The following is a 71,313-nucleotide window of genomic DNA, read 5'->3' on the forward strand; positions in this document are numbered from 1 at the left end:
GAGTAGCGTGTGTCGAGTCGGGCATAGAGGCACTATTTGGTCAAGGCGTTGAAACGCTCCTTCCGGCTTGATGGCCTCAAAAGTGACAACAAGCTAATACGACGGCTACAAAGAGAGGGTGGAGGAGGACGAGGGCGTGAGAGAAAGGTAGTTTGCAGATAAAAGGCAAAGGTCTCGCTCGTCATTGAATTGAAGAAGAGAAAAATTATGATGAGGATGAATTGGTTAGAGGATGTGCCTTTTTTTATTTATTTGATTTGATTTGAGAAAAGGAGGAAGCAAAAGCAATATGATGATATATACTTTTGTATGTATGGTGTTGAATGAATGACCTCACCTTCATCATCCACTACTCACTCAATGCCGATCACATCCCATCCATTAGGAGGAAAAGTCTCCTCCTCGTGTCGACATCTTCTACTACAGTATATGTTTTGTCCATTTTTTATTTTAATTAAAATTGTGCTCAATCAATCATTCATTCAACTTTCTTTGAGCAGCTTCGTATCCAGGGCGGCCGCACAAAATTGGAACGAGGCAAAGACGACGACACATGAATCATTGGGCGTGAAATTTTCTTTTTATCAGTGTTCGAGCACAACAAGTTTGAAAAAAAACAAAGAACGATTACATATTTCTTTTTCTCCTTATATACTGGAGTCTGAAACGAAAATGTGAATTAATTAACTAGGCGACCATCTGCTCCAGGTCCGACCACCGCGCCGCCAGCATGTCGCTGCCGCCGTCGTTCATCCACGACGAGTACATGTCCTCCTGGCCCCTGTTGCTCCTGCTTCTGACCCCGAAAGACGTGGACTTGCGCAGCTCCGCGCCCTGCACGCCCCAGTCCAGCTTCCCGTCCGGCGACCCCCAGTCCGCCAGCATCGACGACGGCGCCGGGGACTTGAACGACCGCGCCGGGGACGGGGAGCGGTGCACGAAGGTCTGGCTGCGGTTGGTGAAGGCGGCGGCGCGGGCGCTCAGCCCCCCCATCCCCATGGGCGGCTTCGTGTTGCCGCGCGCGCTGCTCTGCTGTTGTTGCTGTTGCTGCTGCTGCTGCTGTTGCTGCTGCTGGTGCTGCAGGGAGGAGAGCGCCTGCACGTAGGCGGCGACGAGGTCGGGCGAGTAGTCCGGCGGCGAGTTGGCCCTGGCCATCATCATCCTGCGCGCGTACTGGTTCTGGTTGTCGGCGTCCAAGTCGAGCTCCCGCGAGCTGAGCGACGCGGTGAGCGCCGGCCTGGAGGAGGAGGAGGAGGAGCGCGGCGGCGAAGGCGAGGAGCTCGGGGATGGCGAGGCCATGGAGGCGGCGGACGGGTTGACGGCGCGGAGCTGGCGGGTGCCGTGCGCGAAGAAGCAGATGCGGCGGGGGCAGCCGACCTCGTCCTTGCAGAGCCTGGTGCGGTACTGCGCCGGGTGGAGCCATGACTCGAAGACGCCGTGCGCGTACTCGCAGCCGTCGCCCTTGCGGCATGCTGCCGGGTCGCGGCGGAAGTCCGGGCAGGGGACGCAGGAGTATGGGACGCGGCGCGGGTCGCGGCGGCGGGCGTTCTCCCCCGGGTGGGCGAAGGGGCACTCGGTCCAGTCGTGCGTGTAGGCGCGGGAGCACGGGTTCACCTTGAAGCTGTACATGCGGAAGTCGTCGGTGGCGAAGACGCCCGCGTTGATGTCCTCCGTCTGGGCCGAGTCGGAGTGGGCGTGGGCGTGTGCGGCGGAGGAGTAGTCCTTTTTGGCTGTCCTCCTGGCGGTGGCCTCCGCCGGCGAGGAGGAGTCTGGTTGTTGTTGTTTCTTGGTGGGGCTGGTGGGGAGTCTGTTTTGGTGTTGAAGGTGGTGGTCGAGTGCGAGGAGGTCGGAGGATGAGGCGCCGGCGCTGAGGAGGAGGCGGGCGGCGTGTGGCGCGTAGGGCGCGCGGCCCTGGTGGGCGAGGAGGAGCGGGGTGGCGCCGTCGGAGGCGGAGGCGCGGGCGGCCTCGGAGGGGGCGATGGAGAGGACGTAGGAGAGGACGGTGGTGCTGCCGTAGAGCGCGGCGACCATGGCGGGGGTGCGCAGGTGGAGCGCCAGCCTGTTGCTGGTGTTGGTGGGCTTGGGAGATGGGCCGTACCACGGGGATGCGGCGACGAGGGAGAGGTTGTCCTCCAGCACGGCGCGGCGGAAGGCGGGCAGGTCGTCGGCGGCGGCGAGCTCGAGGAGGTAGGAGGAGGGGTGGTCGTGGGTGGCGCAGGCCATGGCGGCGGTGGCGTTGCGGAGGCCCGGGCACATGGTTTGGTTTGCTTGGTGGTGGAATGGAAAGGAGACGGAGGTGAGAGGTGAGAGGTGAGATGAGGTGGGGATGATGGATGAGTGGATGCGGTTGAGGATGCCGGGAAGCCATGGATGGGGTGGAGGTTATATAGACGGACACGGTTGGGCCGGCCTAGTGGAGGGAGGGAGGTGGCGCTGTCGTCGTCGTCGTCGGAAGGGGCGAAGCTTCTCTTGACCGCGTGCGGGTGCCCGTGCGTGTGCGTGTGCGGATGGGTGCTCATTTTGCGCGTGCGTGATGCTTCCCCGCACCTGCAGCAGCTCTCTCCTCTCTCCTCTCTCAGTGGCGATAAAAAGGACCCACTACCACTAGCCACTAGCCACTGGAGGGAGGGAGAGGAGAGGAGAGGAGTGTAGGGCCATGTCGCGGCAGCTGCTGCTTTGCTTCCTTTCTTCTTCGTCCTCATCCTCTTGCTTGCATCAAGTTGCAAGGGCTGAGGTTGAGGTTGAGCTGACCCTTTGACTCTTTGACTCGCTCTTCCTTGCGACCAGACCTCCTCGTTTCTTTCTTTGATGAGGGAGCTTGAATTGAAACTCTATTCGATTCACCAGTCAACGGTCAAGCCTGCCACTAATAACTACTCCCTCCTGTCCTTTTTACTCTGCGTATTAAAATTCTTTGAAGTCAAACTGGATCTCTTCTGGGTTGAAGGAGCAGGCAGGCAGGCAGGCAGACTCACTAGTACTGGATCTCTTCTGCTACCACCAACGGCATCTTACTAATTCCATCCTCTTCAACACACCAACAACATTCATTCATTCCATAACTATAACTAATTTGAATAGTATCTTCCATAACAGCTCTAGCTACTGTATCTTCAACAGCCACAAGACTCATTACTCATCAATTCACAAACTTGCTTCAACACCACTTTGATGCCATAGCACCATCTCTAACTCGACTGAATTTGCATGATGAAACGACACAACATGATGAGATAGCCCCATGATACAGCAGAACCCTAAATAACTGGGCAACATAACCGCACACAACTACGTTGCCGAACAAATAGTCATGGGACGGGGACGACCAGAATGCAGCACCACGACACGATCTAGGACATCTAGCCTCCACTGTGGGAGGCGTCCACGCCTGCGTCCCCAGTCAATCCCCGTGCATCGATGGGGACACAAGGTAGTAGCTGCCGACGGTCACGGCAAAGCCTGGCACTGGTCCTTGACCTTGGCCAAGTCAAACTCACACCCTGCCACACTTGTGGCCATCGTTGTCGATCCCACATACAACATAGCAGCGACAAGGGCACATACTCGGACACTGAGCGCCACACCAACCCGACGCATCCGCCGGTGCGCCGTCCCGCGCCAACCCAGATCCCAAGCGAAGAGGAAGAAACGGCCCTGCCGCTGCCTGCGGCGCCGCTTGGCGGTGGCGGGGGAGAGCGGCTGGAAGAGGAGGGGGAAGGGACCAGCGGCCTAGGGTTCCCCCATCCGCTTGCAGGAGCGGCCTAGGGTTCCCCCATCCGCTTGCAGGAGCAGCGCGGGGTAGAGAGGGGGAGAAAACGAGTCCCTTCCTCAGTTCTTGAAGTTCACTGTCTCAAACCCATTAGCTCACTACCCTCCACTGGATCTTAACGTACCTAGCAGCATTGATTAATTAGTTAATTGGTTACTTTGTTTGTCCGTAGAAGAACCACCCCATTACTGTTACTAACAGTTGATGCCAACCTATCCACAAAGCAGCCACTTTTCCTTTTTGTTGCTTTCGGAAAAAAGGAGGACACTGCTAAATGCTAATGGTAGTGGAGTACCTTTTTTCCCAATCACAGAATCACCAGCTATAAATCATAATACAGTAGTACAATTCATCTCAGGGAAAATTTCTTGTATAATTGGTGCTAAAGCAAAACTTTCTTTAACCAGAGTAAGAGCCAAGATGGTAAAAGCTCTTAGCTAATATATAATTAACACATGTTGTCGTTAAGCTCTCCCTCCTAAAGCAAAAGACCACGACACACTACTCACTAGCAGTGACAGGAAAACTAAACAGTAAGCCTGGCCTGCTTTTTACCCGAAGTTGAACTGGAAGCCACCGGGGAAGCCCCCGCCGGGGAACCCACCGCCGTGGTGGAACGTGTACTGCTGCCCACCGCCTCCGCCGAACGGGTCAAAGCCGCCGCCGCCTCCCCCCATGCCCATCTCCTCCAGGTCCTCTCCCCGGTCGTACCTCACACGCTTGTCCTCGTCGCTAAGCACCTGCGCACACACGACCCACATACAGTTAGAAACAACATCATATCAAAGCCGCGCACCTAGTTCAATCAATCTTGCTGTGTCTATTTGTTTTTCTTTTTCCCTTTTCATCACTTAAAACAGTACCTCGTATGCGGAGGCGATCTCTCGGAACATGTTCTCCGCCTCCTCGCGGTTCTCCACGTTCTTGTCCGGGTGCCACTGCAGCGCCAGCCTCTTGTACGCGCGCTTGATGTCCGCAGCCGATGCTGTCTTTGAGATGCCCAGGATCTTGTACCAGTCTTTCCTTTTGCTCAGCTTGAGCTGCCTTTCAGCTTTCATGAGCGCCTCTCTGATTGCCATGTCCTGAGTCAGTGTCAACAGAAAACTCGCTGTCAGACCACAGTTCATTTGTTCACACGAGCCATAAACCAAGCTTGCAAGTAAAAACTATCCACTGGAGATGCGTGATCCTTATTTTGGAATTTCAAAGATAATAAAGGGGACAGGGACAGGAAACAGAGCATGACAGCAGAGTTTCTACTGTGCGTCTAACCTCAGCCAGAGTCTCTCTTCAAACAATTTACATAATCGCTAACTTTTAACCACAAGTTGAACCCCATATTATACCGAAATCTAGCTAATGCAGGATCTATTGTTGTGTACGTCATCCATCCAAGCAGTTAAAAGACATGATTTGTACACTGGGAAACTATATTTACTTATGTATGGTACTCACTGAGCATAACAAACCGATTTCCTCAGAACACAATTGTATTCAGACTATTGGAAATAGGAATAACAAGATGCACGCAAACAGAAGCACATCATCAGAGAGTAAAACAAATACAGCAACATCAGAGAGTAAATCAAATACCGCAAGATGCAAGTTTTAACTAAAATGAAAATCAAATTGGCATGCTCTGACAGACTGGGAGCTTAGGCTTCTTCAGTTGGGACAGAAACAAAAAAAGATATGCTCACAAATGACCTCAGTTGTGATATACTCAGGACAGCAAAGCAAACTTGCGAAAAATTCACCTGTGGGGATTTCTGGGCAGCCTCTTTGAGGTCCTCAACCGCACCTTCCCAATCTTCTGTTAGAAGTTTAGCCTCACCTCTCTGCAGCAAGTATGAGAAACAGTTCAATCAAGAGGTTTACAAAATCTGGCATAATGAGTAAGTTCATTCTGTTGTATAGTGCATAATTTCAATCTCCTGAAATAACACCAGTAATGAAATATATATTGATTACCATATCTGTCATAATTTACTTGCGCGCCCTGTAGATATAAGCTAAGCATATAGAAAGTGCAAGATATTGCAATTCTACGTAGAGCAAACAATTTCCTTGATGCTACAGTCTAATAGCCGTAAAAGGCAAGAGGGGCCAAGATGCATGTAAGACAGGTATATGTGCCAGCAGAGATGTACTATATTTGCATTCTAAACTTGAATGCATGATTGTGTGTAAGTCTAAGAAAGCAATGTTACCTGTGCCAAAGCATCAACAAGTTCTTCATCTATGCTGAGTGCTTCTGTACAGCTGTTGATTGCCTCCTTGCCTCTCCCAAGTTTAACCAGAGTCTTACATAGCCCGAGATAAAGTTGTACGTTGTACATAGTGTGGTCTGGATCCATTGCTAGTGCTGCCTTGTAGTCTTCAACAGCCACGCGGAACTTGCTCTTGGCAGCATTATCCTCTGCCTGCATGCACACCACTTTCCTTTCTTATTACGGTGTCCTAAACTCCCAGTTTAATCGATAGAGAAATTACCAAATAAAACTCACGCTCTTGGTCTTCTTCAGAAGTTTTTTCAGCCCAAAATATGCTTTCTTCAATTCTGAATGTTCAGGGTCTAGACGTAGGCCTTTCTGATAGTGCCTAAACAGAAAGTGTTGTTATTGGTGTAGCGAATACTTAATCTTACCGGCGCTATGTGCCTGTACTCGCACCTTTTCAAATGAAAAGCACGAGACATTCTTTACCTGTTGGCAACATCATGATCAGCAAGGTAATAGTATGCTCGACCACGAAGTAACAGTGCATCCAAGTTATCTTCATCTTCCTTGAGAATAAATCCTGTCTCCGAAATAACATTTGAATAGTCTTTCAGTGCTAGCAACGCTTTAGCCTTGAGAAGCTTTGCCTGAAAAAACAACAGTTGTCGTGTTACTGCTGCTTACTGAATGAGACAGGATGGCACATAATATTCGTGGTTGCACATGATTACTAGGTGAAGTATACATACTCCTTAAAGTGTACCTTTAAGCAACCTGGAGAAAAGACAAGCACAATTTTATTGACGTACTCCAGGACTTTTGAGAATTCTCCAGCATCAGACTGGCTATAAGCAGATTCCAACGCGTTTTGAGCCTGCAGCAGCTGAGCTAGTTCCTTCTCCACTGAAGCAGTCCCAGGCTTGAGCTCCAGGAATTTGTTATAGTCACTCTCAGCTTCCTTGTGTCTAGAGTTGAGAAAAGCACGTTAATTAGGGATGTGAGGAAGAAGGAACAGTGAAAATACGAAATGAACGCCATTAAACTCAGCTACTTCTAGGGGCGGGCAGTGCAAAGGAACCGTTTGGAAGATGTACTAGTTCTACCTTTCCTGCCATCCTCATGTTTGTACTCCCTCCACTTTTATTTACTCAACTGAAATCAAACTTTATATAAAGTTTGACCAAGTTTGTAGAAAACAATATGAACATTTACAATAACAAATCTATTGATTTGAAAATATATGCAATGATGAATCCAATGGTATTGATTTAGTGGTGTATATGTTAACACAGTATATTTTTCTACAAACTTGTTGAAAGTGTACAAAGTTTGACTTTAGACAAACCTAATATGCGGAGTAAACAAAATAAAAACAGGGGGAGTACATATACAAGTTACAAGTGGCGGACATGGCAGCCGAAATTAGAAATAAGAAGTAAAGTAGGTCTTGATTAGTGGAGAAAAATGATTACCTGCATCTGTGACGAAGCACCGTTGCGCGCTGCCTGTAAGCTTCGGAATGGTTGGGGTCGAGCTCAAGGACAGCGTTCAGCAGACCGAGCGCTCCGTCGTATTTCCTTAGGCTCATCATCTCGGAGGCGCTCTTGAACAATTTGGAGGGATCATTGTCTTGGACTTCTGGAGAATGGGAAGGAAAAAGGATACAGGTTATGATTCAGTCTTTCCTTCTTTCTTTGTTTGTATAATTTGTTTGTGTTTGCCTCCTGCTCGTTGCGCTCTGTTCTGGAGCAAGGGTTTTCTCTTTCTCTTGTAAAAAAAAAAGAAAAAGGAAAGAAGAAGAAGAAGAAAAACTGATGGTGTAGGTAAGAGAAGAGAAAAGAAGAGAAGGGTGAAGAATGTACAGGGTTAAAAAATCTCATAATTGGTTAGAATCGAAAATGAGCACATCCTCTGCTTGTGCTTGTGCTTGTGCTCCTCCCAAGGGCCAAGGAGGAGGGAGGTGTTGCACAAGAAGAGAAAGAGCATGGGCATGGGCATGGGCATGGATGGGAGGTGAGGGTACCAACCCGAAGCAAGCAAGATCCCATCAATCATTCTACAGTAAATTCTAATGGGGGCGCTACCGCTAATAGTCAGTCTCCTTGCATGCATGCATACATACATACATACATACATACATACATACATACATACATACATACATACATACATAATCTTGTAAACATAGGTAAGGTAAAAACTAGAACTAGGAGCGGGGCAGAGCGAATCTATGTATGTACTATGTATGTATGTATTGAGCATGCAAATGGATCGGAGGAGAAGAGAAGAGAAGAGAAGAGAAGAGGGGATTGATTGATTGGATTTACCTTGGGAGGAGGAGCAGAGGAGGATGGGGGAGTAGAAGAGCAGCAGCGGCAGCGCCAGCCGCCACGCCATCTCTTCGCCGGCGTCCGCCTCTTCCTCCTTCCTTCCTTCCTTCCGTTCCGTTCCGTAGATCTTAGTCCCGTCCCGTTGGATCCTATTCTATTCGATTCGATTTGATTTGGCTCCAATCCAATCGTCTTCCCTAGGGAGAGGGAGAGGGAGAGCGCAAGAAGAAGACGAGACGAGGGGTGACGGGGAACACGTAGCCGGCCCAATGCCTTGCCGCCGCGTGGCCTTTCTTTCCTGCCTCCCCTCCGTAACGCCACCCCGGACACGCAAACTCTGACGATACGCCTCCTACCCAAGCTTGCGTACCTACATCCACACAAGTCTTTTTTTTTCTTTTTTTTTGCGAGGGATCCACACAAGTCACAACAACAACATAACTAATTGTTTCACCAGATAATACAATATAAGTAAAACATAACAGGATGGATGGGACCTCCAGGCAAAGACATTGATCTTGGTGGCTCACCAGTGTTCTCGTAGGACCTGGAGCATATGGTTCCCAATTAATTCACATTATAAGTTCTATTTCTAGCTGAATAATTAAGTAACACACTAACCTAGTATGTATGCAAAAAGAAGGAAAGTTATGGCATTCATCATTTTTTTCCTCTCCCTAACTTGTTCGGCTGAAATGAGGATATTTCAAAAAAAAAAACTGGTTAAAATGCCATGAAATGAAGTCATCCATCATCCCAATGGCTAGTGGAATTTTGAGAATACGGTGAGCATCAATTGACCTAAATATGTTCTTGATGAGCTCTTCATCCCAAACTCTGTTTTCATGATCAATCAATTCAGATATTTTAGTGAGCACAATGTTTCCCCTTCGTGTAACTATACTTCTGTTCAGTCTGCTAGGGACACATGGGTCCTTCCATATGTTAATTTGCTCATCGTCTCCCACACGCCAAATATAACCCCTCTTAAAGGTGTATTCCTGACCACAAACTTTTCCAAGTAAAGGAACTACCTTTTTCAGTTGGCAATTCAATAAATCTTCATCAGCAAACTACTTTGCTTTTAAAAACCATGGCACACAAAGAATCGGGTTTTGCAAGTAGGCACCAACATTGCCTAGACAACATGGCTAGATTAAAACAATGCAAGTCCCTGAATCCCATAACACCTTGTTTTTTTTTTGGAACACACATTTTCCACCAAGCAAACCAGTGCATATGTTTCTGTTAGTCCTCGTCTCCCCACCAATATTGGGACATAGCAGTGATAACCCTTAACATACCTGCTTAGGAAACTTGAAGACCGACATAGCATAACATGACATAGCTTGTGCAACTGCTTTCAGCAAAGTTTCTTTCGCTCCAAAAGATAACTTCTCTTTCCAACCATTCAGACCGACATAGCATAACATGACATAGCTTGTGCAACTGCTTTCCTACACACTCTGTTAACTAGGTACTGAAAAGTGTTTGTTCTATCCAGACCAACAATAGGAGTGATATGTCTCCAACGTATCTACTTTTCCTAACGCTTTCCTCTTGTTTTGGACTCTAATTTGCATGATTTGAATGAAACTAACCCCAGACTGACGCTTTTTCAGCAGAACTACCATGGTGTTGTTTTTGTGCAGAAATAAAAGTTCTCGGAATGGAACGAAACTTTGCGAGGATTTTTTATACAATAAAAGAGAATTTCTGGAGCCAAGAGCCACTGGAGGGGGGCAACTGGGTGGGCACAACCCATCAGGGCGCGCCAGCCCTCCCAGGCGCGCCCAGGTGGGTTGTCCCCACCTGGTGGCCCTGCAGACCCTGAAACCGACGCTATAAAATCCTATTTTTCCAGAAAAAAATAAAGGAGAAAGAATTATCGCGATCCACGAGACAGAGCTGTCGTCACCTCCTGTTCTTCATCGGGGGGCCAGATCTGGAGTCTGTTTGGGGCTCCAAAGAGGGGGATCTTCGTTCTTCGTCATCACCAACCCTTCTTCATCGCCAATTCCATGATGTAGCAGGCCTCGCGGGACCTGATGGAGCTGCCACTGACAGCCAGTAGTTATTTATGTTAGTCTTCGATAGTATTAGTCTTCGATGATGGCTGACCTTCTATCAGTTAGAGTTAGGTTCTAGTTTCCTGATGATGCTATGTAACCGTAACTGTAGATCGTCGTTCAGCTGGCGCCGGCAAGATTTGGGGCCTATTGGTGGTCGCCGGCGCCCCCTGTTAGGTTGGATGTGTACATGTACTTCAGTATCATCAATTTAGTAAACCTTTCGGAGAAAATCTGGTGTCCCCATGATTGAAAACCTCTGCCCAATCTTGTCCTGGAACGTGCGGGGACTTAACTCGCCCGCGAGACGAGCTGCTATTGCTGAAATTGCCGTTTCCCACTGTTGGGGAACGTAGTAATTTCAAAATTTTCCTACGCACACACAAGATCATGGTGATGCATAGCAACAAGAGGGGAGAGTGTTGTCCATGTACCCTCGTAGACCAAAAGCGGAAGCGTTATAACAACGCGGTTGATGTAGTCGTACGACTTCACGATCCGACCGATCCAAGTACCGAACGTACGGCTGAGGGAGTCCTGGACTAAGGGGTCCTCGGGCGTCCGGCCTATTGCCATGGGCCGGACTGATGGGCTGTGAAGATACGAAGACCGAAGACTGCACCCATGTCCGGATGGGACTCTCCTTGACGTGGAAGGCAAGCTTGGCGATGAAATATGTAGATTTCCCTTTTTGTAACCGACCTTGTGTAATCCTAGATCCTCATGGTGTCTATATAAACCGGAGGACTTAGTTCGGATATGAGATACTCAATACCGTAGTCATACATGTTGGGGAACGTAGCAGAAATTCAAAATTTTCTTACGTGTCACCAAGATCTATCTATGGAGAAACCAGCAACGAGGGGAAGAAGAGTGCATCTACATACCCTTGTAGATCGCTAAGCGGAAGCGTTCAAGTGAACGGGGTCGATGGAGTCGTACTCGTCGTGATTCAAATCACCGATGATCAAGTGCAGAACGGACGGCACCTCCGCGTTCAACACACATACAGCCCGGTGACGTCTCCCACGCCTTGATCCAGCAAGGAGAGAGGGAGAGGTTGAGGAAGATCCAGCAGCACGACGGCGTGATGGTGGATGCAGGGCGTCACAGTAGCAGGGCTTCGCCTATACTATGAGAGAGAGACGTAACGGGGAGAGAGGGAGGCGCCAGGGGCTGGTGTATGAAGTTCCTCCTCTCCCCCACTATATATAGGAGGGCCAAGGGGGGTGGTGCGCCAGCCTAGGAGATCCAATCTCCTAGGTGCGGCTGCCAAAGGGAGGTTTCCCTCCCCCCCAAGGCACCTAGAGGTGCCTTCCACCATTGGGACTCTTCCCTTAAGTGGAACCCTAGGCGCATGGGCTTTTGGGGCTGGTGCCCTTGGCCCATATAGGCCAAGGCACACCCCCTACAGCCCATGTGGCCCCCCGGGACAGGTGGCCCCACCCGGTGGGCCCCCGGGACCCCTCCGGTGGTCCCCGTACAATACCGATAACCCCGAAACTTGTCCCGATGGCCGAAACAGCACTTCCTATATATAATTCTTTACCTCCGGACCATTCCGGAACTCCTCGTGACGTTCGGGATCTCATCCGGGACTCCGAACAACATTCGGGTTACTGCATATACATATCTTCACAACCCTAGCGTCACCGAACCTTAAGTGTGTAGACCCTACGGGTTCGGGAGACAAGCAGACATGACCGAGACGTTCTCCGGTCAATAACCAACAGCGGGATCTGGATACCCATGATGGCTCCCACATGTTCCACGATTATCTCATCGGATGAACCACGATGTCAAGGACTTAATCAATCCCGTATACAATTCCCTTTGTCTAGCGGTATGTTACTTGCCCGAGATTCGATCGTCGGAATCCAATACCTAGTTCAATCTCGTTACCGGCAAGTCTCTTTACTCGTTCCGTAACACATCATCCCGTGATCAACTCTTTGGTCACATTGCGCATATGATGATGTCCTATCGAGTGGGCCCAGAGATACCTCTCCGCTTACACGGAGTGACAAATCCCAGTCTCGATTCGTGCCAACCCAACAGATACTTTCGGAGATACCTGTAATGCACCTTTATAGTCACCCAGTTACGTTGTGACGTTTGATACACCCAAAGCATTCCTACGGTATCCGGGAGTTGCACAATCTCATGGTCTAAGGAAATGATACTTGACATTAGAAAAGCTTTAGCATACGAACTACACGATCTAGTGCTATGCTTAGGATTGGGTCTTGTCCATCACATCATTCTCCTAATGATGTGATCCCGTTATCAACGACATTCAATGTCCATGGTCAGGAAACCGTAACCATCTATTGATCAACGAGCTAGTCAACTAGAGGCTTACTAGGGACATGGTGTTGTCTATGTATCCACACATGTATCTGAGTTTCCTATCAATACAATTATAGCATGGATAATAAACGATTATCATGAACAAGGAAATATAATAATAACTAATTTATTATTGCCTCTAGGGCATATTTCCAACAGTCTCCCACTTGCACTAGAGTCAATAATCTAGTTCACATCGATATGTGATTAACACTCAAGGTCACATCCCCATGTGACTAACTCCGAAAGAGTTTACTAGAGTCAATAATCTAGTTCACATCACTATGTGATTAGCACTCAATGAGTTCTGGGTTTGATCATGTTGCTTGTGAGAGAGGTTTTAGTCAACGGGTCTGAACCTTTCAGATCCGTGTGTGCTTTACAAATCTCTATGTCATCTCCTAGATGCAGCTACCACGTTCTATTTGGAGCTATTCCAAATAACTGTTCTACTTGGAGCTATTCTAAATTGTTGCTCCATTATACGTATCCGGTATCTCTACTCAGAGCTATCCGGATAGGTGTTAAGCTTGCATCGACGTAACCCTTTACGACGAACTCTTTTTCCACCTCCATAATCAAGAAAATTCCTTAGTCCACTAGTTACTAAGGATAACTTTGACCGCTGTCCTGTGATCCATTCTTGGATCACTCTTGTACCCCTTGACTGACTCATGGCAAGGCACACTTCAGGTGCGGTACACAGCATAGCATACTGTAGAGCCTACGTCTTAAGCATAGGGGACAACTTTCGTCCTTTCTCTCTATTCTGCCATGGTCGAGCTTTAAGTCTTAACTTCATACCTCAGAACTCAGGCAAGAACTCCTTGTTTGACTGATCCATCTTGAACTCTTCAAGATCATGTCAAGGTATGTGCTCATTTGAAAGTACTTTTAAGCATTTTGATCTATCCTTATAGATCTTGATGCTCAATGTTCAAGTAGCTCAATCCAGGCTTTCCATTGAAAACACTTTCCAAATAACCCTATATGCTTTCCAGAAATTCTACATCATTTCTGATCAACATTGTGTCAACAACATATACTCATCAGAAATTCTATAGTGCTCCCACTCACTTCTTTGGAAATACAAATTTCTCATAAACTTTATATAAACCCAAAATCTTTGATCATCTCATCAAAGCGTACATTCCAACTCCGAGATGCTCACTCCAGTCCTCAGAAGGATTTCTGGAGCTTTGCATCCTTATTAGCATCTTTTCAGGATTGACAAAACCTTTCGTTTGTATCACATACAACCTTTCCTCAAGAAAATCGTCGAGGAAACAATGTTTTGACATCCTATCTGCAAGATTTCATAAATAATGCAGTGACTGCTAATATAATTCCAACAGACTCTTAGCATCGCTACGAGTGAGAAAATCTCACCGTAGTCAACTCCTTGAACTTGTCAGAAAACATCTTAATGACAAGTCGAGCTTTCTTAATGGTGACATTTACCATCATTGTCCGTCTTCCTTTTAAACCCATCTGTACTCAATAGCCTTACGACCATCAAGTAGTTCTTCCAAAGTCTACACTTTGTTTTATATATGGATCCTCTCTCGGATTATATGGCCTCGAGCCATTTATCGGAATCCGGGCCCACCATCGCTTCTCCATAGCTCGTAGGTTCATTGTTGTCTAGCAACATGACTTCCAAGACAGGATTACGTACCACTCTGAAGTAGTATGCATCCTTGTCATCCCACGAGGTTTGGGAGTGACTTGATCCGAAGTCTCATGATCAATATCATAAGCTTCCACTTCAATTGGTGTAGGTGCCACAGGAATAACTCTTTGTGCCCTGCTATACACTGGTTGAAGTGACGGTTCAATAACCTCGTCAAGTCTCCACCATCCTCCCACTCAATTCTTTCGAGAGAAACTTTTCCTCGAGAAAGGACCCGATTCTAGAAACAATCCCTTATTGCTTTCGGATCTGAGACAGGAGGTATACCCAACTGTTTTGGGTGTCCTATGAAGATGCATTTATCCGCTTTGGGTTCGAGCTTATCAGCCTGAAACTTTTTCACATAAGCGTCGTAGCCCCAAACTTTTAAGAAATGACAGCTTAGGTTTCTCTAAACCATACGATGTCATCTCATCGGAATTATGTGGTGCCCTACTTAAAGTGAATGTGGTTGTCTCTAATGCCTAACCCATAAATTATTGTGGTAATTCGATAAGAGACATCATGGTATGCATCATATCCAATAGGGTGCAGTTATGATGTTCGGACACACCATCACACTATGGTGTTCCAGGCTGTATTAGTTGTGAAACGATTTCCACAATGTCTTAATTTTGTGCCAAACTCGTAATTCAGATATTCATCTCTATGATCATATCATAGATCTTTTATCCTCTTGTCACGACGATCTTTCAAGTTCACACTGAAATTACTTGAACCTTTCAATAATTCAGACTCGTGATTCATCAAGTAAATGTACTCAACATCTGCTCAAATCATCTGTGAAGAAAGAACATAACGATATCCACTACATGCCTCAGCACTCATTGGACTGCACACATCAAAATGTATTACTTCCAACAATTTGCTTTCTAGTTCCATTTTACTGAAACCGAGGCTTTCAGTCATCTTGCCCATGTGGTATGATTTGCATGCCTCAAGTGATTCAAAATCAAGTGAGTCCAAATGGTCCATTTGCATGGAATTTCTTCATGCATACACACCAATAGACATGGTTCGCATGTCTCAAACTTTTCAAAAATGAGTGAGTCCAAAGATCCATCAACATGGAGCTTCTTCATGCGTTTTATACCGATATGACTTACGTGGCAGTGCCACAAGTAGGTGGTACTATCATTACTATCTTTTGGCATGAACATGTGTATCACTACGATCGAGATCCAATAAACCATTCATTTTAGGTGTAAGACCATTGAAGGTATTGTTCAAATAAACAGAGTAACCATTATTCTCCTTAAATGAATAACCGTATTGCGATAGACATAATCCAATCATGTCTATGCTCAACGCAAACACCAAATAACAATTATTTAGGTTTTAATACCAATCTCGATGGTAGAGGGAGCGTGCGATGCTTGATCATATCAACCCTGGAAACACTTCCAACACATATCGTCAGCTCACCTTTAGCTAGTCTCCGTTTATTCCGTAGCTTTTATTTCGAGTTACTAACACTTAGCAACCGAACCGGTATCTAATACCCTGGTGCTACTAGGAGTACTAGTAAAGTACACATTAACATAATGTATATCCAATATACTTCTATCGACCTTGCCAGCCTTCTAATCTACCAAGTATCTAGGGTAATTCTGCTCCAGTGGCTGTTCCCTTTATTACAGAAGCACTTAGTCTCGGGTTTGGGTTCAACCTTGGGTTTCTTCACTAGAGCAGCAGCTGAATTGCCGTGTCATGAAGTATCCCTTCTTGCCCTTGCCCTTCTTGAAACTAGTGGTTTCACTAACCATCAACAATTGATGCTCCTTCTTGATTTCTACTTTCGCGGTGTCAAACATCGCGAATATCTCAAGGATCATCATATATGTCCCTGATACATTATAGTTCATCACGAAGCTCTAGCAGCTTGGTGGTAATGACTTCGGAGAAACATGACTATCTTATCTGGAAGATCAACTCCCACTTGATTCAAATGATTGTTGTACTCAGACAATCTGAGCACAAGCTCAACAATTGAGCTTTTCTCCCTTAGTTTGCAGGCTAAGAAAATCGTCGGAGGTCTTATACCTTTTGACGTGGGCACGAGCTTGAAATCCTAATTTCAGCCCTCGAAACATCTCACATGTTTCGCGACGTTTCAAAAAACGTCTTTGGTGCCTCAACTCTAAACCGTTTAACTGAACTATCATGTAGTTATCAAAATGTGTATGTCAGATGTTCGCAACATCCACAAACAACGTTCGAGGTTCAGCACACTGAGCGGTGCATTAAGGACATAAGCCTTCTAAGAAGCATTGAGGACAATCCTCAGTTTACGGACCTAGTCCGCATAATTGCTACTATCAACTTTCAACTAATTTTTCTCTAGGAACATATCTAAACAGTAGAACTAAAGCGTGAGATACGACATAATTTGCAAAATCCTTTTGACTATGTTCAGGATAATTAAGTTCATCTTATGAACTCCCACTTAGATAGACATCCCTCTAGTCATCTAAGTGATTACATGATCCGAGTCAACTAGGCCGTGTCCGATCATCACGTGAGACGGACTAGTCAACGTCGGTGAACATCTTCATGTTGATCGTATCTACCATACGACTCATGCTCGACCTTTCGGTCTCTGTGTTTCGAGGCCATGTCTGTACATGCTAGGCTCGTCAAGTTAACCCTAAGTGTTTTTGCATGTGTAAAACTGTCTTACACCCGTTGTATGTGAACGTAAGGATCTATCACACCCGATCATCACGGCGTGCTTCGAAACGACGAACTGTAGCAACGGTGCACAGTTAGGGGAGAACACTTCTTGAAATTTTAATGAGGGATCATCTTATTTACTACCGTCGTTCTAAGCAAATAAGATGTATAAACATGATAAACATCACATGCAATCAAATAATAGTGACATGATATGGCCAATATCATATAGCTCTGATCTCCATCTTGGGGCTCCATGATCATCTATTACAAGAACATGATCAATCTCATACATCACATATATCATTCATCACATCCTTTTGGCCATATCACATCACATAGCATACCCTGCAAAAACAAGTTAGACGTCCTCTAATTGTTGTTTGCATGTTTTACGTGGCTGCTATGGGTTTCTAGCAAGAACGTTTCTTACCTACGCAAAAACCACAACGTGATATGCCAATTGCTATTTACCCTTCATAAGGACCCTTTTCATCTAATCCGATCCGACTAAAGTAGGAGAGACAGACACCCGCTAGCCACCTTATGCAACTAGTGCATGTTGGTCGGTGGAACCGGTCTCACGTAAGCATACGTGTAAGGTTGGTCCGGGCCGCTTCATCCCACGATGCTGCCGAATCAAGATAATACTAGTAACGGCAAGCATATTGAACAAAATCAACGCCCACAACTACTTTGTGTTCTACTCGTGCATAGAATCTACGCAATAGACCTAGCTCTGATACCACTGTTGGGGAACGTAGCAGAAATTCAAAATTTTGTTACGTGTCACCAAGATCTATCTATGGAGAAACCATCAACGAGGGGAAGGAGAGTGCATCTACATACCCTTGTAGATCGCTAAGCGGAAGCGTTCAAGTGAACGGGGTCGATGGAGTCGTACTCGTCGTGATTCAAATCACCGATGATCAAGTGCAGAACGGACGGCACCTCCGCGTTCAACACACGTACAGCCCGGTGACGTCTCCCACGCCTTGATCCAGCAAGGAGAGAGGGAGAGGTTGAGGAAGATCCAGCAGCACGACGGCGTGATGGTGGATGCAGGGCGTCACAGTAGCAGGGCTTCGCCTATACTATGAGAGAGAGACGTAACGGGGAGAGAGGGAGGCGCCAGGGGCTGGTGTATGAAGTTCCTCCTCTCCCCCACTATATATAGGAGGGCCAAGGGGGGTGGTGCGCCAGCCTAGGAGATCCAATCTCCTAGGTGCGGCTGCCAAAGGGAGGTTTCCCTCCCCCCCAAGGCACCTAGAGGTGCCTTCCACCATTGGGACTCTTCCCTTAAGTGGAACCCTAGGCGCATGGGCTTTTGGGGCTGGTGCCCTTGGCCCATATAGGCCAAGGCACACCCCCTACAGCCCATGTGGCCCCCCGGGACAGGTGGCCCCACCCGGTGGGCCCCCGGGACCCCTCCGGTGGTCCCCGTACAATACCGATAACCCCGAAACTTGTCCCGATGGCCGAAACAGCACTTCCTATATATAATTCTTTACCTCCGGACCATTCCGGAACTCCTCGTGACGTCCGGGATCTCATCCGGGACTCCGAACAACATTCGGGTTACTGCATATACATATCTTCACAACCCTAGCGTCACCGAACCTTAAGTGTGTAGACCCTACGGGTTCGGGAGACAAGCAGACATGACCGAGACGTTCTCCGGTCAATAACCAACAGCGGGATCTGGATACCCATGATGGCTCCCACATGTTCCACGATTATCTCATCGGATGAACCACGATGTCAAGGACTTAATCAATCCCGTATACAATTCCCTTTGTCTAGCGGTATGTTACTTGCCCGAGATTCGATCGTCGGAATCCAATACCTAGTTCAATCTCGTTACCGGCAAGTCTCTTTACTCGTTCCGTAACACATCATCCCATGATCAACTCTTTGGTCACATTGCGCATATGATGATGTCCTATCGAGTGGGCCCAGAGATACCTCTCCGCTTACACGGAGTGACAAATCCCAGTCTCGATTCGTGCCAACCCAACAGATACTTTCGGAGATACCTGTAATGCACCTTTATAGTCACCCAGTTACGTTGTGACGTTTGATACACCCAAAGCATTCCTACGGTATCCGGGAGTTGCACAATCTCATGGTCTAAGGAAATGATACTTGACATTAGAAAAGCTTTAGCATACGAACTACACGATCTAGTGCTATGCTTAGGATTGGGTCTTGTCCATCACATCATTCTCCTAATGATGTGATCCCATTATCAACGACATTCAATGTCCATGGTCAGGAAACCGTAACCATCTATTGATCAACGAGCTAGTCAGCTAGAGGCTTACTAGGGACATGGTGTTGTCTATGTATCCACACATGTATCTGAGTTTCCTATCAATACAATTATAGCATGGATAATAAACGATTATCATGAACAAGGAAATATAATAATAACTAATTTATTATTGCCTCTAGGGCATATTTCCAACAATACAGGCTAGACTTCTAGGGTTTAGCCATTACGATCTCGTGGTAGATCAACTCTTGTAATACTCATATTCACCAAGATCAATCAAGCAGGAAGTAGGGTATTACCTCCATAGAGAGGGTTCGAACTGCTACCTCTTTTAGCACTGCGTTGGTTTTCCCCGAAGAGGAAGGGATGATGCAGCAAAGTAGTGTAAGTATTTCCCTCAGTTTTTGAGAACCAAGGTATCAATCCAGTAGGAGGCTACATGCAAGTCCCTCGTACCTGCACAAAACAAATAAATCCTCGCAACCAACGCAAATAGGGGTTGTCAATCCCTATAGGGCCACTTACGAGAGTGAGATCTGATAGATATGATAAGATAATATTTTTGGTATTTTTATGATAAAGATGCAAAGTAAAATAAAGGCAAAATAAATAGCAAAGTAAATAACTAAGTAGTAGGAGATTGATATGATAAAGATAGACCCGGGGGCCATAGGTTTCACTAGTGGCTTCTCTCGAGAGCATAAGTATTATATGATGGGTGAACAAATTATTGTTGAGCAATTGACAGAATTGAGCATAGTTATGAGAATATCTAGGTATGATCATGTATATAGGCATCACGTCCGAGACAAGTAGACCGACTCCTGCCTGCATCTACTACTATTACTCCACTCATCGACCGCTATCTAGCATGCATCTAGAGTATTAAGTTAAAAACAGAGTAACGCCTTAAGCAAGATGACATGATGTAGAGGGATAGACTCATGCAATATGAAGAAAACCCCATCTTGTTATCCTCGATGGCAACAATACAATACGTGCCTTGCTGCCCTTACTGTCACCGGGAAAGGACACCACAAGATTGAACCCAAAGCTAAGCACTTTTCCCATTGCAAGAAAGATCAATCTAGTGGGCCAAACCAAACTGATAATTCGAAGAGACTTGCAAACATAACCAATCATACATAAAAGAATTCAGAGAAGATTCAAATATTATTCATAGATAGACTTGATCATAAACCCACAATTCATCGGTCTCAACAAACACACCACAAAAAGAAGATTACATCGAATAGATCTCCACAAGAGAGGGGGAGAACATTGTATTGAGATCCAAAAGGAGAGAAGAAGCCATCTAGCTACTAACTATGGACCCGTAGGTCTGAAGTAAACTACTCACACTTCATCGGAGAGGCTATGGTGTTGATGTAGAAGCCCTCCGTGATTGATGCCCCCTCCGGCGGAGCTCCGGAACAGGCCCCAAGATGGGATCTCGTGGATACAGAAAGTTACGGCGGTGGAATTAGGGTTTTGGCTCCATGTCTGATTGTTTGGGAGTACGTGGGTATATATAGTAGGAAGAAGTACGTCGGTGGAGCAACAGGGGGCCCACGAGGGTGGAGGGCGCGCCTGGGGGGCAGGCGCGTCCGCCTACCTCGTGGCCTCCTGTTAGTTGGCTTGACGTAGGGTCCAAGTCTCCTGAGTTGTATTCGGCGAGAAAATCACGTTGCCGAAGGTTTCATTCCGTTTGGACTCCGTTTGATATTCCTTTTCTTCGAAACCCTAAAATAGGCAAAAAACAACAATTCTGGGCTGGGCCTCCGGTTAATAGGTTAGTCCCAAAAATAATAAAAGTGGATAATAAAGCCCAATAATGTCCAAAACAGTAGATAATATAGCATGGAGCAATCAAAAATTATAGATACGTTGGAGACGTATCAAGCATCCCCAAGCTTAATTCCTGCTCGTCCTCGAGTAGGTAAGTGATAAAAACAGAATTTTTGATGCGGAGTGCTACTTGGCATAATTTTAATGTAATTCTTCTTAATTGTGGTATGAATATTCAGATCAGAAAGATTCAAGATAAAAGGGAAAAAGAAATAGTGAGGCACACTAGGCGACAAAAGAAGGTAACAGACAAAGAGCAAAGTCTGCTCATCATCAGTTGTCCACTAGAGTATAAAGAAAAAGTAAAGGTTGTCCCTTTGCCTGCTCTCTTGTACTATCTATCTCTAGTAGTAGAATTCTAGATCCATCAACTCAAGTAGCGCTTGATCCAGCCGAGCAGGGGATCCATGGAGCAGCTGCCGGACGAGTGCGGGCTGGAGGAGCTGGAGCTGCCCACTGTAGACCTCGAGGCGGAGGAGCCGAGCCTGACGGGGCAGCTGGTGGCGGCGTGCCGGGACCCGGGCGTGTTCCGGCTGGTCAACCACGGCGTCCCCTGCGACCTCACCGCCCGCCTGTTCGGGCTGGCGCGCGGCCTGCTTGAGCTGGACGCGGCCAACAAGTCCCGGCTGCCCGGCTACTTCTGTGGCACGCCGGCGCTGGCGGCGCTCCCCGTCAAACAGCTCAACTGGCTAGAGGGGCTGCACGTCGACGGCGACCGTTGTCATTCTTGTCCTGACGCTGCTGACGGTGAAGCAGACGGCAGTGCCTTGTCGCAGTTCATGGAGGCGGTGAGCGGGGAGTACGTGGCGCACATGGCGCGCATCGCCCGGAAGCTGTTCGACGCCCTGGCCAGCGGCGAGCTGGGCCTGGATGAAGAGCAGCGCGCGTCGTACCTGACGGAGCGCGGCAGCATCTTCCGGGCGTACCGCTACCCGGCTACTGCGTCAGGGCGGCGGCAGCTGGGGATGGAGGCGCACACGGACAGCTCGGTGCTGTCCATCCTGAACCAGGACATGGTGGGCGGCCTGCAGGTGCTCTGCCGAGGGCGTGGGGATCGGGATAAGGAGGAGGCGAGATGGCTTGCGGTGCGGCCTGTGGAGGGAGCGCTGGTGGTGAACGTGGGGGACATGCTGCAGGCGATGAGCGGGGGCGCGTACCGGAGCCCGGAGCACCGGGTGGTGGCGCCGGCCTGGACGGAGGTGGACAGGATGTCGCTCTGCTACTTCGCGTTCCCGCAGGAGGACGCCGTGATCGTGGGCCCGGCGTCAGCTTGTCGTCAGGAGGTGTACAGGGCGTTCAGCTACGGTGAGTTCCGGGAGCAGGTGCAGGCGGACGTGAAGGCCAGCGGCTCCAAGGTCGGCCTCGCCCGATTCCGCGTCGCCGTCGGCCAATCATAATCATTAATCATTGGACCAAGCCTGATCGATCCATGGATGGATGTTTTTCTTCTTCTTCTTCTTCTTCTTCTTCTTGTTGTTGTCATTTTGTATATGTATATGTTTGTAGCGGGCCGAGAAAGCTTTTACTAATTATTAATTAGTGGTCTGGGCTCTCGTGCGTGCCCACCCACGATGCTCTTTGTTTTGTTTGGATCCTCTGCGTTCTCTCCCCATGCGCCATCTTCATCGTCCTGCTCACAGTCATCGTCACGGAACATGGCCGGCGACCAACGGACCAACTGGCCAAAGCCGACCACCACAACGGACGGCCCAAAGTCGTCGTCGTCGTCGTCCTTGTCGTGGATCCAGAGCCAGAGCCAAAGCGAGCCATCTTACTCCTGGGTCTGGTGACGCTGTCGATGGTGGCCTTGACCATCCGCCTGCCGGGCCCTCAGGATCCAGTGTTGGACTTGATCATGAGGATCGTGTGCATCGCCGCAGCCTGCAGCTTCTTCATGCTCGCGTATGCACATGATGACATATTTTCTTCCTCATGTTTCCTACTCTCCACAATTATACTAGTATGCACGCTGCGCAACACAAAATAACTACACAGAATTGAGACAATGAACACACGCCGTGCGGAGATTTTGGGAAAAGTTTACCAATTAAAAAAATAACGAATTTTGAGAAGTTCACAAATTTTAAAATAGTTTGTGGACTCAAAGAAAATCATAAGTTTGATTTTTTTTCTGAATTTAATAAATGTTCATAAATTTTAAATAATGTTCAACGATTGAAATAACTTGACGAATTTGAAAAACCTTCTCGGGCTTAAAAAAAGTTCATAGATTTTGTGGATTTGAAAATTGTTCATGGATTTGAAAAGAATTTGAGAAAAATTCACTAATTCTGTGGATTTGAAAAACTTTAACAAAGTTGATTCACGGCCGGTGCATGGCGATCGTCTTCATGGGTCTGGTGACGCTGTCGGTCGTGGCCTTGTCCATCTGCCTGACCCTCCCACACGACAGATGTTGCTCTTGTCCGGAAGGATCCTGTGCGTCGTGCTCGCACTAGTCGTCACGGAGCAGGGCCGTTGACGGACTTCTTTTTCTTCTTCTTTGATGATTTGATTCATTTTATTTATTTATAGATAGATTGATTTTCTGGCCCCTCCGTGTATGCACACGATGACATATTTTGTTCTTCTTTGATTCTTATACTCTCCAAAAATATAGTATGCACACTTCACGAGACAAATTTACTATTTATAAATTTCTGACTAGCTAAAAATCATCCGAGTCTAATTTTGAAATCAATGTAAACAAAAATTAATAGCCATCGTTTGAGTATATAAGTTGAGGGAGTTTTATGTGGTAATTTTACAAAGCACAACAAGTCAATATCAACCATTATGTGATCATCATCGCGCTACAAACAAACCCAAAATACATCAACTCAACTAATGGTGCCAGAGCGTCACATTCAATGGGAGGGTTCACAGAGTTGAGACAGTGAACACACACTGTCCGGAGCATGCTATACCCTTGGGCCATCCGGAATGCACCACGGCCTCCAATAACGGGGAGCTCCTTGGGTGAACGCAATGGGTTTCTTGAGAACAATACAAATGAGCTGCCATTGAATGGGCCGTTTGTGATCTCGACGTTGATGGCCATCACAATCGTGCACCCATCTTTTGCTGTTCCGATGTACTACATGCCTTGTGCATTCCCAAGCACCTTGGACGTAATCGCAGTTCCAAACATGTCACAAAGAATACATGATCATAGATAGAAATCTACCTCACTAAAGAATACATGCAAGTAGGCAGCGACCAACGCTGCGCTGGATGAAACCACCGGATCCTCTACCAACGCTGCGCTGGGCGGCGACCTTTTCCACCGCCGGGATAGATGGTTCGCCGGAGTGGCAAAGTGGCTCACTATTCCTAGATCGACCCGGCCTGTGTTTCCTCCGGAACGGCGACGGAAAGATCGTCGAGGGGCGGCATCTCCGATCAGGTGAGAGGATCAAGAGCGGAGATGAGGTGGTGCTTCTCGGCTGCGTCGTGCGTGTCGGCGTTCGCGTCTTTCTGGATCGGCGGCGGCTGACGCTAGCTCCGGGTGCCCTTTCGCCGGCCTCGCGGTCACCCTCCTTGTCTTCCTCCTCGCCATGCTCCGGATCAAGATTTCAAGCCTTAGCTGACGTCGGGGAGGAGACGGGTGAGGTCTCGGCTGCCGGGCGCTTAGCAAATGAGGTGGTGGACGCTGTCCTCTCCAGGGATGATGTTCACGGATGCGATGATACCCCGGAGGGTTCCTGGTCAATGGTGCGGCCCAGGAAGAAGAAGTCGGACGCAGAGCTACTGCAGGAGTTCTGGAATGACGTGGGATACCCCACACCGGCGTCCAGGGTGTGGGAGAAGGGCAGCGGCAGCTCATCCGGCAAGGAACAATCAGATTCTCCTCACGATTCTTTGTTGCCGTGCAGGAATGAGACTACTGCTGGTTCGGTTGGTTCGCCGGAGTTGCCACGGCCGCCGACGGTGCCAGCGCGTCAACGTCGCGGGGTTTGCATCCGGCCATGGAAGGGACCGCTCCCGCGCCCCAGGATAACGCCGCCGGTGGCGCTGGCTGCGTTCCTGCCGGCTTCCCAGACGGGTGCGTTGGCAGCGGCGGTGCAATCTCCATCGGAAGAAACGGCCGCGCTTTCAGCGGCAAGCGATGATTGCGCTCGCGGTCTCACCGATGGAGCCTCGGTCTTCAGCTGCCGGTGATCGCACTTCTGTTCGGATCATGCAGACTCGGCCTTCGGCCTTGTTGCAGGATCGTGGGCCCTGCCCTAGCGTGGCCAATCAGGCCTTGCGGTTGGGCCGTACGATCAGGAGGGTGGACCTGTTCCAGTACGAGGAGTTGGGATGCCCTAGCCGTGTCTTTGGTCATCCACATCGGCACACCTCGTCATCTCGGGATCCGCCGCCGCCGACCTACGCTGCTGTGCTGCGCCGGAGCTCCTCGCCACCCATGGCTGGCCGGAATGGGAGCCAGCCCAAGGGGCCGCCGCCGCTGGTTCAAGTTGCTCCGAGCCCTGGAATCGCCGCCGGTTTTGGTGTACAAGCCGGGCCTCTTCGCTTTGGAGTGCCGCATGCATCGAACTCCACTACTCCTCGGGCCGTCCAGCAGGCCGCGGCTCCGACGCCGGCACCGGTCGTCTTCAGTGCACCCAGCAACCAACCTGCGCCTGATGCACCCCCCGCTCGCCGTCCAAGGAACAAGCGCAAAGGGGGACGTCGTGATGCTGCTGCGGTCATCACGGCTGCGCGATCTTCGCCGCCGTTTCCACCGCCGGCAGTGGTGGCAGCCCCTGCTGCTCAGTTACAAGATACAAGAGATATCAAGTCCGTACCTTTGGCCACTGTTGACGCAACTGGACAAATGCCGAAAGGAAAAAGAACTGGTCTATGGTGTTTCAAATGCAGATCAGATGGTCATCTTTCCAAAGATTGTACGGTGGTTCACTATTGTCATATCTGCAACAACCACAAGCATCCTATGCACCGCTGCCATGTTCTCAAGCAACCAAGGCCATGTGCTTTCCTCGGTGGTTGTGGTCTAGTAAACGCAATGTTCGTACAGCTACCAGACTCGCTCTTCAAGGAGCATCTTGCACCACCAACTTTGCCGACAGCTTTGGTTACGATCTCTGGTGGTTCTTTGTCTGCTGCTGTGGTCGAGGTTGAGGTTGCTAAGATTGCCTCGGTCCAGACTTCGTGGAAGTGGGAGGCCGTCCCTCATGAAGCCAATACTTTCTTAGTTTCCTTCCCGTCTGTCGAAATTTTGCAGCGTGTTGCCACTTTTGAGTACAATGTGAAATCGCATGGCGTGAAGATTACTTTCAGTGAATGGAAAGCTGAGGAGCTTCCATCCGTTCTTCCTTTGCAGTCTGTATGGGTTCATGTCACGGGAGTCCCACCACCACTGTGCCATTTCCTTGGTCTATGGGCGGCTGGATCGGTTATAGGCGCCACTCAGGACGTTGACTTGGTTTGCTTGCGCCGACATGGTATAGTGCGAATCCAGGTGGCTGTTCATTCCTTGGATATTTTCAGCAAAAAGCATGGGTCTGATGAAGCCTCGGTCTCCTCTGATGTTTACGTCAAGCTTAATGGATATGCGTTTCGGTTTGTACTGGAGGATGATTTTGTCCCCGACGCTGACTTCATTCCGCGGATTTGGGAAAACCATGATGATGGACATAATGACGGTGCTAACGGGGATGAAGATATGCCAGATAGGGATGCGAACAAGAGAACAAAAAGTGTCCAGTCCGTTGGTGAAAATGCAGCGTCTGGAGCTTACACAGGTCCCAATGTTCCCATGCAGACTACTCATGCGGGCTTTCAGAATGCTACAGTTCCAACCAAAGGCAGTTTAGTGCATAATGATCTGAGGCCTTCTTCGCTACAGGTGCAGGCGTCAGTTGACTGTGCAAATATTGTGTCCATGCAGAGGGCCTCAACTATGTCCGCACCAGGCCATGCAACGGCTTCTATTGCGCCCATGCAAAGGCCAGAACCTACGCCTACACTTGGCCATGCAGTGGCTCCTATGGCGCCCGGACAGCAAGCCGTGGATAGGGCTGCTGCGGGGCCCGTGGCTGCATGTGCACCCAAGCAGTCTTATGCAGAGGCTCCTGCTAATCATGTGCACGCCTCACCTGTGCACCCTGCCGTGGGAGGTGGGGTACTGCATGCGGCTGCTCCTGCCTCGGTGCTTGTGCAGCTGGGCGTGGGTGCGGGTGCGCCGTCACCCGTGCAGGCTACAGCTGCTGCTTCGGTGTATGCGCAATGTTCAACGACGCCGTCCATCCAGACTTCTTCAGCTCCTGCTCCGGTTGCCGTGGTCCCCCTTGGCCCAGCTGCGGATCGTCCGAGTGGATCAGCCACGACACCCCTTGTGGCCGTTTCAGTGGGACTTGCGGCGCATCCCTATTCACTGACCTTTGGGACAGTTCAGACGCCGCCGAGCTCGCAACAATCAACACCAACATCTCAACATAAGACACCGATGTGTACTATGTCTGGAGGGCAGGCTTCGCCCCTTCGACGTAGTAACCGTCACGCCGTCTCCGCGGATGGTTCCTCTGCGACCGATGAACATTCACTTGTAAAGGCAATGCGTCGACATGCCTCGAGGAATTTGGACCCCACACCAGGTGCCTCGTCTCCTCAATCTTTTCTTTCATTTTTGAATACCGGCATTTCCTCTAGCTTAAATAATGTTGGTATATCTATGGGGAGAAATGACAATGAAATTAATATGTCGGTTGGGGCACTTAAACATATGGAGATTGACCGTTTAAAGGTTTCTCCAAAGTGTAATAGCACCCCACCTAACCCTGAGACCGAGGAGGAAGATGAAACGGATGCCAAATATGATGGTCCGCTTATCTCCCACTTGGTTGGTGAGGTTACCGAGGTTGGTTTAGATGATGCAAGACATGGGTCCATGTTTTGTGACTTCACGGCGTCTTCGTAGAAATCTAAATCGCATTCCTTGAAAAAGAAACAAAAACCGCCCAAGAAGGCGAAATGTTCCACATCGACCCGAGTTTCCACATGAGAGGCATGTTTTGGAATAGCAGAGGTCTCTCAGACTTGGCTAAACATAGACACGTCAGTGATTGTGTACGTGAACATGGGTTGGACTTTGTGGCAATTTCCGAGGCTGGTAAATGTGACTTCAGGCCAAATGTCCTCGAGCACCTATCAGGTGGTTTCGACTACACATGGCATAGTCTACCAGCTCGTGGAAGGTCTAGAGGAATCCTTCTAGGGATACAGACCACGACCATGGACTTGTTGGCTTTTTTGACAGGTGAATTTCATATCAAATTTCACTTACGAAACAGAGCTGATAATCTTACATGGAGCCTGGTCGCAGTCTATGGGGCTTCCCAAGATGAACACAAATCGGCCTTCCTTCATGAATTGGTGAACCTGGCTAAGGATAACCCGTATCCAATGATTATTGGAGGGGACTTTAATATCCTTAGGTACCAACAAGAGAAAAATACTGACCGCTTCGACACTCATTGGCCCTTCCTATTCAATGCTGTGATAGACAGTTTGGATCTTCAGGAGGTCAGTATGTCGGGGCGGCAGTTCACCTGGGCTAATAACCAATCTGTGCCGACATACGAGAAGCTCGATAGGGTACTCGTGGACACCGAATGGGAACTAAAATTTCCTATGGTAACCGTGCGAGCCCTAGAGCGTATCGAGGCATTATCGGATCATGCACCCATCATTCTGGGTTCTAACTCTACGAACCCAGCAGCCCGTCGCCCTTTTCAAATTTGAATTGGGATGGCTTCATCGGGATGGATTTGTAGACATAATCAAGAATGTTTGGGAGAGGCCCGCCATTGGTCGCACACCTATTCAGAGATGGAACTTTAAAATAAGGGCCATGAGGCAACACCTCACTGGATGGGCGAAACACACCAATGGGATATATAAAAAAAGAAAAACAACGGCTCTCTACCATTATTGACGACCTCAACAAGATTGCAGAGACACGCACCTTATCTCAACAAGAGATCGAATTAAAAAATCAATCTAATGAGAAGGTCGCCCGTCTTTTGCGAGAAGAGGAGATCAAATACTACCAGAGATCCAAAGCTGACCTAATATTGATGGGTGATAGTAATACAAGATACTTCCAATTGATCGCCAATGGGCGACATAGGAAGAAATGTATTTACAGTCTCCAACAAGATGAGGGGCTGATCGAAGGTCAGGAGGAGCTCAAAAAGTATATCACCAAATACTATAAATCTTTGTTCGGCGCGCCAGCTGAGGGGAACTTCACCCTTGACGAGACCCGAACAGATGATATTCCACAAGTCACGGCAGAAGAAAATGATATCCTAATGGCACCATTCTCAGAAGAGGAGGTGAGAGCAGCGGTGTTCCAAATGGAACATAACAAAGCTCCAGGCCCAGATGGTTTCCCTGCAGAATTCTATCAGAATTTCTGGGATATCATCAAGACTGACCTTTTGGAGTTATTTAATTGTCTTCATGCCGACCGACTAGACCTATTCAGACTTAACTTTGGCGAGATTGTCTTGTTGCCAAAGATTAAGGAGGCCGAACGGATCCAACAGTTCAGACCCATATGCCTCCTTAATGTTAGCTTCAAGATCTTTACCAAAGTGGCTACGAATAGGTTAAACTCAGTAGTTGACCATGTTGTCAGGCCATCTCAAACGGCGTTCATGCAAGGAAGGAATATACTCGATGGCGTAGTAATTTTGCATGAGACCATTCATGAGATGCACCGGAAAAACATGAGTGGAGTAGTATTTAAAATCGACTTTGAAAAGGCCTATGACAAGGTCAAATGGTCTTTCCTCCAACGGGCCCTAAGAATGAAAGGTTTCTCTGATAAATGGCGCCAATGGATCCAAAATTTTGTAACTGGAGGTAGTGTGGCCATCAAAGTCAATGATGATTTAGGCCATTACTTTCAGACAAAAAAAGGACTGCGGCAGGGTGACCCCATGTCCCCAATGTTATTTAACATTGTTGTCGACATGTTGGCTATTCTGATTGAGCGCGCCAAGCAGGACGGCCAGATTGCAGGAGTAGTGCCACACCTTGTGGATGGTGGTCTCTCTATTCTGCAATATGCCGATGACACAATTCTTTTTATGGAACATGACCTGGACAAGGCGCGAAACGTGAAACTCTTGCTTTCAGCATTTGAGCAAATGTCGGGTCTCAAAATTAACTTCCATAAAAGTGAACTATTCTTCTTTGGAGAAGCCGTTGAGGCGGCTGCAGATTACGCTGACCTGTTTGGTTGTGCACATGGTCAATTCCCAATTAAATATCTGATTGCGGAGTGGAAGCATGTTGAGGAGCGTCTAGAGAAACGACTGAGCAGTTGGAAAGGCAAGTTGCTCTCAGTTGGAGGACGGTTGGTTTTAATTAACTCTGTCCTCACAAATATGGTTCTCTATATGCTTTCTTTCTTCCAACTCCCAAAAGGGGTCCTCCAAAGATTGGACTATTTTAGATCTAGATTCTTTTGGCAGGGAGACGGTGAAAAGAAAAAATATAGGCTGGCAAAATGGAGCGTGGTTTGTAGGCCGAAAGACCAAGGTGGCCTTGGAATTCATGACCTGCAGGTCAAGAATGAGGCCCTACTTAGTAAATGGTTGTTCAAACTTCTTACTGAGGATGGTGTTTGGCAAACCATATTGCGCAACAAGTACCTACGCCAAAAGGCGGTGTCTCAGGCTTATTGGAAACCTGGTGACTCACACTTTTGGGCTGGCCTAATGGTGGCAAAGAAACATCTTTTTCGCTTTGGGTCTTTCGCGATAAAGGATGGGTCAGAGGTTCGTTTCTGGGAAGACATATGGCTAAGCAATGCCAGTCTCCGAGAGCAATACCCAGCCTTATACGCCATTGCTCGCGATAAGAGTAATACTATTGCGCAAGTGCTTAGTTCATCCCCACGGAATATTTCGTTCAGGCGGGATTTGATTGGCCCCCAACTTTTGTCATGGCATAATCTTTTATCCCGTCTGGATTCGATTAATCTGACACAAGGTCGGGATGTGTTTCGCTGGAAACTCACAACATCAGGGTCTTACACAGTAGACTCGATGTACCGTGCGCTTATGCATTCCGAGGTGCCAGTGAATAATAACAAGAAATCCTGGAAGTCAAAGATTCCACTAAAAGTTAAAATCTTTATGTGGTATCTTCGTAGGGGAGTTGTGCTAACCAAAGACAATCTTGCACGGCGCAACTGGCCAGGAAGTAAGAAGTGTTGCTTTTGTGCTCATGACGAGACAATGAAACACCTCTTTTTCCAATGCAAGTTTGCACGGTCTACATGGTCAGTCATCCAAATAGCGTCAAATTTGTATCCGCCAACGAGTATTGCCAATACATTTTGTCATTGGTTGGACGGAATTTCAAATAGTTTCAAAACGCTAATAAGGGTGGGGGCGTATGCCTTACTATGGTCGCTTTGGCTATGTAGAAATGATTTGATTTTTAATGACAAAAATGCTTCTCCTCTGCAGGTTATTTTCCGTTGTACGCACTCGCTTCGTACGTGGTCTACGCTACAACAGGCGGAGCACCAACCGCTGTTCAAGGCGGTGCGTACGCGGTTGGAGCAGGCGGCTATGGAGGTTTTTTCCCAACATGGGTGGCAGCATAACCTCCGGATCCATCCACCGCCGAGTTCGACATAGGCAAAGTGTCGGTCCATAGGACTCTACTGTTGTCGTATTGTCGGTTTTCTTACTTTTTCTAGTGTCATACTTTGGTGTTTGGCTGTGTGCATCCTAGTTATGTAGAGGCCGGGTGTTACTCATAATGTTTTGTATCCGCTTGATGCTACATTTGAGATAATAAAATCGCCCTTTATCGAAAAAACTAAAGAATACATGCCCAATTGATTTTTTTTCTCACAAAGAAATCTACCATCCATGCCCAATTGGCAATTGCCCATCCTTTATTTTCGATACATTTTACATCACTAAAGAATACATGCTTGCCATTGTAGTATAAAGAAGGCATGACAAACAATACTGTGCAAATTTCTAACATACACGCTTGCCATTGTGCTATAAAGAAGGCACTAAAGATTGAGGTATCGAGATCATAGATCATAGATCCATGTGGACGCCATTTTTGTAGCCGTTACATCACGAGAGACCCGTGCCTTCTCCCATTTGTTTCCCATGACTTGTCGGTTATCCTTTATAATAGTGGCTCTCCCGTTCGTGACGACAACATCATCCTCTTCGTCGTCCAACCCAATCGATTGGTGGGAGCTTGAGTCATCATTCCTCTTCTTTCCGGCCTTGAGCTCGGCCACAACTTGGTTCCACTTCGGCTTGCCATTCAATAAGATCCAACAATGGCTAAAAGCAAACGGCTTCTTCTCGAACTCGTGATACATAGTAGCCGCCATCACCGTCTAGCAAACAACATATATATGAGCACGAGAATGCAAACACAAGAAGTATATGCAAATGACGACAAGATGAAGCAATTGAACCCGTTGTAAGTTCATGATAAATTTAAGTTCAATTTAATCATATTACTTAAGAACTCCCACTTAGATAGACATCTCTCTAATCCTCTAAGTGATCACGTGATCCAAATCAACTAAACCATGTCCGATCATCACGTGAGATGGAGTAGTTTCAATGGTGAACATCACTATGTTGATCATATCTACTATATGATTCACGCTCGACCTTTCGGTCTCCGTGTTCCGAGGCCATATATGTTATATGCTAGGCTCGTCAAGTTTAACCTGAGTATTCCGCGTGTGCAACTGTTTTGCACCCGTTGTATTTGAACGTAGAGCCTATCACACCCGATCATCACGTGGTGTCTCAGCACGAAGAACTTTCGCAACGGTGCATACTCAGGGAGAACACTTATACCTTGATAATTTAGTGAGGGATCATCTTATAAAGCTACCGTCGAACTAAGCAAAATAAGATGTATATAGAAGATAAACATCACATGCAATCAAAATATGTGATATGATATGGCCATCATCATCTTGTGCCTTTGATCTCCATCTCCAAAGCATCATCATGATCTCCATCGTCACCGGCATGACACCATGATCTCCATCATCTTGATCTATATCAATGTGTCGTCACATGGTCGTCTCACTAACTATTGCTCTTGCAACTATTGCTATCGCATAGGGATAAAGTAAAGCAATTATTTGGTGATTGCATCTTATGCAGTAGAGAGACAACCATAAGGCTTTTCCCAGTTGCCGATAACTTTAACAAAACATGATCATCTCATACAACAACTTATATCTCATCACGTCTTGACCATATCACATCACAACATGCCCTGCAAAAACAAGTTAGACGTCCTCTACTTTGTTGTTGCAAGTTTTACGTGGTTGCTACGGGCTGAGCAAGAACCGTTCTTACCTACGCATCAAAACCACAACGATAGTTTGTCAAGTTGGTGCTGTTTTAGCCTTCGCAAGGACCGGGCGTAGCCACACTCGGTTCAACTAAAGTTGGAGAAACTGACACCCGCTAGTCACCTGTGTGCATAGCACGGCGGTAAAACTAGTCTCGCGTAAGCGTACGCGTAATATCGGTCCGGGCCGCTTCATCCAACAATACCACCGAACCAAAGTATGACATGCTGGTAAGCAGTATGACTTATATCGCCCACAACTCACTTGTGTTCTACTCATGCATATTACATCAACGCATAAAACCTAGCTCGGATGCCACTGTTGGGGAACGTAGTAATTTCAAAAAAATTCCTACACACACGCAAGATCATGGTGATGCATAGCAACGAGAGGGGAGAGTGTTGTCCACGTACCCTTGTAGACCGATAGTGGAAGCGTTAGCACAACGCGGTTGATGTAGTCGTACGTCTTCATGATCCGACCGATCAAGTACCGAACGTACGGCACCTCTGAGTTCAGCACACGTTCAGCCTGATGACGTCCCTCGAACTCCGATCCAGCCGAGTGTTGAGGGAGAGTTTCGTCAGCACGACGGCGTGGTGACGATGTTGATGTTTTACCGACGCAGGGCTTCGCCTAAGCACCGCTACAGTATTATCGAGGTGGAATATGGTGGAGGGGGGCACCGCACACGGCTAAGAGATCAATGATCAATTGTTGTGTCTATGGGGTGCCCCATGCCCCCGTATATAAAGGAGCAAGGGGGAGGAGGTGCGGCCAGGCAAGGGGCGCGCCAGGAGGAGTCCTACTCCTACCGGGAGTAGGACTCCCCCCTTTCCATGTTGGACTAGGACTTGGGGAGGAAGGAGAGAGAGAGGGGAAAGGAAAAGGGGGGGGGCACAGCCCCCCCTCCTTGTCCAATTCGGACTTGGGAGGGTGGGGGGGAGGGGCGCGTGGCTGCCCCTTGCCTCCTCTCCTCTTCCTCCACTAGGCCCATTAAGGCCCATTAGTACGGGGGGGGGGGGTCCGGTAACCTCCCGGTACTCCGGTAAAATGCCGATTTCACCCGGAACACTTCCGATGTCCAACACATAGGCTTCCAATATATCAATCTTCATGTCTCGACCATTTTGAGACTCCTCGTCATGTCCGTGATCACATCCGGGACTCCGAACAACCTTCGGTACATCAAAACATATAAACTCATAATGAAACTGTCATCGTAACGTTAAGCGTGTGGACCCTACGGGTTCGAGAACAATGTAGACATGACCGAGACACGTCTCCGGTCAATAACCAATAGCGGAACCTGGATGCTCATATTGGCTCCCACATATTCTACGAAGATCTTTATCGGTCAGACCGCATAACAACATACGTTGTTCCCTTTCTCATCGGTATGTTAGTTGCCCGAGATTCGATCGTCGGTATCTCAATACCTAGTTCAATCTTGTTACCGGCAAGTCTCTTTACTCGTTCCGTAATACATCATCCCGCAACTAACTCATTAGTTGCAATGCTTGCAAGGCTTAAGTGATGTGCATTACCGAGAGGGCCCAGAGATACCTCTTCGACAATCGGAGTGACAAATCCTAATCTCGAAATACGCTAACCCAACATGTACCTTTGGAGACACCTGTAGAGCTCCTTTATAATCACCCAGTTATGTTGTGACGTTTGGTAGCACACAAAGTGTTCCTCCGGCAAACGGGAGTTGCATAATCTCATAGTCATAGGAACATGTATAAGTCATGAAGAAAGCAATAGCAACATACTAAACAATCGTGTGCTAAGCTAACGTAATGGGTCAAGTCAATCACATCATTCTCCTAATGATGTGATCCAGTTAATCAAATGACAACTCATGTCTATGGCTAGGAAACTTAACCATCTTTGATCAACGAGCTAGTCAAGTAGAGGCATACTAGTGACATACTGTTTGTCTATGTATTCACACATGTATTATGTTTCCGGTTAATATATTTCTAGCATGAATAATAAACATTTATCATGATATAAGAAAATAAATAATAACTTTATTATTGTCTCTAGGGCATATTTCCTTCACACTTGTCCTAAATTTCTGCTTCTGTTCATTTGAGGCACAATTTCTGCTAATATAATTTTTTGGATTGAAACAAAGAGGACAACAGAGTTGAAAACATTTATGCTTGAACATCTTCAATACATTTGATCACTGCATTTGTTCAGTACTTAACTAGAAACTCTGACAGTGCATACAGAACTGCATTTCTCCAGTACTTAACTACAAACTTAACTGCATTTCTCCAGTACCTAACATAGAAACTTAACTGCATTTCTCCAGTACCTAACATAGAAACTTAGCATAGAAACTTAACTGCATCTCTCCAGTACCTAACATAGAAACTCTGAGTGCATAATGAACTAGACACTTAACTAGAAACTTAACTCCAGTTCATTTCTCTGTCTTCACTTCTGCATGTCCTTCATCTTCTTGATGCGGTCGGAGTGGCGAATGTCGACGCGGATGTAAGTCTCCGCCTCGATTGGCATGCTCCTGTCGCCGAGCTGTGGGATCGCCGGCGCCACCACGTACACGTCATCGTCGGCAGGCGCCACCTCCCCCTCGTTGTCGTCCCCCACATCCACCACCACCTGCTCCTGCTCGCTGTCCTCCACATCCAGCACCACCTGCTCCTGCTCGCTGTCCTCCTCCACATCTTCACTGCACTCTCCGTCGCTGTCAGAGTGCACAATAACCTGCTTCACTGCAGCTGGTACAACGACCACGACGCCGATGAGACCTTCAACTGGAGGTGGAGGGGGCGACGGCGGGAGCGGTAGTCGTACCACCTGGCACGCTGACGTGGATCTGGTGACTTCTCCGCCTCATTCATAGCCTAAAGGAAAACAGAGATAGCTGGAATGGGACAGCCATTGGGGAACATTGTCTTCTTCTCAACATCAGTTGCCACATCGATGAGGCCCCTAGCATGGTCCACGCACATCTGCAAGCTCGGAAATCTGTTGCAGATCTCCTCCACATCGGCCCTTTTCTCTGAATCACCCTTGCAGAACCTGCTCACAGTTTCCTCCCACCGCTCTTGAGCACGACGAACATCTCTTGCAGTCTTCTTCTTGGGCGCCATCGCCGGCGTTGAGAAGCGGTGGGAGTAGTGGGTGAGAGGCGAAGGGAGTGGATGAGAATGGGGAACGACTGGGCGAGTGGATGAGAATGGGTGGGCGATTGGTGTCTGGGCGAGCGCTGGCTTTAAATGGGTGGGTGGGTGGCTGTCAAAGCGGTGGGTGCTGAAAGTTCGGACAAAAGTTCAGTTAACTTCAGCCAACGATTCAGAAAATTTCAGACAAAAGTTCAGTTAACTTCAGACACAAGTTCAGACTTCCTCTTTTGAAATTTTAAACTCAAATACAATTGTTCACTCCAGCTTACATAGGTGGTTGACTAAGACACTGCATCCTACATAGTACATCACATCTTAAAAGCCATGATAACAACACACACAATGCAGGAAAAGTTGTACATCAACTTGCTTCTCTGAAATTCCTTCGCAAGAACATCCATTTGTTGAGCATGCGGCGCTTTCAAATCCAACACATAAACATCAGCATCACCAATGCTGCACTTGGCATCCATGAGAGCATGCTCCAGCTGTGATTTCTCGGTCTTGAGCTTCCTAACCTCTGTCTTCAGCCGATTCACAACATCTCACAGATCACCTAGTAGCATACCGACAAACTGATCCAGGGGATCATCATGCCACTTGAAGTACCGACAGTCATATCCCTATTCAACAATTTGTGCAATTTCGTCAAGAGAATTGCACAAAGACTATAACTTTGCTGCTCAAGAAAACAACAAACAGAAACGGCGGGCACAGATCAACGGGTACTAGAGACTGGCTGCAGTTGTAGTATCGATGACTGGGGTTGGCAATGCTCCATGAAATACACCTCGGAGCCTTGACGTTGCAGTGGCACAACTTCTCAGGCGAGTACGCCATCGGTGCCTCCCGATATGGCACCGGCGACTGCCCTGAGAAGGCCATTGATTGCGGCGACCGATGACTGCTTGACGAGCTAGCAGACGCCATGGACGGCGGCGAGGGGGCGGCGAGGGGGACGGCGACACAGTGCTACGCGGCGAGGGGGCGGTGACAGACCTAGGGATTGCAATTAAGAATTGGGAAAAGTTGCATATGTCCAGTCAGCAAGGAGACTAGTCAAAACCACCGAAATCTGGTCCAAAACCACCATGGGGGAGAATTGATCCGGTTTTGGAGAGTTTAGGGGTTGATTGATCCGGTTTTAGACTATGGGGGGAAATCGGTCCATCAGACATGATTTGAGGGGGAAAACCATACTTTCCTCCCTCAAAAATAAATGAATCAAAGTCCCTTTAGGGCTCCTTTGATTCAAAGGAATTCTATAGGATTTCTGGAGGATTGAAATCCTTAAGAATTTTTCCTATGCTGGTCCTTTGATTCATAGGATTGGATCCCATAGGAATTTTTCCTATGGAATCTTTTATACTACATTTCATAGGAAATCTAACATCCACTCCAATCTCTTTTTACAATTCCTTTGCTTTTCCTGTGCCATCAAACACTCCATGCTAATTCTGTAGGATTCATGTGTGCATGCCACTCTAACCCTATACTTTTCCTATTCCCACGATTTGAAAATCCTGCGAATCAAAGAGGGCCTTATTGTCAGCCTTGGTTCCGTACTAGGTACGAGTTGCTTGCTTGCGGCACAGTCCAATTGACGCACGCACAGGCACGATCGGATCCAGAGCGATGGCCGGCGGCGGCATCGAGAGCGGCGGCCTTGGCCTTAGGGAGGCAGACGACTGCGAACGGTGCATGGGGATCGTCTTCCTGGGTCTGGTGACGCTGCAGATGGCGGTCTTGTCCATCTGGCTGCCGGGCCCCGACCCTCCGATGTTGGATTTGGCCATGAGGATCATGTGCGTCGCCGGCCCCTGCATCCTCTTCACCCTCCTCACCACAATAATTGTCACGGAACGGGGCCGGCGACGGACCGACAGACGGGCCAAAGTCGACCGCCCCAATGGACAGGCAAAAGTCGTCGTCGCCGTCGTGGTGGTGGTGGTGGATCCAGAGCCAGAGCCAGAGCGAGCGACCGCGGCCGGTGCACGGCACTCGTCTTCCTAGATAGCTAGGTTTGATGACGCTGTCCATGTCCATCTGCGCTGACGTACGCTCCCACACGACGACCCATGCATGTTGATCTTCATGCTCATGATCCTTCTACTTCAATGGTTGTGAGTGCCTAGCCTGGAGTAGCATATGCTTCTTCTTCTTTGATGCGATTGATTGATTTATAGATGGAGTTTCTGTCCCCTATATATGTGTATGCACATGATGAGACATTTTGTTCCCGATTCCTACTCTCTCTCTCTCAAAAAAGAAAAAAATGCAGTGTAAGAGCAAATAACCATCTCTTAAGTTTCCAGCTAGCTAAAAATCATCTGATCCTAATAATATTGAATGAAATCATTTGAGTACATAAGTTGAGGGAGTTTTATGTGGTAATTTTATAAAGCGCAACAAGTCAATAACTAGAAAACTCAACCATCCATTATATTAGGGATCATCATAAGGACCCAAAATACATAAACTCATTTAATGGTGCCAGAGAGTCACGTTGTACTCTATGACATCTCCACTGGCAGGGTTCACAGAGTTGAGACAGTGAACGCACACCGTTCGGAGCATGCCGTACCCTTCGGCCATTCGGAACGCACCACGACCTCCGATGACGGGGAGCTCCCTGGTTGATCTCAACGGGTTTCTCGAGAACAATACAAACGAGCTGCCATTGAATGGGCCAGTTGTGATCTCAACATCGATGGCCATCAAAATCGTGTACCCATCTTTTGCTGTGCCGACGTACATGCCCTGTGCATTCCCAAGCACCTTAGACGTGATCGAGGGCCCCTCAGTGATCACATTGTCAAACACGTAGACAGAGCTAAAGGCCACGATACCACGAGCATGGGCCGTGGCATTGGCGTTTTGTGCAACAAGGACCGAGGATGAATCCTTATCGGCATGGATGTTGTGGAAGTAGAAGAGGATGTTGGTCTCCTTATCTCTTACAAGCGGGGAGGCAACGGGAGCCTTGCACTGGAGAGAGAGAACAAGGATGGTGAGGATCAAGAATGGAATTCTCATCTTGAGTTCTTGTGGCTTCTGAAAATTTGTTTGCGATTGAGAATGTGTTCGGTGAGAAGGTTTGGTGTGTGTATTTGTAGCTGATGAAGAGGAGGATATTGTTTGGTATTCTCTACATGGAAATAAATAACGACGTGCATTTATAGCTGGAGATGAGGATATCTTTTAGTAGTATTTGTATTCTATACATGGAAGTAAATAACGACCTGCACTTATTGCTGGAGATGAGGATATCTTTTAGTGTTTGTATATACGGTAATAAATAATGGCGTGTATTTATAGATGAAGAGGAGGATATATTTTGGTATTCAATATACGGTAATAAATGACGGCGTATATTTATGGCTGAAGAGGAGGATATATTTGGATATGGAAATTAGTTTTGTCTATGCAATTTTTTATTTGGAAATTAGTTTTTTTTTGAGGCAACGTCACTAGGCTTTATTAATTCGTCACAATGTTTACAGAGACGAAAATTAGTTTGTTTAGGCTAGGATACGGAAATTAGTAGGAGCACGCCGGGTTAGTCGGAAATTGTAGAGGCCGAATCCCTTTCTTATCTTCTATCAGGTTTGGCATGGGCCTTACAGGCCATACGTACTGACTGCAGTCCAGTCCAGCCCAATTGGCAAACGCGTGAATACGATGGAGAGAGTCAGCGGCCGGCATACCTCCGTCGGTCGATCCAAGTACTAGTTTGATTTTTTTTCATGGTAATATGTATCTCATTCATATCAAAAAAACAAAATACAAGCCACGTAAAAACCGACATGACAAAATTAAAAAAAATAATAGAACATATCTGAGCTTGACACCAACGTCCGTCCGTCACCTGCCTCAGACACTATCACAATAGCCACCGAAAGAAAAGAATAACGAGTTTGATTTGACTGTCCAACCCGTCAAACAACAAAAGGTTTGATCCACCGAATGACCCCTTTAGAATGAACTGCAACGTAACCTGATCGTGGCCTTGTGCATCTCGTCCGTCTTCCTGATGGTACGTAGTACATTACATACGCGTTGGACTTGGACCCCGATTTGGTTCATCCACTTGGTCTTGGGGAAGCACGTGCGGGATTGGGACCGGCTCACTAACTGGACTACTTGCTCCTCCGACGGGGTCCAATCGGATTCCAACACGTATCTCCGACTCTCCCTACTATTTATAAATATACTGTATAATCCAACGGTTCTAGATCGAACAGCACAAACAAACTTGTGTACTAGCAAAAAAGCGACCATGGCACAGTCGCTGGAGACGCCGTCGTCCACGGAGGACCTCACGCAGCGCCTACCCGCCGACGTGCTGCGCCGCCTCCAGACCATGTCGCCGCAGACAGCATATTTTATTCATTCCCATACACGTCATGTCCGATGGGGCAGTTTTTGAGCAAGGAGTAGTAGCTCAATTAGTAGAATGGATGTTGGATCAGCGGCATGTTCTTGAGGCACAAGTGTGATATATTTGTATAGGGAAATGATGATGATGTTATAAATCAATTTATTTTCCTTTCGCTTATTAAGGTATAATATATATATGGTGTATGCATTTGACAAGGAAACAAATTAGCCATTGATTGATTGGTGGTGCATTGCTTACGATTTTGTACTTGTGATGTATGAATGAACTTTCAATCATATAGTCCCATTCTTCTTTTTTCTCTTTAACTTGTGATCTTCCCATTTGGGAGACAGAGAAACTCTGTGGTTCAAGCAAACTTATGTTCATTCCTTGTTTTTTTTATCAGCACATACACCACTTGTCCAAAGTCCGCACAGGTGTAATAACAGATAGATTATAAAAGGAGCAGTTTTAACATGCTCCCTCTTACCCCCTCTTTTCACATGAAAGGTAAGAGAAAAATATGTAGTCATGTGATTTATGAACCCGAGTGATATTTTATCGGGATGGTGTGAATAGGTTTTTCATGCCTCGGCCAAGTGAGACACCTATTAGCACGCACGGATCTTGGTGCACACCGGAAGACTAGGAAATGTTGATGCATATATATGTGGTGAAAATAGGAATAATTCTGAAAGATAAATTTGGATTGGAATATACTGCTACAGACCAAGCAGCCTATCACTGACGGGGTGAAAACAAACGAATAAACAAGGTGCAGCTGCCTTGCACTTGAAGCTTTGATTTTCTTTTTCTTTCAGTACATACATACATACATGTAGATACAATAGTGAGAGTTGTTGAACAAGCAAACCAAGCAAGCAAGGTATGAAGATGGATGGAATTCATACAGTACAAGAGGAGTATCTATCTATCTGAATCTGAAATCAAACATCCATGCTGTTGAGATATATTGTCCGCCTCTCTTCATCAGTTGGGACTTTTGAAGCAATTAGCTGGAGCATGAATTCAATACATACATACGGGAGGGAAAGAAAAGTCAATCATGTGAAGGAAGGAAGGAAGGAAGGAAGGAAGGCGGGTTTTAGTTGGTTGAATTTTCTAGACCAACTCTCTGGAGGGACGAATGGACCTTTCTTTTTCTTTGATTTGGTTTTGTGTGACCTTAGCAGGCACTTGACGAAGACAACTTACTACTTTTCTTTCTTCCTTTCTTGTTCCTTGTATCGATCTCTTGTACAACTCAGAGACTTTTCTTTCTTTCTTTCTTGTTCCTTGTATTGATCTCTTGTACAACTCAGAGACAGAGAGCATAATAATATTGAAATCAAAATGTTATAGAATTTACTAATACTCTTGTGTTGTGCGTGCGTGCCTGGTGGCGGCGAGAGGCCAAATCAACAAAATATCCGCCGGCCCAATCTTTCTTCTTCTTCTTGTTCCATTCATCAGTTGGCTCCTCATCGGTTGGTTCTCTTGAGCTGCTGCTTTACTTTCTTCCTCTGCACTATCTTGAAGCTTCTCCTCAATCAAATCAAATCAAATCAAATCTCTCCATCTCTTAATCCTATCTAGCAAGAATTCAACTTCATCCATCCTCCTCCTCACTTGTCATCTCTCTCTCTCTCTCTCTCTCTCTCTCTCTCTCAATCAAAAGAAAAAGAAAAAGACAATCAAAAGAGGAGAGCAGAGCAGAGGAGAGGGCAATCCAACCATCTGTCCGTCTCTCGGACTCTGAGTTAGCCGCCGCCGCACGCACGTACGATTAGTAGTAGGCCTCCTAGGAGGGCTAGCTAACAAGGTATGTATGTACCATCGCCTAAATGATTGATTTGATTCACATCTGCTGCCTTTTAATTAATTTCTTCTAGCTTCCTTTGGAAACTTGCTACACTAGTATGTACTGACTGCTTTGATTGATTGATTGATTGATTGATGCATATATGAGCGATTTCCCCCTCTACTTAATATCGATCGATCCATCATATGCAATTCATTCTAAACAAGGGGCCTTTTCCTTTCCTTTTTTCTTTTTCTTTTATTTAAGAATATATAGTATAAGCTAGACCTGGGCTATCTGCAACAAGCTAAAACTCAACTTGTTTTTTCTTTCCGATTTAACTTTCAATCATATAGTCCCATTCTTCTTTCATTCAGACTCTTGTACAAATTAAAAGGGGCATATCCTTGTGCAACTAGATGCCTTGACTTACTTTTTCTCCTTCTTAAGTTACGACGATATATTAGATTGTGCATCCAACATTATTGGTATTACTTAGTGGTGGCAATTTCAAAACCTTTCTCTTTAATTTGTGTGCAGCAAATCCTAACCAAATGGGAAGATCAAGCACCCTAGCTACTACAAGTGGATTATTTATCAGCATCTTTTTGGCTTCGTCCAGTCCTTATCTGAACATCTAGCTCTACGAAAAAGAAGCAACATTATACTTACTGGTTCAATCAGAGGGTGAAAAAAGTTATCTTCAGTTGCGATACTGCAAACAGAGCATCATACGGCACCTGTTATTTCATATATATCCTCCAAGTCTGCCCGTCCGTCTGTCGAAACATGATTGCAAGTGGTGGCACTCACAAGAGGCCTGCTGCTGACATAATGCACCAAGAGGAGCCTGCAAACACAGATGCAAAAAATGATCATCACATAGCCATCTATTTCATCGACTCACCCCAACAAACTCAAAGACAAGTCCTGGGTGACAAGACCAATGGCCAGGAGGATTACTCCTTTCAGCACCACCTGCAAACACCAAGCTCGCCGCCCTGCTACTCCACGGACCACATGCTCGGCGCTGCTGCTGACCAAAGACACTACAACACCAACAATGGCTCCCCTTCTTCTTCTTCTTCTTCTTCGCAGCAGCAGCAGCAGCAGCATGAACACTCTTCCCGCCCACCACGAAGAAGACAGTCCAGAACAAGGCGACGCTTGGCGGCAGCGGTGCCGTTCGTGAGGAAGATCAAGTGGGGACCACTGTGGGATAAGTCCAAGGAGTGGATCAAGAACCCCATGAACATGGCCCTCTTCGTGTGGATCGTCGCCGTCGGCGTCTCTGGCGCCATCCTCTTCATGGTGATGACCGGGATGCTCAACGCCGTCCTGCGGACCAAGTCGCACAAGGACACGTGGTTCGAGGTCAACAACCAGATATTGAATGCATTGTTCACCCTCATGTGCCTCTACAACCATCCCAGAAGGTTCTACCACCTGGCGCTGCTGTGCCGGTGGCGGGCCGGCGACATGGCCGCGCTCCGGGAGGTCTACTGCAAGGGCGGCACCGTGAAGCCCAACGAGAGGAGGCACATGATGGTTGTGATCCTGCTGCTCCACCTCAACTGCTTGGCGCAGTACGCGCTCTGCGGCCTCAACCTTGGGCTCTCCAGGACCCGCCGGCCTCCCGTGGGCGTCGGCCTCACCGTGTCAGTCGCCATCTGCGCGCCCGCCGTCGCCAGCATGTACAACAACCTCAGCCCCCTGGGCAAAGACTACGAGGTCCAGGCCGCCGACGACGAGGAGCAGGAGTCTTCTTCTTCGGGCTCGCGGCAGCGGCTCCAGCACAAGACCGTCGAGAGGAGGTACTCCTTCTCCCCCTCTCCGCCGCAGCGACAAGGACTAGAAACGGCCGCTGTTGTCGTCGCCGTCGGCGCGGAAGAAGATGGTATGTTATCGCCGGAGTGGTCCGGCGGGCTGGTGGCGGACCTGTGGGAGGACATCTCGCTGGCGTACCTGTCGCTCTTCTGCAGCTGCTGCGTGTTCGGGTGGAATGCCGGGCGTCTCGGGTTTGGCAACGCGTACGTGCACGCGGCGACCTTCATCCTCCTCTGCCTGGCGCCCTTCTTCATCTTCACCCTGGCGGCCATCAACATCGACAACGAGGCGGCCAGGCTGGCGCTCAGCCTCGGCGGCACCCTGCTCTGCGTCCTGGGGCTTCTCTACGGCGGGTTCTGGAGGATCCAGATGCGCCGGAGGTTCGGGCTCCCCGGCAGTGGGCTCTGTTGCGGCAGGCCAGACGTGACGGACTGCTTCCAGTGGCTCTTCTGCTGCCCCTGCTCGCTTGCTCAGGAGGTCAGGACCGCCGACGCCTACGACATTGTGCACCACAGGATGGTGTCTCGCCGCCGACCCGGAGACGGCGACGACCAAGAAGAAGATGCCAGCAGTAGCTCCCGGGTCCAGATGCAGCAGCCACTGAGGTTTGCAGGCGTTTTCGCTTCAGATGGTGGGGTGACCAACACCAACACCAATTCAGATACGAGTACGAGTACAATACCCCCTGCTGTCCCTGTTGGCATACTGAAACAGTAAGTAAGAATAAGATGGATGCATGGCTAGATGAGTAGGCTTAATTGTACATCTTTTTTCACAGCAATCCATTGTACGTACATAGCAGAGGCAGGATACAAGCAAGTACTATATGTTGTCAAAAATGCTTTTATATTATGGGACGGAGGGAGTTGAGTATATTATATATCCGGTCAGATAGTATTCTATAGTAGTTATGAATTATGATCCACTTCTCCCTGCTGAATTTTGAGAAATGATGAAAATTTAATTCTTCTTATTTGCATTGTTGCACATGTCAACAAGTGAGCACACATCGAGATGCAGTTTGTTAGCTGTAACACCCTCGATGCGACTATAGCTCCCACGTGTCGAGGCACGACTTAGAGACATAATCGCATTGAAGGCATATGTCGCAAGTTAGGCAATCTTCACAACATCCCGTGTAATATGAATAATAAAGGGGAGAACATAGTTGGCTTACACTCGCCACGTCAATCAAGAACATAAATAACATTACATCAACCATACACTCAAGGCCCGACTACGGCGCCAAAATAAAACAGAACCCAACATGCGACAACGGTCCCAATCACCCCCAACTGGGCACCACTACTGATCATCGGGAAAGGAAACATAGTATCGTTGAGAGTCTTCGTCGAACTCCCACTTGAGCTCATACGCATCGCCTGGAGCGGAATCATCAGGCCCTGCATCTGGTGTAATAGTAATCTGTGAGCCACAGGGACTCAGCAATCTCGCACCCTCGCGATCAAGACTATTTAAGCTTATAGGTAAGGCAAGGTAAAATATGAGTGGAGCTGCAGCAAGCGACTAGCAAGTATGGTGGCTAACTTATTCGCAAAAGAGAGCGAGAAGAGGAGGCAAAGCGCGAGCGAGAAACTAGAGAGAAACCTGCGCAAACATTACTCCAACACCGTGTCCACTTCCCGGACTCCGCCGAGAAGAGGCCATCACGGTAACACACTCGGTTGATTCATTTTTAATTAATTAAGGTTCAAGTTATCTACAACCGGACATTAACAAATTCCCATCTGCCCATAACCGCGGGCACGGCTTTCGAAAGTTCAATCCCTACAGGGGAGTCCCAACTTAGCCCATGACAAGCTCTCACGGTCAACGAAGGAATAGACCTCCTCCCAAGACGTTCCGATCAGACTCGGTATCTCGGTAACTCAAGACACTTCGACAGGTTAAAACAAGACCAGCAACACCGCCCGAATGTGCCGACAAATCCCGATAGGAGCTGCACATATCTCTTTCTCAGGGCACACTCAGATGAGCCAGACGTCGGGTAAGCCAGCCCAGAGTTGCCCCTGGTAGCCTCGGACATCGCTCGGTGGGACCAACACTCAGAGGAGCACTGGCCCAGGGGGGTTAAAATAAGATGACCCTTGAGTCTGCAGAACCCAAGGGAAAGAAAAGGCTAGGTGGCGAATGGTAAGACCAATGTTGGGCATTGCTGGAAAAGCTTTAATCAAGGCGAAATATCAAGGGGTTCCCATTATAACCCAACCGCGTAAGGAACGCAACAATCCGGGAACATAACACCGATATGACGGAAACTAGGGCGGCAAGAGTGGAACAAAACACTAGGCGAGAGGCCGAGCCTTCCACCCTTTACCAAGTATATAGATGCATTAAGATAACATAGCAATATAATGATATCCCAACAAGTAAATAAAAGATGTTCCAACAAGGAACGGCCTCCAATCTTCACCTGCAACTAGCACTGGTAGAAAAAGGGCCTATAGTCCCGGTTCGTAAGGGCCTTTAGTCCCGGTTCCGGAACCAGGACTAAAGTGTCGGTACTAATACCTCCCCCCTTTAGTCCCGGTTCAATCCAGAACCGGGACTAAAGGCCCTCCACGTGGGCAGTGCGCAGAGCCCAGTCAGGAGACCCTTTGATCCCGGTTGGTGGCACCAACCGGGACCAATAGGCATCCACGCGTCAGCACTTCTGTGGCTGGGGTTTTTGTTTTTTTTTGAAAGGGGGGGGTGTTGGGGGTTTTGGGGGGTTAATTTAGGTGTTTCATATATTGTGTTAGCTAGTTATAATTAATAGAGAGAAGTGTCCTCTGTTATGTCCGTGCTTGGTTGACGCTACGTACTATACATACGTATATAGAGAGGACTAGACACGCTAGCTAGCTAGTAAGCAAACGAAGGAAACAGAAGATCGTCATGAACATATATGCATATATACAGAGAGAAGTGATATCGACCACCTCTCCTTCTCCGAGAGATTGGTCGAACAACAAGTTCTCGTATATCTATCTGACACTACCGGCTACATATATACAATAATTATCTCTTACAAATATAATCATACGGACTCAGGGTCCACATAAAATTCTCCGTCTTCAGGGATCACGTGGTCAAGAAAGAATGCCGCCAATTCCTCTTGAATTCCTCGCATGCGAGCTGGTGCTAGGAGTTCATCCCGCTTCCGAAACATCTAATTTAAAGAAGGGGGTCAATACATATATATATATATATGAATGAATGAAACTCAACACAAATGATGGTAATAAAATAAAATTGTGAATGTTGTTATTTACGTACTTCATATTGTTCGTCAGTGTAGCCCCGCTCACAGGTCGTGTGGCGGATGGACTCGCAAACATAGTATCCACAGAAATCATTCCCTTGTTCCTGCCACAACCACTTTACAAGAAATAGAGGTTAATCAAACTGATAAGCAAGAATGCCAAATGGTATTGATGAAACTAGCGCTTGAATGACTAGTAGATGCGCTTAAAATGTTACTATAGCTAGTACTTACTTTCGGGTGTCTAAATTGCAGCTCCTTCGGCTGTCCCGGAGCTTTTCTGGTGAATTTTCTCCAAACCCTGCCGGACAAAGAAAACAATTACTTGATATATCAGAAAATGAACAAAGTTGCTAATATGGTGGATAATGATCGATTTAACTTACTTCTCGAGTATTTGAGTCATGTCTGCATAGTCCTTGGGATCTTTTCGTCTTGAGTCTAAGACGGTTACTAGTCCCTGCTCAAGCTTAATATGTAGGAGAATATAGTGGAAACTGCACACGCATGCATAACTCATCAATTACATTACTATAACCTTGACTAATATATAAGGGAAACCGAATACGCACAAGACAGTAACACTCACTTGAAGTTGTAAGGAAAGAGTATTATATCTTTGTTTTGATTTATTATCAACGATTCAAGCATGCTGGCCTCGGTTTCTGTGGCATGAAATTTAACCTGAGTTGCATCTAGAGATATGTGTTAATGAACCCAATATCACCGACTTGTCTTTTCTTCAATTCGATGATCTTCAATCTGCATAATATAGTGAGGATGATTATAAATACATGCAATGAAAGAGCTAAGCTATATAGAGAAACTTAATGACAGAAGTAGTACTACTTACAGACAGTAGCAGGCGACCGTTGTTTTATCGAGGGCCAATTGATTGAAAAACTGATAGAACTCCTCAAATGGAACAGGCAACAGATCAATTCCAACGAGGTCATGCTCCTTTTTAACTTTCACATACAAAGTACTCCTCCCCCAGAGTCTCTGCAGATTTTCAAGTACCAATCATGCAATCTTCGCATCATCGTTGATAGAGATCTTTCATCTTTGACGAGAGGCTTCCCGTACTCGTATCTTTGTATCTGCATCTCCATGGGTTCATAATGTACTTCGTCGGGCAGGTAATCTGCAAGATTGCTATAACCGGGCACCATCCTCAGATCATTATCGACGTTGTGGCTAGGCACCTTGAGCGGGGGGCACGATTGCTTCGCTTGTTCGCCGAGCTGGGCAATTTGTTTCCCAGCTCGTCGTTCTTTCAGCCTTTGATCACTGACAGTACTTCCCGACCGCTCCGCTTTGGCAAATTCCTTTCCAATAATGCGGTCATAGTTTCCTTTCGGCGGATCAGACTTCGGTGGTTTTGTCAGGGCAGCCAGAGTGCGCTTCACTTTCACCCGATCTACCTTCTCCTCCGGAGGTGGATGTTTCTTTGCTTTCACCCCTTCAAAAGAATTTCTTCACTTCTTCTCGTGCGATCTCGGCGTTCTCCTCCTGGGTCCTCTCGTATGGTAACTTCTCTGGAGTCTTCAGAGAAGGACCGAATCTGTATGTCCTCCCGCCTCTGGTTGTACTGCTAGACGCTGACCGAACAGACGTAGCGGTTGTCTTCTTTACTTGCTTAAGAGGCGGAGGAGAAGGACTACGACGCGCCGGAGCGGCGGCAGGTCTCTTCCGCCCTTGCTGACGAGGCGGAGAAGGAGGAGGCTGGCTGCTCGGGCGCGTCGGCGCAGGCGGAGAAGGAGGCGGAGTGCCGCCACGCGCCGGAGAAGGAGCCGGCCGAGGGCCCTGATCGTCACTCGCCGGAGGAGGAGGCGGTGGAGGCGGAGTGCCCTGACTCGGCGGAGGAGGAGGACGAGGCGGTGGCGTCCAGTTCGGAAGGTTGATGAGCTCCTTCCGCCATAGGCATGGAGTCTTCAGAGCAGACCCCAGCCGAGTCTCCCCTTCACCGGTAGGGTGGTCAAGCTGGAGGTCCTCAAATCCCTCCGTTATCTCATCCACCATCACCCTAGCATATCCTTCTGGAATCGGCCGGCAGTGAAAAGTTGCGCCGGGTTCAGTAGGAAAAACAGAGCCAACAGCCGCCTTGACCTTCAAATTCATCCATTGCGTCATAAGGTGGCAATTTTGAGACTCCGTTATAGCATCCACGGGATAGCTGGAAGGAGCCGTCAAGGCATGCTCCGGCTGAAGCAGCTCGGTGGAAGCCACGCTGCTTCTGCGCTGAGATGGCGGGGTAGCTTCGGGGGAGGCTTCGGCAGTACGTTTGCTGCGATTTGCTTCTCGTTCCTCTATCGCGTCTACCCTTGCTTTCAGCGCCTGCATTTGGGTCTGCTGCACTTTTTTCCTCCTCTCATGGGGTTTGTAACCGCCTGCGTCCGGAAACCCAACCTTCCACGGAATGGAGCCTGGCGTGCCTCGTGTCCGTCCAGGGTGCTCAGGATTCCCGAGGGCCATTGTGAGCTCGTCGTTCTCTCTGTCTGGAAAGAACGTCCCTTCATGCGCTTCTTCGATATACTGCTTAAGCTTACTGACTGGTATGTCCATTTGATCGTTCGTCCAAATGCACTTCCCTGTTACAGGGTCCAGTGTTCCGCCAGCCCCGAAGAACCAAGTCCGGCAACGGTCTGGCCAGTTAATTGTCTCTGGTTCGATCCCTTTATGAACCAGATCATTCTCAGTCTTGGACCACTTAGGCCGGGCTACGAGGTAGCCACCTGACCCCGTGCGATGGTGAAGCTTCTTCTTCGCAGCATTTTGCTTGTTTGTCGCCGACATCTTCTTACTCTTTTCCGATGTCTTGTGGGCCACAAATGCGGGCCAGTGATCTCTGATATTCTCATATCTGCCCTTGAATTCTGGTGTCTCATTATTTTCGACAAACTTATTCAGCTCTTTCTTCCACCTCCTGAATAGTTCTGCCATCCTCTTCAGAGCAAAAGACTTGATTAATTTCTCTTTAACTGGGTTCTCTGGATTATCCTCAGGCGGTAGGGTGAAATTTGACTTCAGCTCAGTCCAAAGATCATTTTTCTGCATATCATTGACGTAAGAGACCTCAGGGTCTTCTGTAGCCGGCTTAAACCATTGCTGGATGCTTATCGGGATCTTGTCCCTAACCAGAACACCGCACTGAGCAACAAATGCGCTCTTTGTCCGGAGGGGTTCAATAGGTTGGCCGTCGGGTGCGATTGCTATGATCTCAAACTTGTTGGGGAACGTTGCAGAAAACAAAAATTTTCCTACTCGTTTCACCAAGATCCATCTAGGAGTTCAACTAGCAACGAGCCATCGGATGCATCTACATACCTTTGTAGATCGCGTGCGGAAGCGTTCAAAGAACGGTGATGATGTAGTCGTACACGACGTGATCCAAATCACCGATGACCAAGCGCCGAACGGACGGCACCTCCGCGTTCAACACACGTACGGGATGGGAGACGTCTCCTCCTTCTTGATCCAGCAAGGAGGAAGGAGAGGTTGACGAAGATCCAGTAGCACGACGGCGTGGTGGTGGATGCAGGGCGTCACAGTAGCAGGGCTTCGCCTATACTACGAGAGAGAGACGTAACGGGGAGAGAGGGAGGCGCCAAGGCTGAGGTATGAAGTACCTCCTCTCCCTCACTATATATAGGGGTGCCAGGGGGGGCGCCGGCCCTAGTAGATGCCATCTACTAGGGGGGTCGGCGGCCTAGGGTGGGGGGCTTGCCCCCCAAGCAAGGGGCCGCCCCTTCTAGGGTTTCCCCTCAACCCTAGCCGCATGGGCCCTTGGGGGGTGGCGCCCCAGCCCACTATGGGCTGGGTTCCCTCCTACTTCAGCCCATGGGGACCCCCGGGATAGGTGGCCCCACCCGGTGGACCCCCGGGACCCTTCCGGTGGTCCCGGTACAATACCGGTGACTCCGAAACTTGTCCCGATGGCCGAAACAGCACTTCGTATATATAATTCTTTACCTCCGGACCATTCCGGAACTCCTCGTGACGTCCGGGATCTCATCCGGGACTCCGAACAATATTCGGGTTACTGCATATACTTATCTTCACAACCCTAGCGTCACCGAACCTTAAGTGTGTAGACCCTACGGGTTCGGGAGACAAGCAGACATGACCGAGACGACTCTCCGGTCAATAACCAACAGCGGGATCTGGATACCCATGTTGGCTCCCACATGCTCCACGATGATCTCATCGGATGAACCACGATGTCAAGGATTCAATCAACCCCGTATGCAATTCCCTTTGTCAATCGATATGTTACTTGCCCGAGATTCGATCGTCGGTATCCCAATACCTCGTTCAATCTCATTACCGGCAAGTTAGTTTACTCGTACCGTAATGCATGATCCCGTGACCAGACACTTGGTCACCTTGAGCTCATTATGATGATGCATTACTGAGTGGGCCCAGTGATACCTCTCCGTCATACGGAGTGACAAATCCCAGTCTTGATCCATGTCAACCCAACAGACACTTTCGGAGATACACGTAGTCTACCTTTATAGTCACCCAGTTACGTTGTGACGTTTGGTATACCCAAAGCACTCCTACGGTATCCGGGAGTTACACGATCTCATGGTCTAAGGAAAAGATACTTGACATTGGAAAACTCTAGCAAACGAACTATACGATCTTGTGCTATGTTTAGGATTGGGTCTTGTCCATCACATCATTCTCCTAATGATGTGATCTCGTTATCAATGACATCCAATGTCCATAGTCAGGAAACCATGACTATCTGTTGATCAACGAGCTAGTCAACTAGAGGCTCACTAGGGACATGTTGGTGTCTGTTATTCACACATGTATTACGATTTCCGGATAACACAATTATAGCATGAATAAAGACAATTATCATGAACAAGGAAATATAATAATAATGCTTTTATTATTGCCTCTAGGGCATATTTCCAACAGTCTCCCACTTGCACTAGAGTCAATAATCTAGTTACATTGTGATGAATCGAACACCCATGGAATTCTGGTGTTGATCATGTTTTGCTCTAGGGAGAGGTTTAGTCAACGGATCCGCTACATTCAGGTCCGTATGTACTTTACAAATCTCTATGTCTCCATCTTGAACATTTTCACGAATGGAGTTGAAGCGACGCTTGATGTGCCTTGTCTTCTTGTGAAACCTGGGCTCCTTGGCAAGAGCAATAGCTCCAGTGTTGTCACAGAAGAGCTTGATCGGCCCCGACGCATTGGGTATGACTCCTAGGTCGGTGATGAACGCCTTCACCCATATTGCTTCATGTGCTGCCTCCGAGGCTGCCATGTACTCCGCTTCACATGTAGATCCCGCCACGACGCTTTGCTTGCAACTGCACCAGCTTACTGCCCCACCATTCAAAATATACACGTATCCGGTTTGTGACTTAGAGTCATCCAGATCTGTGTCGAAGCTAGCGTCGACGTAACCCTTTACGACGAGCTCTTCGTCACCTCCATAAACGAGAAACATTTCCTTAGTCCTTTTCAGGTACTTCAGGATATTCTTGACCGCTGTCCAGTGTTCCTTGCCGGGATTACTTTGGTACCTTCCTACCAAACTTACGGCAAGGTTTACATCAGGTCTGGTACACAGCATGGCATACATAATAGAACCTATGGCTGAGGCATAGGGGATGACGTTCATCTCTTCTATATCTTCTGCCGTGGTCGGACATTGAGCTGAGCTCAATTTCATACCTTGCAACACAGGCAAGAACCCCTTCTTAGACTGATCCATATTGAACTTCTTCAATATCTTATCAAGGTATGTGCTTTGTGAAAGACCTATGAGGCGTCTTGATCTATCTCTATAGATTTTGATGCCTAATATATAAGCAGCTTCTCCAAGGTCCTTCATTGAAAAACTCTTATTCAAGTAGGCCTTGACGCTGTCCAAGAGTTCTATATCATTTCCCATCAAAAGTATGTCATCTACATATAATATGAGAAATGCTACAGAGCTCCCACTCACTTTCTTGTAAACGCAGGCTTCTCCATAAGTCTGCGTAAACCCAAACGCTTTGATCATCTCATCAAAGCGAATGTTCCAACTCCGAGATGCTTGCACCAGCCCATAAATCGAGCGTTGGAGCTTGCACACCTTGTCAGCATTCTTAGGATCGACAAAACCTTCCGGCTGCATCATATACAATTCTTCCTTAAGGAAACCATTAAGGAATGCCGTTTTGACGTCCATTTGCCATATTTCATAATCGTAGAAAGCGGCAATTGCTAACATGATTCGGACGGACTTCAGCTTCGCTACCGGTGAGAAAGTCTCATCGTAGTCAACCCCTTGAACTTGTCGATAACCCTTAGCGACAAGTCGAGCTTTATAGATGGTCACATTACCATCCGCGTCTATCTTCTTCTTAAAGACCCATTTATTCTCTATGGCTCGCCGTTCAACGGGCAAGTCAGTCAAAGTCCATACTTCGTTTTCATACATGGATCCTATCTCGGATTTCATGGCTTCTAGCCATTTGTCGGAATCCGGGCCCGCCATCGCTTCTTCATAGTTCGAAGGTTCACCGTTGTTCAACAACATGATTTCCAAGACAGGGTTGCCGTACCACTCTGGTGCGGAACGTGTCCTTGTGGACCTTCGAATTTCAGCAAGAGCTTGATCAGAAGTATCTTGCTCATTATCATTAACTTCCTCTCTAGTCGGTGCAGGCACCTCAGGAACATTTTCTTGAGTTGCGCCATTTACCGGTTCATGAGGTAATACTTCATCAAGCTCTACTTTCCTCCCACTTACTTCTTTCGAGAGAAACTCTTTCTCTAGAAAGGACCCATTCTTGGCAACAAAGATCTTGCCTTCGGATCTGAGGTAGAAGGTGTACCCAACAGTTTCTTTTGGGTATCCTATGAAGACGCATTTTTCCGACTTGGGTTCGAGCTTTTCAGGTTGAAGTTTCTTGACATAAGCATCGCATCCCCAAACTTTCAGAAACAACAACTTAGGTTTCTTACCAAACCATAATTCAAACGGTGTCGTCTCAACGGATTTCGACAGAGCCCTATTTAAAGTGAATGCGGCAGTCTCTAAAGCATAGCCCCAAAAAGATAACGGTAAATCAGTAAGAGACATCATAGACCGCACCATATCCAATAGAGTGCGATTACGACGTTCAGACACACCGTTACGCTGAGGTGTTCCAGGCGGCGTGAGTTGTGAAACTATTCCACATTTTCTTAAGTGTGTGCCAAATTCATGACTCAAGTATTCTCCTCCACGATCTGATCGTAGAAACTTGATTTTCCTGTCACGTTGATTTTCAACCTCACTCTGAAATTCCTTGAACTTTTCAAAGGTTTCAGACTTGTGTTTCATTAAGTAGACATACCCATATCTACTCAAGTCATCAGTGAGGGTGAGAACATAACGATAGCCACCGCGAGCCTCAACACTCATTGGACCGCACACATCAGTATGTATGATTTCCAATAAGTTGGTTGCTCGCTCCATTGTTCCTGAGAACGGAGTCTTGGTCATTTTACCCATAAGGCATGGTTCGCACGTGTCAAATGATTCATAATCAAGAGACTCCAAAAGTCCATCTGTATGGAGCTTCTTCATGCGTTTGACACCTATGTGACCAAGGCGGCAGTGCCACAAGTATGTGGTGCTATCATTATCAACTTTACATCTTTTGGTACTCACACTATGAATATGTGTAGCAATACGCTCGAGATTCATTAAGAATAAACCATTCACCATAGGAGCATGACCATAAAACATATCTCTCATATAAATGGAACAACCATTATTCTCAGATTTAAATGAGTAGCCATCTCGAATTAAACGAGATCCTGATACAATGTTCATGCTCAAAGCTGGCACTATATAACAGTTATTGAGGTTTAAAACTAATCCCGTAGGTAAATGTAGAGGCAGCGTGCTGACGGCGATCACATCAACCTTGGAACCATTCCCGACGCGCATCGTCACCTCGTCCTTCGCCAGTCTCCGTTTATTCCGCAGCTCCTGCTGTGAGTTACAAATATGAGCAACGGCACCGGTATCAAATACCCAGGAGTCACTACGAGTACTGGTAAGGTACACATCAATTACATGTATATCAAATATACCTTTGGTGTTGCCGGCCTTCTTGTCCGCTAAGTATTTGGGGCAGTTCCGTTTCCAGTGACCCTTCCCTTTGCAATAAAAGCACTCCGTCTCAGGCTTGGGTCCATTCTTTGGCTTCTTCCCGGAAGCTTGCTTGCCGGGCGCGGCAACTTCCTTGCCGTCCTTCTTGAAGTTCTTTTTACCCTTGCCTTTCTTGAACTTAGTGGTTTTATTGACCATCAACACTTGATGTTCCTTCTTGACTTCTACCTCCGCAGATTTCAGCATTGAGAACAACTCAGGAATGGTCTTTTGCATCCCCTGCATGTTGAAGTTCATCACAAAGCTCTTGTAGCTTGGTGGAAGCGACTGGAGGATTCTGTCAATGACCGCATCATCCGGGAGATTAACTCCCAGCTGAGACAAGCGGTTATGTAACCCAAACATAGTGAGTATGTGCTGACTGACAGAACTATTTTCCTCCATCTTACAGCTGAAGAACTTATCGGAGACTTCATATCTCTCGATCCGGGCATGAGCTTGAAAAACCATTTTCAGCTCTTCGAACATCTCATATGCTCCATGTCTCTCAAAACGCTTTTGGAGCCCCGACTCTAAGCTGTAGAGCATGCCGCACTGAACGAGGGAGTAGTCGTCAACACGTGTCTGCCAAGCGTTCATAACGTCTTGGTTCTGTGGGACGGGTGGATCACCTAGCGGTGCTTGTAGGACATAATCTTTCTTGGCAGCTATGAGGATGATCCTCAGGTTCCGGACCCAGTCCGTATAGTTGCTGCCATCGTCTTTCAGCTTGGTTTTCTCTAGGAACGCGTTGAAGTTGAGGACTACGTTGGCCATTTGATCTACAAGACATATTGCAAAGATTTTAGACTAAGTTCATGATAATTAAGTTCATCTAATCAAATTATTAATGAACTCCCACTTAGATTAAACATCCCTCTAGTCATCTAAGTATTACATGATCCGAGTTAACTAGGCCGTGTCTGATCATCACGTGAGACGGACTAGTCAACGTCGGTGAACATCTTCATGTTGATCGTATCTTCTATACGACTCATGCTCGACCTTTCGGTCTTCTGTGTTCCGAGGCCATGTCTATACACATGCTAGGCTCGTCAAGTTAACCCTAAGTGTTTTGCATGTGTAAAACTGTCTTACACCCGTTGTATGTGAACGTAAGGATCTATCACACCCGATCATCACGTGGTGCTTCGAAACGACGAACTTTAGCAACGGTGCACAGTTAGGGGAGAACACTTCTTGAAATTGTTATGAGGGATCATCTTATTTACTACCGTCGTTCTAAGTAAACAAGATGCAAAACATGATAAACATCACATGTAATCAAATAATTAACGTGACATGATATGGCCAACATCACATAGCTCCTTTGATCTCCATCTTGGGGCTCCATGATCATCTTGTCACCGGCTTGACACCATGATCTCCATCATCATGATCTCCATCATCGTGTCTCCATGAAGTTGCTCGCCAACTATTACTTCTACTACTATGGCTAACGCGTTTAGCAATAAAGTAAAGTAATTTACATGGCGTTTCTCAATGACTCGCAGGTCATATAAAAGAATAAAGACAACTCCTATGGCTCCTACCGGTTGTCATACTCATCGACATGCAAGTCGTGATTCCTATTACAATAGCATGAACATCTCATACATAACATATAGATCATTCATCATTCATCACAACTTTGGCCATATCATATCACAAACCACTTGCTGCAAAAACAAGTTAGACATCCTCTAATTGTAGTTGCAAGTTTTACGTGGCTGAATTAGGGTTCTAGCAAGAACGTCTTCTTACCTACGTTAAAGCCACAACGTGATTTGTCAACTTCTATTTACCCTTCATAAGGACCCTGTTCATCGAATCCGCTCCAACTAAAGTGGGAGAGACAGACACCCGCCAGCCACCTTATGCAACTAGTGCATGTTAGTCGGTGGAACCGGTCTCACGTAAGCGTACGTGTAAGGTTGGTCCGGGCCGCTTCATCCCACAATACCGCTGAAGCAAGAAAAGACTAGTAGCGGCAAGAAAGTTGACAAATCTACGCCCACAACAAATTGTGTTCTACTCGCGCAAGAAGAACTACGCATAGACCTAGCTCATGATGCCACTGTTGGGGAACGTTGCAGAAAACAAAAAATTTCCTACTCATTTCACCAAGATCCATCTAGGAGTTCAACTAGCAACGAGCCATCGGATGCATCTACATACCTTTGTAGATCGCGTGCGGAAGCGTTCAAAGAACGTGATGATGTAGTCGTACACGACGTGATCCAAATCACCGATGACCAAGCGCCGAACGGACGGCACCTCCGCGTTCAACACACGTACGGGACGGGAGACGTCTCCTCCTTCTTGATCCAGCAAGGAGGAAGGAGAGGTTGACGAAGATCCAGCAGCACGACGGCGTGGTGGTGGATGCAGGGCGTCACAGTAGCAGGGCTTCGCCTATACTACGAGAGAGAGACGTAACGGGGAGAGAGGGAGGCGCCAAGGCTGAGGTATGAAGTCCCTCCTCTCCCTCACTATATATAGGGGTGTCAGGGGGGGCGCCGGCCCTAGTAGATGCCATCTACTAGGGGGGCGGCGGCCTAGGGTGGGGGGCTTGCCCCCCAAGCAAGGGGCCGCCCCTTCTAGGGTTTCCCCTCAACCCTAGCCGCATGGGCCCTTGGGGGGTGGCGCCCCAGCCCACTATGGGCTGGGTTCCCTCCTACTTCAGCCCATGGGGCCCCCCGGGATAGGTGGCCCCACCCGGTGGACCCCCGGGACCCTTCCGGTGGTCCCGGTACAATACCGGTGACTCCGAAACTTGTCCCGATGGCCGAAACAGCACTTCGTATATATAATTCTTTACCTCCGGACCATTCCGGAACTCCTCGTGACGTCCGGGATCTCATCCGGGACTCCGAACAATATTCGGGTTACTGCATATACTTATCTTCACAACCCTAGCGTCACCGAACCTTAAGTGTGTAGACCCTACGGGTTCGGGAGACAAGCAGACATGACCGAGACGACTCTCCGGTCAATAACCAACAGCGGGATCTGGATACCCATGTTGGCTCCCACATGCTCCATGATGATCTCATCGGATGAACCACGATGTCAAGGATTCAATCAACCCCGTATGCAATTCCCTTTGTCAATCGATATGTTACTTGCCCGAGATTCGATCGTCGGTATCCCAATACCTCGTTCAATCTCATTACCGGCAAGTCAGTTTACTCGTACCGTAATGCATGATCCCGTGACCAGACACTTGGTCACCTTGAGCTCATTATGATGATGCATTACTGAGTGGGCCCAGTGATACCTCTCCGTCATACGGAGTGACAAATCCCAGTCTTGATCCATGTCAACCCAACAGACACTTTCGGAGATACCCGTAGTCTACCTTTATAGTCACCCAGTTACGTTGTGACGTTTGGTATACCCAAAGCACTCCTACGGTATCCGGGAGTTACACGATCTCATGGTCTAAGGAAAAGATACTTGACATTGGAAAACTCTAGCAAACGAACTATACGATCTTGTGCTATGTTTAGGATTGGGTCTTGTCCATCACATCATTCTCCTAATGATGTGATCTCGTTATCAATGACATCCAATGTCCATAGTCAGGAAACCATGACTATCTGTTGATCAACGAGCTAGTCAACTAGAGGCTCACTAGGGACATGTTGGTGTCTGTTATTCACACATGTATTACGATTTCCGGATAACACAATTATAGCATGAATAAAGACAATTATCATGAACAAGGAAATATAATAATAATGCTTTTATTATTGCCTCTAGGGCATATTTCCAACAGTCTCCCACTTGCACTAGAGTCAATAATCTAGTTACATTGTGATGAATCGAACACCCATGGAATTCTGGTGTTGATCATGTTTTGCTCTAGGGAGAGGTTTAGTCAACGGATCCGCTACATTCAGATCCGCTACATTCGGGAGGTTGCCTAGTGTCAAAGGATTCAACAAAACCATGTCTTCATCATTAGGTGAAAGTAACATGTGCATGATGGTACGAAGCTCTTCAAAGTTGTTCTGGAACGGAGTCCTAGATAGGATAATTCGCTTTTTGGTACAAAGTTCAGAAAGAGCCTTTTGAATATCGCTATTTGGAAGGCCTTTGCTGAATTTGTACCAAAAAGCGGATTATTCTATCCGGGACTCCATTCCAAAACAACTTTGCAGAACTTCGTACCAACATGCCCTGGTTACTTCCGGCTAATGATGAAGGCATGGATTTCTTCAATACTTTGACACTAGGAAACCTCTCTCGACCCCTCGGCGATCCTCGACCCCTCGAACCCTCGACGACCCTGGAACCCTCGACCCCTAGACGACCCTCTTTTTCCTCTCATGTTCGAGAGGATCGCCGAGGGGTCGGGAGGTTGCCTAGTGTCAAAGGATTCAACAAAACCATGTCTTCATCATTAGGCGAAAGTAACATGTGCATGATGGTACGAAGCTCTTCAAAGTTGTTCTGGAACGGAGTCCCAGATAGGATAATTCGCTTTTTGGTACAAAGTTCAGCAAGAGCCTTCCGAATATCGCTATTTGGAAGGCCTTTGCTGAATTCGTACCAAAAAGCGGATTATTCTATCCGGGACTCCATTCCAGAATAACTTTGCAGAACTTCGTACCAACATGCCCTGGTTACTTCCGGCTAATGATGAAGGCATGGATTTCTTCAATACTTTGACACTAGGAAACCTCTCTCTACTTCCGGCTAATAAGAAGAAGAAGAAGAAGAAGAAAAGAAGAAAAAAAAGAGGAGAAGAAGAAAGGAATAGTGGAGAAAAGAGAAAATAGAATATATTCTATTTTCTCTTCTTCTCCACTATTCCTTTCTTCTTCTCCTCTTCTTTTTCTTCTTTTTTCTTCTTCTTATTTATTTCTCCTCTTCTTTTCGGTAGAGGAAACCCTAAATAGCTAGCAAGTATCGTGGGTGTGAGATACGTGTGGCCTTCGGTGTCGGACACTACATCCACGTCCCACAAGTGACGTGGGCGTCGAAGCCCGCGCCACTTGTGGGATGTGGGTGTAGTGTCCGACACCGAAGGTACATGTATCTCACACCGACGATACTTTCTATTTAGGGTTTCTCCTCTACCGCTCGGCGACCCTCGTTCCCGATAAAATAAAGAAGAAGAAGAAGAAAAAAGAAGAGAAGAAAGAATAGAGGAGAAGACTTCCTCTTCTTCCTCTCCTCTTCTTACCCTTCTTCCTCGCCTCTCTCATGAATGTCCGGCGTTCTCGACCCCCCCCCCCACGTGTCGAAGAAAAAAAGAAGAAAAAGAAGAGGAGAAGAAGAAAGGAACAGAGGAGAAGAAGAGAAAAATAGAATTTATTTCTCCTCGTCTTCCTCTCCCCTCTCGGCGACCCTAGACCCCCTCTCGACCCTCGACCCCTAGGCGACCGTCGACCCCTCTCTTTTTTTTCTTCCTCTTCTATTTTATCCTCTTCTTCCTCTACCGCTCGGCGACCCTCGACGACCCTCGTTCCCGATAAAAAGAAGAGGAAAAAGAAGAAAAAAAGAGGAGAAGAAAGAATAGACGAGAAGATCTCCTCTATTCTTTCTTCTCCTCTTTTTTCTTTTCTTATTCCTCTTCTTTTTTTATCCTCTTCCTCCTCTCATATTCGACGACCCTCGACCTCTCGGCGACCCTAGACCCCCTCTCGACCCCCTCTTCTTCTCCCTCTTCTAATTCATTTGTTCATATGAATATACAAACATTTTCATATTTACAATAATTAATATCACCAAAAAATCTATGAACAGAAAAAAATCCTAATTTTTCTAAAAAACTATCTTTTGCATATATACATGAACATAGATATATACACAGAGAACATATATATACATATATATAAAAACAAGCATATATATGAAAAAAGCATATATATGAAAAAAATGCTAGCTAGGGCGCCGGCCGGACCAGAGGAGGACCGCGGAGTCGGCGGCGAGGATGGCGACGGGGCAGTGGGCGCGCGCTTGGGGTAGGAGACGCGGGCGACGGCGGGCCGGGGCGGCGGGCGTCGGGCAAGGGGCCGGCACGGGCGACGGCGAGGGCGGGACGGGGTGGTGCGCGTCGGGGCAGGGACGAGGGCGACGATGACGGGGGCGGGCCGGGGCGGCGCGCGTCGTGGGCGACGGCGACGATGGGCGCGGGCGACGGCGACGATGGGGGCGGGCGGTGTCGGGGCAGCCTGGCGGCGTCAGGGGCGGCAACTGCAAGATGAGAATGAAAAATTCCAAAGTGTGGCCTTATATAGAAGAGGCTTTAGTCTCGGTTCGTGGCAGCAACTGGGACTAAAGGTGGGCATTAGTCCCGGTTGGTGCCACGAACTGAGACCAATGGCCTCTTTTCGGCAGCCCAAAGGGCGGGAAGCGAAGGCCATTGGTCCCGGTTGGTGGCACCAACCGGGACTAAAGGGGGCAATGGTCACGGTTGGTGCCATGAACCGGGACCAATGCCCCCTTTAGTCCCGGTTGGTGCCACCAACCGGGACCAATACCCTTGTGCTGCCCCGCGTCCAAAAGTTTAGTCCCACATCGCTAGTTGACAGCGCCCAACACCAGTTTATAAGCTCTGCTGCCTCCTCCCTCTCGAACTCCTCTGAACTGCAGGCCTATGGGCCTAATTTGACACTGCTTTGCCTGTGGGCCTATTGGGCCTTCTGCGGGCCTGAATCCTGGCCCATGTAGGGTTTCTAGTCGTATTCAGGCCGTGGAGGCCCAGTAGGTGGCATTTTTTTGGTTTTTTCTTTTTTATTTCTACATTTTTTTCTATTTATTTTTTATTTCTACTTAAAACTAAATACTTACAGTTTTTTAGTGATTTCTTTTTGCTTTTAGGTCACAAAAATTATAAACTTTCTGTTAGTGCCATTAGTTTTAAATTTTAAATAGTTTAAATTTGAATTTTTAAAAATTTGTGTGAATCACTAGTTTATGAATAACTTTACTATAAAATTAGAATTTTTTTCTTCTTTGCTATTTATTTTTTATTTATACTTACAATTAAATACTTATAGTTTGATTTTAGGTCACACAAATTATATTCTTTTTGCTATTGAAGAATATTATAGTTTTATTTTATTTGATCATAACATAATATTTTAATTGATTGTTTTTATTTTCATAAAAGTTTTGTAGTTCATTCTGTTTGCTATTAATTCATTCTTTGAGCTAAATGACTCTGAAATTGGAAAGCATTTCAAAATGAACTCTGAAAAGGTTGAAAGTTGGCATGGTATCATCATTTCACCCACATAGCATGTTCCAAAAAGTAGAGAGGGTTACGACAAAAACTTGATGCACTTCGTGTACAAAATGGACAATCACTTTCGAAGTATCAAAGTTTCGAACCATAAGACATGAAAGCATTTCAAATGAACTCTGAAAAAGTTGAAAGTTGGGATGGTATCATAATTTCACCCACATAGCATTTGCTTATTGCGGGAGAAAGTCTTCACTTTTTCTTCGCTTGTGTCATTTGCTTATTGCGCCGTAACCATGGATAATCTTCATTGTTTATCAGGATGCTTGGGTCAGCCTTGACATTGAAGGGAGGAATTTCATGAAACTTTTCATAATCTTCAGACATGTCTGTCTTGCCGTCCACTCCCAGGATGTCCCTTTTTCCTGAAAGAACTATGTGGCGCTTTGGCTCATCGTATGATGTATTCGCTTCCTTATCTTTTCTTTTTCTCGGTTTGGTAGACATGTCCTTCACATAGATAACCTGTGCCACATCATTGGCTAGGACGAACGGTTCGTCAGTGTACCCAAGATTTTTCAGATCCACTGTTGTCATTCCGTACTGTGGGTCTAACTGTACCCCGCCGCCTAACAGATGGACCCATTTGCACTTAAACAAAGGGACCTTAAAATCAGGTCCGTAGTCAAGTTCCCATATGTCCACTATGTAACCATAATATGTGTCCTTTCCGCTCTCGGTTGCTGCATCAAAGCGGACACCGCTGTTTTGGTTGGTGCTCTTTTGATCTTGGGCGATCGTGTAAAATGTATTCCCATTTATCTCGTATCCTTTGTAAGTCAATACAGTCAAAGATGGTCCCCTGGACAACAAGTACAACTCATCACAAACAGTGTTGTCACCTCTGAGACGTGTTTCCAACCAACTGCTGAAAGTCCTGATGTGTTCACATGTAATCCAGTCGTCGCACTGCTCCGGGTGTTTGGAGCGCAGACTGTTCTTGTGTTCATCGACATACGGGGTCACCAAGGTAGAGTTCTATAGAACTGTGTAGTGTGCTTGAGACCAAGAATATCCATCCCTGCATATTATTGAGTCTCTTCCCAGAGTGCCTTTTCCAGTCAGTCTCCCCTCATACCGCGATTTAGGGAGACCTATCTTGTTAAGGCCAGGAATGAAGTCAACACAAAACCCGATAACATCCTCTGTTTGATGGCCCATGGAGATGCTTCCTTCTGGCCTAGCACGGTTACGGACATATTTCTTTAGGACTCCCATGAACCTCTCAAAGGGGAACATATTGTGTAGAAATACGGGCCCCAGGATGACAATCTCGTCGACTAGATGAACTAGGACGTGCGTCATGATATTGAAGAAGGATGGTGGGAACACCAGCTCGAAACTGACAAGACATTGCGCCACATCACTCCTTAGCCTTGGTACGATTTCTGGATCGATCACCTTCTGAGAGATTGCATTGAGGAATGCACATAGCTTCACAATGGCTAATCGAACGTTTTCCGGTAGAAGCCCCCTCAATGCAACCGGAAGCAGTTGTGTCATAATCACGTGGCAGTCATGAGACTTTAGGTTCTGAAACTTTTTCTCTGGCATATTTATTATTCCCTTCATATTCGACGAGAAGCCAGTCGTGACCTTCATACTGAGCAGGCATTCAAAGAAGATTTCTTTCTCTTCTTTCGTAAGAGCGTAGCTGGCAGGACCTTTATACTGCTTCGGAGGCATGCCGTCTTTTTCGTGCAAACGTTGCAGGTCCTCTCGTGCCTCAGGTGTATCTTTTGTCTTCCCATACACGCCCAAGAAGCCTAGGAGGTTCACGCAAAGGTTCTTCGTCACGTGCATCACGTTGATTGAGGAGCGGACCTCTAGGTCTTTCCAGTAGGGTAGGTCCCAAAATATAGATTTCTTCTTCCACATGGGTGCGTGTCCCTCAGTGTCATTCGGAACAGCTAGTCCACCGGGACCCTTTCCAAAGATTACGTAGTGTAAATCATTGACCATAGCAAGCACGTGATCACCGGTGCGCATGGCGGGCTTCTTCCGGTGATCTGCCTCGCCTTTGAAATGCTTGCCTTTCTTTCGACATTGATGGTTGGTCGGAAGAAATCGACGATGGCCCAGGTACACATTCTTCCTGCATTTGTCCAGGTATATACTTTCAGTGTCAGCTAAACAGTGCGTGCATGCATGGTATCCTTTGTTTGTCTGTCCTCAAAGGTTACTGAGAGCGGGCCAATCGTTGATGGTCATGAACAGCAACGCCTTAAGGTTAAATTCCTCCTGTCTGTGCTCATCCCACGTACGTACACCGTTTCCATTCCACAGCTGTAAAAGTTCTTCAACTAATGGCCTTAGGTACACATCAATTTCGTTGCCGGGTTGCTTAGGGCCTTGGATGAGAACTGGCATCATAATGAACTTCCGCTTCATGCACATCCAAGGAGGAAGGTTATACATACATAGAGTCACGGGCCAGGTGCTGTGATTGCTGCTCTGCTCCCCGAAAGGATTAATGCCATCCGCGCTTAAAGCAAACCATACATTCCTTGGGTCCTTTGCAAACTCATCCCAGTACTTTCTCTCGATTTTTCTCCACTGCGACCCGTCAGCGGGTGCTCTCAACTTCCCATCTTTCTTTCGGTTCTCACTGTGCCATCGCATCAACTTGGCATGCTCTTCGTTTCTGAACAGACGTTTCAACCGTGGTATTATAGGAGCATACCACATCACCTTCGCAGGAACCCTCTTCCTGAGGGGCTCGCCGTCAACATCACCAGGGTCATCTCGTCTGATCTTATACCGCAACGCACCGCATACCGGGCATGCGTTCAGATCCTTGTATGCACCGCGGTAGAGGATGCAGTCATTAGGGCATGCATGTATCTTCTCCACCTCCAATCCTAGAGGGCATACGACCTTCTTTGCTGCGTATGTACTGTCGGGCAATTCGTTATCCTTTGGAAGCTTCTTCTTCAATATTTTCAGTAGCTTCTCAAATCCTTTGTCAGCCACAGCATTCTCTGCCTTCCACTGCAGCAATTCCAGTACGGTACCGAGCTTTGTGTTGCCATCTTCGCAATTGGGGTATAACCCTTTTTTGTGATCCTCTAACATGCGATCAAACTTCAGCTTCTCCTTTTGACTAATGCATTGCGTCCTTGCATCGACAATGACCCGGCGGAGATCATCATCATCGGGCACATCGTCTGGTTCCTCTTGATCTTCAGCAGCTTCACCGGTGGAAGCATCATTGGGTACATCGTCTGGTTCCTCTTGATCATCACCAGCTCCCCCCGTTGAAGCATCACCGTATTCAGGGGGCACATAGTTGTCATCGTACTCTTCTTCTTCGCCGTCTTCCATCATAACCCCTATTTCTCCGTGCCTCGTCCAAACATTATAGTGTGGCATGAAACCCTTGTAAAGCAGGTGGGAGTGAAGGATTTTCCGATTAGAGTAAGACCTCGTATTCCCACATTCAGTGCATGGACAACACATAAAACCATTCTGCTTGTTTGCCTCAGCCGCATCGAGAAACTCACGCACGCCCTTAATGTACTCGCGGGTGTGTCTGTCACCGTACATCCATTGCCGGTTCATCTGCATGCATTATATATAATTAAGTGTCCTAATTAATAGAAGTTCATCATCACATTAAAACCAAAGTGCATACATAGTTCTCATCTAACAACATATAGCTCTCCAGAGCATCTAATTAATTAAACCATACATTGAAACTATGTAAAACATTTCAATGCGAAAACAAATGCGATCATAATCGCAACCAAGGTAACAATTGATCCAACGGCATAATGATACCAAGCCTCGGTATGAATGGCATATTTTCTAATCTTTCTAATCTTCAAGCGCATTGCATCCATCTTGATCTTGTGATCATCGACGACATCCGCAACATGCAACTCCAATATCATCTTCTCCTCCTCAATTTTTTTAATTTTTTCCTTCAACAAATTGTTTTCTTCTTCAACTAAATTTAACCTCTCGACAATAGGGTCGGTTGGCATTTCCGATTCACATACATCCTAGATAAATAAAATCTATGTCACGTTGGTCGGCATAATTTTCATAAACAATAAATGAACCAATAGTTATGAAGATAATATACATACCAAATCCGAATCATAGACAGGACGAGGGCTGATGGGGGCGGATACCAAAACCATCGCACTATATAAGATGCAATAATAAATGTAAGAAAATGATACAAGTATCTATCTAAACATACAAGTAATAAATGTAAGAAAATGATACAAGTAAGAACAAGAGGCTCACCACGGTGGTGTCGGTGATGAGATCGGCGCGGGTGATCGACGGCGGTGAAGACGGGGACGGGGCGTGACGGACCGCGAAATCTAGACAAATCTCGAGGAAAATGGAGCTTGGAGGTCGAGCTTCGAGAGGAGAAAGCTTAAGTAGTATGGCTCGGGCATTCCATCGAACACCTCATGAGCATAGGAGGTGAGCTAGAGCACCACAAAGCCCTCTCCCCCTCGGCCAGAAAAAACAGAGCACTGTGCTCTGCTCTTGCGCGAGGGGGTATATATAGGCACCTCATTGGTCCCGGTTGGTGACATGAACCGGGACTAAAGGGGAGCCTTTGGTCCCGGTTCAAGCCACCAACCGGGACCAATGGTGGTGGGCCAGGAGCGAGGCCCATTGGTCCCGGTTCGTCCCACCAACCGGGACCAAAAGGTCCAGACGAACCGGGACCAATGGCCCACGTGGCCCGGCCGGCCCCCTGGGCTCACGAACCGGGACCAATGCCCACATTAGTCCCGGTTCTACACTGAACCGGGACTAATGGGCTGAGCCGGCCTGGACCATAGCCTTGTTTTCTACTAGTGTAGCAACGCTATAAGAGGGGCTGAGCAAAGCGGTAACATAGCCAATCAACGGTTTGCTAGGACAATGGTGGGTTAGAGGTTTGACATGGCAATTTGGGAGGCTTGCAAGCAAGTGGTAGGCATCGTAGCAATGGCATAGCAAAGAGCGAGCAAACTAGCATAGCAAAGATAGTAGTGATTTCGAGGGTATGATCATCTTGCCTGCACAGTTGTCAGAGTTGACTGGATCCTCAAGAGCAAACTGAACGGGCTCCTCGTTAGCGAACTCATCTCCCGGCTCTACCCAAACAAGACAAACAAGCAACAAGGATACAATCAACCACGTGCAAACTCAATCAACACGAAGCAAAGATGATATGCTATGCGGGATACGATGCGGGATGCAAAATGCAAGATATGAAAGGAAATGCATGAACCTGGCCTCAACTTGGAATTCCAATGGTGCCACTGGAAAGATGAGATGAAATTTCTTGAAAACGATATAAAGAATGCCGGAATTGGAGTTACGGTTTGAAAATGGCAAGCGATTCAAATATGACACCGGTCTGCGATTTACAGCAAGTAGGCATCTAAATGCAATGAAATGAACATGCTACAGCACCCAAACATGACAACAAAATACATGGCAGTGATGCACACAAGATGCTTAACAAAAGACTAGCACTGAGCCATGGCCAAATCATCCATTAACAGGTTCAAACAAGCATGGCAAAAACGCAAATGACAAACAGTTCTCAGACTTAGTGAAATTAACACTTGTCTGGAATTTCAGATCATATAGCCCTCTTCGGAGCAACAAAACAACATGCTACAGGACCTGAACATGACAAACAAAGACATGAAATGGAGCTACTCAACAAGCTTAACCAAAGTCCCTTAGTGACCTTGAGCCAAAAGGGATCACAAAATATACTAACAAGCACACGAACATAGCAAGAACACAATCAGTTTTCAGACTTAGTGAAAACTGGGACTTGCTGAAACATAACTCACGAAGGCATGTTTACGAGCTCGATGCACTCACTACGGTGCAAGTCATGGCAAGACAAGTATACACCCATAGAGAAGGCACAAAATACAAGCTAGACATGGCAAGAACAAAGACATAGCATGCACGGATCAACTACAATAACATCGGCAAAATCGCAAACAAGTTGACGATCTGCCCAGATTCACAACGAAGCAAAAGTAGAGCTCGTTTGACTCAAGCTAGGGTGCTCCATAATTACAAGTAAAGACATGGATGGATAGAGCACTACGAGATTAACAAAACTCCTTTACTGATCATCCTCAAAAGAGGCACGGATCACTAGGAAACAGCAAGAACATATGGCATCATGAACTAAATAATCCCAGACTTAGTGAAAACTACTAAGTCCCTGAAAACAGATTTACCGGGTGCCTCACTTTGCAAGCTTGCACAAGTCACCACACACATCACAAAAATGCATGGGTTGCACCTCTGGAAAGATAACAAAATCCTTAACAAAACATATGAAGGACTCACAGGCATATCATGCACACAATAATCATGGCAAAAATGACAAAAGTCTAAGATGAACTAGCAGATCTGACAATTAACTCACGAAGCCTCCTTCTAACAGCATTTCGGGCATCAAGATGAGCTCAAATGAAAATGCTGCAATGGAATGAAATGATGTAATCTCTGAGATGAACATTTTGATACGCTATATGCATGAATCGGAGCTACAGAGGCAAAGTTACAGGGCCTCAAACCAAGCAACTTGGATCAAGAATTTCAGGACTTAGCAAAAAAAATGACCTAGATCTAGGGTTACTGTAGCTGCGAACCGGATCGGATCTCGCGCACTGTTCACCGCCGGATCCGTCGCTCGCCGGCGGGCTAGCGTGGAGGAGGCGGCCGGGGTGGTCGCCGGCGGCGGGCGGCGCAGCCGGGAGGCGGCGGCGGGCGGCGCGGCCGGCTCGGCCTGGGGCGGCGCGGCGGGCTCGGCCGGCTATGGCGGCGCGGCGAGCTCAGCCTGGTGCGGCGGCGGCCGGCGAAGGAGGCGGCGGGGCGAATCGGCAGCGGGGACGAAGGCCCCGGGCGGCGGCGCGGTCAACGGGCCTCGGGGGCCCCTCCTGGGCCTCCCGGGCCGGCGGCAGCGGGGAACTGGGGACTGGGCGCGGCGAATGCGAGGCTGCCACATGGCGGCGAACGGCGGGATTTTCGTCCGGTGGCGGGCGGACACGTCCGGCCGCTCGGAGATCTCTCTTTTTTTTAGGGTAGGACGGGGAGAGATCCGGATTTGGAATGGGGGGTCTATATATAGGCATAGGGGGAGCTAGGAGAGTCCAAATGAGGTGCGGTTTTCGGCCACGCGATCGTGATCGAACGCTCTAGGACATGGAGCAGAGTTTGGTGGGTTTTGGGCCAAATTGGAGGGGTGTTGGGCTGCAACACACACGAGGCCTTTACGGTCCCTCGGTTAACCGTTGGAGTATCAAACGAAGTCCAAATGATACGAAACTTGACAGGCGGTCTACCGGTAGTAAACCAAGGCTGCTTGGCAAGTCTCGGTCCAATCCGGAAATGTTTAATCCCCACACACGGAAGAAAGCTAGAAATGACCACCGGAGGAGAACGAAGCGCCAGAATGCAAAACGGACAACGGGGAAAATGCTCGAATGCATGAGACGAACACGTATGCAAATGCAATGCACATGATGACAAGATATGAGATGCATGACAACGATAACAACACATGGAGACAAAGACCCGAACCCGAGAAAATAAATATAAATTAACGCCGGAAACGGCAAGAGTTGGAGTACAAATTGGGAAAGTTACATCCGGGGCGTTACAACACTCCACCACTACGAAAGGATCTCGTCCCGAGATCTAGGACTGAAAGAACACCGGGTACTCAGAACAGAGGTGATCCTCGCGTTCCCAGGTAGCTTCACGGTCGGAATGGTGTGACCACTTGACTTTGAGAAATTTGATTGACTTGTTGCGAGTCTTGCGTTCAGTCTCTTCAAGAATAGCAACTGGGTGCTCACGATAA

At 47.4% G+C, this 71,313-nt stretch overlaps 6 protein-coding genes across 6 annotated transcripts; 3 read left to right on the forward strand and 3 right to left on the reverse strand.

The window, feature by feature from the left end:
* Positions 1–561: 561 nt before the first annotated feature.
* LOC125546429 (zinc finger CCCH domain-containing protein 33-like) lies at positions 562–2,371 on the reverse strand. Its single transcript, XM_048710697.2, has one exon. The coding sequence runs from the start codon at positions 2,254–2,256 to the stop codon at positions 688–690; it is 1,569 nt and encodes a 522-aa protein (XP_048566654.2). The 5' UTR covers positions 2,257–2,371; the 3' UTR covers positions 562–687.
* A 1,752-nt stretch (positions 2,372–4,123) lies between these two features.
* Positions 4,124–8,610, reverse strand: P58IPK (DnaJ P58IPK-like protein). Its single transcript, XM_048710698.2, has 9 exons — positions 8,316–8,610; positions 7,461–7,626; positions 6,752–6,953; positions 6,475–6,635; positions 6,277–6,370; positions 5,980–6,192; positions 5,527–5,607; positions 4,633–4,851; positions 4,124–4,509 (listed from the first exon to the last, which is right to left on the reverse strand). Exons 1-9 carry the CDS (start codon positions 8,383–8,385, stop codon positions 4,321–4,323), a joined length of 1,395 nt encoding a protein of 464 aa, XP_048566655.2. The 5' UTR covers positions 8,386–8,610; the 3' UTR covers positions 4,124–4,320.
* Positions 8,611–21,431: 12,821 nt separating this feature from the next.
* Positions 21,432–22,813, forward strand: LOC125549605 (gibberellin 2-beta-dioxygenase 8). Its single transcript, XM_048712964.2, has one exon. It carries the CDS (start codon positions 21,633–21,635, stop codon positions 22,620–22,622), a length of 990 nt encoding a protein of 329 aa, XP_048568921.1. The 5' UTR covers positions 21,432–21,632; the 3' UTR covers positions 22,623–22,813.
* A 1,646-nt stretch (positions 22,814–24,459) lies between these two features.
* LOC147982643 (uncharacterized) lies at positions 24,460–31,855 on the forward strand. Its single transcript, XM_087516373.1, has 3 exons — positions 24,460–25,368; positions 25,412–27,824; positions 31,716–31,855. Exons 1-3 carry the CDS (start codon positions 24,460–24,462, stop codon positions 31,853–31,855), a joined length of 3,462 nt encoding a protein of 1,153 aa, XP_087372499.1.
* A 7,330-nt stretch (positions 31,856–39,185) lies between these two features.
* Positions 39,186–39,900, reverse strand: LOC147982644 (dirigent protein 15-like). The gene has a single exon (XM_087545736.1). It carries the CDS (start codon positions 39,802–39,804, stop codon positions 39,253–39,255), a length of 552 nt encoding a protein of 183 aa, XP_087401862.1. The 5' UTR covers positions 39,805–39,900; the 3' UTR covers positions 39,186–39,252.
* A 2,147-nt stretch (positions 39,901–42,047) lies between these two features.
* LOC125546424 (uncharacterized) lies at positions 42,048–45,650 on the forward strand. Its single transcript, XM_048710689.2, has 2 exons — positions 42,048–42,971; positions 43,491–45,650. Exon 2 carries the CDS (start codon positions 43,740–43,742, stop codon positions 45,492–45,494), a length of 1,755 nt encoding a protein of 584 aa, XP_048566646.2. The 5' UTR covers positions 42,048–42,971; positions 43,491–43,739; the 3' UTR covers positions 45,495–45,650.
* The last annotated feature ends 25,663 nt before the right edge of the window (positions 45,651–71,313 follow it).

The sequence above is a fragment of the Triticum urartu genome, chromosome 3A, assembly GCF_056163025.1.
Source record: "Triticum urartu cultivar PI428250 chromosome 3A, HENAU_Tu73, whole genome shotgun sequence".
In the NCBI taxonomy this organism is placed as follows: domain Eukaryota; kingdom Viridiplantae; phylum Streptophyta; class Magnoliopsida; order Poales; family Poaceae; genus Triticum; species Triticum urartu.

Coding starts and splice junctions, on each gene's coding strand:
- P58IPK (XM_048710698.2), bottom strand. CDS start 8,385: ATGGCGTGGCGGCTGGCGCTGCCGCTGCTGCTCTTCTACTCCCCCATC. Junction 6,193..6,276: donor TTCTGAAGAAGACCAAGAGC/GTGAGTTTTATT, acceptor GTGTGCATGCAG/GCAGAGGATAATGCTGCCAA. Junction 5,608..5,979: donor TTGTTGATGCTTTGGCACAG/GTAACATTGCTT, acceptor TACTTGCTGCAG/AGAGGTGAGGCTAAACTTCT.
- LOC147982643 (XM_087516373.1), top strand. CDS start 24,460: ATGAAACCACCGGATCCTCTACCAACGCTGCGCTGGGCGGCGACCTTT. Junction 25,369..25,411: donor GTCTCACCGATGGAGCCTCG/GTCTTCAGCTGC, acceptor CGGATCATGCAG/ACTCGGCCTTCGGCCTTGTT. Junction 27,825..31,715: donor GAATTTGGACCCCACACCAG/GTGCCTCGTCTC, acceptor TCTCCTCTGCAG/GTTATTTTCCGTTGTACGCA.
- LOC125549605 (XM_048712964.2), top strand. CDS start 21,633: ATGGAGCAGCTGCCGGACGAGTGCGGGCTGGAGGAGCTGGAGCTGCCC.
- LOC125546424 (XM_048710689.2), top strand. CDS start 43,740: ATGATTGCAAGTGGTGGCACTCACAAGAGGCCTGCTGCTGACATAATG.
- LOC125546429 (XM_048710697.2), bottom strand. CDS start 2,256: ATGTGCCCGGGCCTCCGCAACGCCACCGCCGCCATGGCCTGCGCCACC.
- LOC147982644 (XM_087545736.1), bottom strand. CDS start 39,804: ATGAGAATTCCATTCTTGATCCTCACCATCCTTGTTCTCTCTCTCCAG.